Source organism: Serinus canaria, chromosome 1 (genome assembly GCF_022539315.1).
Source record: "Serinus canaria isolate serCan28SL12 chromosome 1, serCan2020, whole genome shotgun sequence".
Lineage (NCBI taxonomy): Eukaryota > Metazoa > Chordata > Aves > Passeriformes > Fringillidae > Serinus > Serinus canaria.
Window position 1 is genome coordinate 90628343 of NC_066313.1, and position 72089 is coordinate 90700431.

Sequence of the window (72089 nt, forward strand, 5' to 3'; positions counted from 1 at the left end):
AGACTTAAATATCATAATCGAGTTTGATCACAAGTTGTTTGTGCTGCAGAGGACATCAGATCTGAAACCTCCATAGCTGGCTTTAAAATTCATGCTGCTATAATAAATACAACTTAAATTGTGAATACCTATTCTTAAGTGACTTGTTAAGCCTGCAAAAAAGTATAAAATTTATCCAAGAAAAAACAACAAAGTAGAATGAGATTGTTGAGAGAAAATACATCTTGTGGATTGTGATGGTTTCCTTCAGCTATAACAGCTCTTCTGGAAATGCAGAGTACAGCTGCTGCATTCTGTAACATGGTCTACTGTGGTGGTTTAAAACCAGGTGGGAATTAAACTCCAAATAATCTGGTCCTCTTCCCCCTGCCTCTGCTCCAGTGAGAGAGGAACAAAGGAAGAGACTATGTGTTGAGATAATAATTGATCAAAACCAAACAGCCATGGAATAAGAAATGCACAATAATAGCAATGGCTTTAACAACAAAAGTGCACAAAGGAGAAGGTGCTTTACACACAGAGGAGTTTGTCACCTCGACTCTGTTCTGCATGGCTGCCAAGACAAAGACAAGATGGCAAGCACTCTCCACAGCTGGCATTCCCTGTCCCAGAGCCCAAGACAACGAAAAACAGTGATGGACAAACACGCAAAGAGCTGGATGGTCTGCACTGTGCCACCCACTTCCCGGGCTGCTGGCTCAGTTGCGGTTGGCAGTCTTCAGCTCGGCTCCTCTCCACTCGGCTTGGGATCAGCTGGGCTTGGGCTCAGGCTCAGCCCAGGCTCAGCTCAGGCTCAGCTCAGGCATGGCTCACCTCTGCTGCTCTGTTCCTGTGGCTGCTTCCCACAGCAACACCACAGCCCGTGCGCTCTGCTGGGCTCAGCTGTGTTTGCCACCTGGAGCTGCATTCTTCCCGAGGGATGGGAAGGGATGGGCAACAATGAGAGAGGGACCAAGTCTGCAGGGCTGGTCCCGGCAACTTCCCCAGGAAGAAATGGAACAAAATGGCCTCACTTCCACAGTGTGTTCCCCTTTTCTTCCCCCCCAAGCCACTCTCCCCAGAGAGGATGTGCATGGTATAGAATAGCAGCCTAGCTCTGCCTCTTTATCAGCCCCTGCAAGAAAAACTAGGACATCTATTCAGCACTTAAAATTTAAAATGAGGGACAGGAATTAATTTACTGAAACTAATGAACTTGAGACAAAATATTTTCAGTTCTGTGAGGTCATTTTCAAATAGAAGGGAGCCTTGTCAATTGATGTGGGCTCCTCAGTCTTGCTGAAACAATTCAGAGGGAAATGAAACACAGGAATCCTGAAGTACAGGAAGTTCCACATGAAGAAATGCAAGAACTTTACTGTGTAGGTGACAAAGTACTGGAACAGGCTGCCCAGAGAGATTGTGGAGTCTCCTTTCCAGCAGATATTTATGAGACATCTGGACACAATCTTGAGCATCATTCTCTAGGGTACCCTGTTTAAACAGGGAGATTGTTGTAGATAACCTCAAGTGATCCTTTCCAACCTTAATCACATTATGAATCTGTGAGTCAGTGACTGGTTTGTAAGATTTTCAGGTTTTTCTGAATATTAAAATCCAAGTGGAGACAATGTTTAAAGTAGTGTATCAATTTCATTTGTGTGTGCAGTGTGGTTACCAAGTTGAACCTGCACTTGGAAAAAGAAAATAAAAATTAATTAATTACAGAGAGCCTTCAAAAGTGAGAAACATGAAAGCTTGCTATTTTTTTCAATCTGAAATTAAAAAAAAAAAAAAAAAAACAAAACCGAAAACAAAAACCCCACTAAATCAACAAGTCATAAGATTAGGCGTAGTAAGATTACTTCAGTATTACCTGTCTAAAGGATTGGTAATGTAAGGATGTTTCAAAGTGTGAATGTTTTGGGGACTGCAGTTTTTACCTTACATTTCTTTAAATATAGACAACAACTGTTGTTTTTAAACTTGATTATCCTGCAAGAACAACAAGATCACTTCCCCATAGGCATTTTTAGCAAATGTTCAATTAACAACTTTAGAGCCAACTACTGACTTTAAAACTATCTGATCTTTTCACAAGCTATAAATTTTATCTGCTTAACTTATACCAGTGTGATAGTTACATTTTTAGAATGTAAAAATGGATAAACACACTGCTTGTGTTTATCCATTCCTGAACAAAGCAAAAATGTCATTTTATTACAAAGAAGGACACCTTCTCAGGAAATAGTTGCTGAGAAGACTTCTGTAAATAAATGCTGGTAACCCAAAGGCCAAACTGCAGTGCAGCCCAGGGATCTCTCACTAGGTTCAATTTAGTTGGAACAGAGGTTTTTGTTAGCAAATGGACTCAGAACACTTTGTACCAAAAATGCAAAGTCCTTTCAGCCCCCTGGAAAGTATAAGAAAAAGACACCCCTAGGAAGCGTCATTTCTAAGGCACCTTTCAGGTCCTTACACAATGCCAGCTGAAGAAAGGGTTTGCTTTGGTTTGGTCACTGCAAAGTAGTGAACTGAATCTCAGCTCACTGATCCACTTCCATACCAGCTGCATTCAAGAGGCAACAGCATCTCTTGCAATGTCTGCATTTGGAGTTATTAATCTTTAAAAAATCTACTTCTGTAGCCTTGAAAGTTTTTACAAGTCGGTAAAGAGTCTCTCAAAAAAGAAGTGTGTAGGAATGAAGCGAGGCACCCAGAAGCATTCCTTTATTGTATGATTAAATACAAAAAATGAAATTAAAAACATGTTCATGTGCCATGATTACCTCATTCTCTTCTGTTACATATGCTGTTCCTTTGCTTAATCAGCAGTTTAACTGAAAGCACACTCTTCACTTGTATTTCATTTTCTGGTCTCACACTTTAGTAATGAACATGTCACGTTCACATGAATATTTAAAAAACATTAAGTGACCATTTCATTTTGCATCCATGAGCACTCAGCAGATCAGGCAAGAATCTTCTTTTTCATTTCTGTGGAATTTAATTGACAGCAAGTTTTTAATCAAGTTAATATTACTAGACATGCAGATTGCCTCCAACCATGGTAGTGCTTGATACAACAAGTATCTTGGACATGCCGCCTCCTCCTTCTTATGCCCTACAATCCATGAGAGAGTCTCCAGCGTGGGTGGGGTGTTTGAGCCCTTATGCTCAAGAACTGGGAGGAGGTTTTATTCAACCTCTCTCACAGGCACATGAAAGTGCATTTCTGGTGCCAAGAGTTTTGTACTCCTTTTGTTGTGATGCTTAACCTTCCTGAAATTAATAGTTGCACTTAATCTGCATACCTGAAAAAACGTGTTTCCAAAAATATATCTAAAAAAGATCCTCCACCTCTTCCCTCAAGACATGTGTTGCTTTTGTGCTTCCCCCATATAAGCCCATTTTGATGGGCTTATAAGCATATAAACCCATCAAAATATGGAAGGCTGACACTTCTTAGTTCTTTGCATGCTGAGCATGCCTGCAGTGTCCATTTGTTAGGAAATGGGTGAGCTGAAGCTGCTGCTTGTCAGTCAACCACAGCATTCACAGGACTGCAGAACTGCATTAGCCTACCCATACTGGCAATATTCCTCAAGTCATTGCATATGTGCAATATATACATTAAACAAAACAGAAGGAGGCCCACCATTAATTACCCATCTACACAGTGTCTAACACAATGGAACCCTGAGGCTCCAGTGAGTTTCCCAGACACTGCCTAAATAATGCAGATAGATGGTAATTTTCCTTGAAAGCAGTCAGCCTACTCTGAGGGCAAGCCTTCCTCACCTTATTCACATAAAACTTCCACTGAAGGGGTACACTGAGAAAAGCAAGATTTTCCTCTGCAGTGTCTCTATTTCCCCAAATGTCTCCATATTCCCGGTGGTCTTGTGCATGCACAAATGAGATCAGCCAATGTCCTGCACAAGCAAGAATTGCACCAAAAGTGTACCCCAAACACTAAGACATGATTAATAATCACAGTTTTACACTCTTTATTTTGCACAGGTAAATTAACAGATAGAAAAAGAAAAGGGAAAAATAATGAGAGAGAGAGAGAGAGAAAGTGAAGATTGTTCTTTTCTCTGTGAACAGTAATAATCCTGGAGCTATTTATAGGTATATATATCACAGAAATCCAACAAAATAGGACTTGAAGTAAACATGAGATCATCTAGACTATCACACTGCCCTGAGTCAGGACAACTGTACTTGTGTTATTCCTGAGCAATATTTGCACAGCTTAAAATGCTCTAGTGATAGAGACTCTGTAAAAATCCCTTGACAGTCTACTCCAGAATTGCATTACTCCTGCTGTTAGGAAAATTATCCTGATGTCAAGACAAATGATGGAGGAAGTTAGGCTACCTTCTGAAGTTTGTTTTTTTTTTTAAAGGCCAGAGGAAAAAAAGCTGCTACCTAAAGCAGATGCAAATACCCAAACGAATTGTAAGGCAGAGGGGAAAGCTGAATGACTGGAATGATTTTGCTGGGGAACAGCCTTCAAGAGCATTCAGAAAAGAACAGACAAAGTGGCTAGAGTAACCTGACTAGGGAAAAAAAAAAGTAAACAGATTTTCAAACAGAATACTACTAGAAAGAAACAGAATTGAAAAAGCAGAAAACAGACAAACAAACAAGTCCTCTTCTGTTCACATTCTACGGTGTTTGGGCAAATGAGGCTTTGCAAATTTTCTGTCAATATTGTATCAAAGAAATATTGAATTCTATCATCCATTCTCATCTTGGAGAGAAAAATATCCTAAAGGGCCATAGATCTTGACTATCCATACAGGTCAGAAAAGTACATTACAAAACCTCTTTAAAAAAAAAAAAAAAAACCAAAATGCAAAAAGGGCTGTATGTTCTCAGAGGCAAGAGGGATATTGACTTCAGTTATTTCTTGAAAATATTTGTCTCTGTTGCTTCACAAACACTTTGTTTTTTCTCCTAGGACAGAACCGGTTATATTCTCTCACGCTTTTTTCTTTAAATAGCAATATTTTTTAAATCAGTGATCAATCCAATAGGAATGAAAGACAGCCTTTCCCCCGGAGTGGTGGCGGCGGGGGAGGGGGGGGGGGGGGGCTGGGAATAGGAACGGAGAGAAACCAACAAACCATCAACAACAACAGAAGGTGTTTGGGAACCCGTGCGCTGCTGCTCCAGCAGTGCTCCCGCGGTGCCCCTGCGGTGCCCCCAGGAGGGGCAGCCCCAGCGCGGTGCCACCGCGGTGCCGCCAGGAGGGGCAGACCCAGTGCGGTGCCCCGCGGTGCCCCCAGGAGGGGCAGACCCAGTACGGTGCCCCCGCGGTGCCCCCAGGAGGGGCAGACGCAGTGCGGTGCCCCCGCGGTGCCCCCAGGAGGGGCAGACCCAGCGCGGTGCCCCCGCGGTGCCCCCAGGAGGGGCAGACCCAGTACGGTGCCCCCAGGAGGGGCAGACCCAGCGCGGTGCCCCCAGGAGGGGCAGACCCAGTGCGGTGCCACCGCGGCGGGGGCGGCGCGGGCGCGTCCCGAAACAGCCCCGCGGCCCTGCGGATCCGCCATCGCCGCCCACCGCGCACATACATAAAGGGAGAAAATAAAATAAATTTAAAAAAACCCACAAAAAACGCAAACCAAACCCGAACCAAAATAAAACCCGCAACCAACAAAAATAGATGTTCCAGGAAGAAAATCCTGGTGATTGCGAAGCGCTGACGCATATCAGCCCCCAGTGCGTAATTTTCGCACCGGCAGCGGAGGGGCGGGAGCGGGGCCGGAGCTGATCCACACCCCCCGCACGCCCCCAGCCCTTCCCCAGGCTCGCCCCGGGAGATGTACCAAAAGCGGCCATTTCCGCGGGAGGCGCCGGACGCGCGCAGCCCCCGCACCGGGCGGCGCTACCGGCGGAGTCCCGCGGCGGGAGGGGCCGGGGCCGGCCCAGGAGCCCCCGCCGGCTGCCGAGCACCGCCCGCCCCGGGGACATGCTGCTGCAGCAAGACCCGGTCCCGAAGCAGCCTTTTGCGGGTTCACCTGTCTCAGGAAGATGAATTGTCTCCTTGTTCAGACCCGGGAACTTGCGCAGGGCTTTCCCCAAACACCACCAGCGTATCGGCCAGGCTGGGGACTCCGGGGTTCTGAATCTGCCACTTGACATGCAAATTTGAGGAAGAAATGATCCAAATGAAAAAAAAATCCAAGTCGTAGTAAACAAACAAACAAACAAACAAACAAACAAATCCTGTAAATAAGGCATGCTCCAGATTTTTCTCACCTTGATCCCCCCTCCCATATAAGAACGTACAAGGTAGTGACATCAACATTATTTCTGTGTATATTTCAAATAATTAATAAAAATATTATTTGTTTCAAGAATTACTGAACATGCACAAAGTTGCATAACTGTAACCCCTATTTATTTAACCTGGAATTCTCTGGTAAACGGTGGGTGCTATATTCAATGAAGCAAGTAACCTTTACTTAAGAAAGAAGTATTTTTAGATTCTGTGATTTCTGAGTATCTTTCTGTCTTGTACAAAACCACCCATAGTTGTTTACACAGGACCAGGGGGAAAAAATTGACAACCCCTATTTAAAGGTAAGGGCAACTGTATCAATTAGCATTAATCTTGCCATAAAGAAATAAATGCTGCTGTTAGGAGTTACTAAATGAGTGGTATCAACAAAGTCTTTTGTAAAACTATCTGGAAAGATGACCTGTCCTTCCTCCCAAATAACACAGACTTCTCAACTGGATAGTAGCACAGTCATGGTACATTAGCACTCAAAGGAGTTGAGAAAGGTTAGAGAGAAACAAGTTCATCGGAGTTCATGTCCTCTTACACTCAGGTTATGAAATGCATAACCAGACACTGTATCAGGAATATGCAAATAAATGTACCACGGAATAAACTGACTTCACCTGTTTATGTAGAAGTTCAAGGACATCAAAATATAAATCACTGTGTTTTGTTGGAACAGATAACTGTACTCTTGATAGGATAAGAAAATGTTGCTGACGCACATAATCTTTCCCTGCACCTTTTTCCCATGGCTTCAGTACCATCAGCTCTGTGAACCTGGCAACAGGTAGAAGGCAACAGCCAAGCCAAACATCAAACACATCCCTTTTAACTGTTACTCTTTATCCTGATCTTGAAAGATATTTCAAAATTATATTTAGAATAAGAACAAAGGAAAAACTTATTTTTAAAGGATGTCACAAATTTTGAAATCAACCTACTCATGCATCTAGTTTTTCAGAAAGGGTCTTTTGAATAACTGTGACCTTGGGGCAGTATTTAAATATAGCTACATATTCATAGGGCCTCATGCTTCAGTCCTTCTAATGGAGGTGGAGGGCAGAAGGACAGGGAACAAATAAAAAACCCCAACTGGACCCTGTACGTGCTGGGCTTGTAGAATCAAGCTTCCAGATGTAATTAAAACCAGTTGCATGCCCCTAGAAGTAATAAATTCAGTCATTTAACTATTATTCAGACAAACAGCCTTCCGATGCAAAATTCATCGATGCCTTGAGAAGTTCATTGCTTGCAAACCAGTGCTGTTGGCCAGTGTCTAGCATCCATCCATATAGCTCAGTAATGAAAACATGAAGTTTAAATACACTTGTACATAAATGAAATTATCACAACTTTTTTTTTTTTTTTTTTTTTTTTTTTTTTTTTTAAATACAGCTAAGGAACCCCAAGTACTTGAAGCATGGAAATGTGCAATCAGTGCCAACAAAACTGTATTTGCTATATCTAAACTTCATTGCCAAAAGCAAGATCTATCATTTTTTAGGCATGCCTCAGTCATTTTAGGGTGGACAGAGGTAAAATTTTATGACTGACATAACTGATGGCAAATACTATCTATTCACACAGATAGTATATTTTGATAAATCTGACCATTACCCAACACAATTTATTTTTCTTGGAGGAAAAAGGAGATGGCTGAAGCCTGGTATGCTGGCAAAAGCATAGTTTAGCAGGCAGGAAAGATGCTAATATTAGAACTATTTGGTCAGTGTACTTAAATATTAGCGAAGCATTCCCAGTCAAGATCTGAAACTGGAAGGTGATGTGGTGAAATAGAGTTGGGTAGGGTAATACAGAAGAAAAGGAATGGGAGGGGAAAACAGGATCATTTTTTTTCAGGATGATGAAATTGTTCTATAGATATGATTTAAGCAACTATCCTCTGGCAAATCTGTTGCATTACTAAAGATTCTGTCACCCCTGTGTTGTGCCTGAAGTTGTTTGGTGGAAAAAGGGTGGATGTGTGGTGCTTAATTCATCCCAATTCACGCCTCTCTGTATCTCTGAAACCCCCCTTATTGCAGAAATTAAAGCAAACATTGCTACACAATGCACAGGAATAGCTAAATCATAAGACATGCCAGCCGGTAGGACAAGTGAATTTTAGCTGAAAGGTGGGATGGACAGGTGGTATTAGTGCATTTTGTAATTAAATGTCCCGTAATACATTGGAATGACTGTGAAAATTTTTCAGAAGGGATACAGTGTTGAAAAACAATTTAGAGGAGTTCAGAAAAAAACCCTTGAATTAGACAGATCATGTATGTAAACTAAGAACATTCATTCCAGCATGCTGGTCATGAAATTATTTACTTTTTAACCTGAGTTTTAAACGTGCCTGGGTCCCACTTCTTGCATTCGGTACCCCAGTTATGCAATAAAAAAACCAAAAAACCCAAACATAACTGTGGAAAAATAATGCTTGTTATGGATCAACTCTTGCTAAAAATGAGCTGCTGAATATATACCAATGCCAATATAAACTATAAACTGCAACATTGGACTCTAGTCGATTCTAATGTCTTTGTCACAGAAATGTTTGCAAACAAATTGTGCTGCTATAGCCAGTATATTTAATCTGTATTACCCCCATGGTCAAGAATAACATATATGACAGTGTTGAGTAGATGAAATAATATTTATCTTTTTGACATTTCAGACCTAAGAATGCTTGCTCAAGGTCACCAATATATTTCATAAATGTCTGGGGAAAATATTTTCAAATTCCCAAGGGGTAAGCAGAAAAAAGTTTGAGTTTGTAGGCCCAGATCACCCAGTGGCAAGAAACTTTTAGTTAGATAACTAACTTATGTCTTTGGTAGTGTGGATATAGGAGACAGTTTGGCCCACTACAGTCATAGCTAGAAAATCAACTATTCCTGAGTTTTCACAAGAAGCTGTCCTCACTGAGATTTCTTATGAAATCATTACATATAATCTAAGTTTATAATTACCAATTCTATGCATTTTTCCAGATACAGAAATCAAAGCACATTGCCAGTACAGCAGAGATTGTCAGCATCATTTTCTGTGAAGAATCACACAGGTACAGAGAGGTCACAGGTACCTTGCCTAAGGTTACACTCTTGTCTTGCTTCTGTGGAGAGGTTGGTGCCTTTGATCTCAAATTACTCTCTAACTCCGTTGACCCCCCCCCCCCCTAAATTTAATAAACCCCGGTAAGGACTAGTTAATGTTAATGTTATTATTTTCCCATAAAATGATGGGAGAGGTCTCCTTCATAAGATGCTTTACTGCAGCATACCAGTATTTACAGTGAAGTCTTTTCCAATCACACTCCTCTCCCCCCGGTTACAGCTGTTAATTTCTAAATGAGTTATTTTGACCCAAACCGCGGAGAATTTCGTGCAGGAGGGAGCTGAGCAGCAACAGCGGTCTATGCGGGCTGCGGGAAGAGCTCGGCCACGGCCCCGCACGGCGGCAGCTGGAAGCGCCGCATCACATTCGTCTTTTTTTTCCCTTGCTTGTTTGTTTGTGGTGTTGTTTCTGTGTTTTGTTTCTTTTTCGCTCACGTCTTTACTCGCAAACTTGGCTGTTTCAGCTTCGGCGCAAGCCGACAAATGAAAGCGTGTCCGAAGGCACTCCAGGGAGAAAAGGGAAAACACGGATGGATGTTTGCGTGACCCCAGCCTCACTTTTCTTCCCGGGCATGTGCAAAGAAAGGCTTCCCCAGCCGCTCCCGGGGCAGCGGAGATGCGGCTGCGGTTAGGAACAGGCTGGACGGTATCAGTACAGCTTCTTCCCTTCATCCCTCGACTTTTACTATCGCTGTCCTCCCCGCACCACTCTGGGCGCTTGGTGACGCGCCGCGACCGCCCTCATCGGGGGGCGAGCGCCCGGCATCCCCGCCCTGCAGCCCCCTCCTGGGCCCCTGCGCTCCCCCTTCCTTCCCCCGCTCCCGCCTCACACAGGAAAATGCGGGCTGGACAGACCCCCGCCCCTCCTGACGCCCACCCCGGCCGAGGCCCCTCCGCCCCCCATCGCCGTTCACCTCCCTCCGGTGGAGGGGAGAGAAAGGCGCTCATTGATCCCCGGCCGCGGCCCGCCCGCTGCCGAGCGTGCGGTCCCCTGTAAACAAGCGCGGCACCTCGCACTCCTCCGCCCCCGTCGTTCTCCGCCCCGCGGAGCCCCCGCGCGCCCGGTGAGGGAGCGGGAGCGGCGGCTGGAGCAGGGAGGCGGGGTGCCCCGGGAAGGCGGGGGGCCCTGGGGCCGCTTTGCCCTCGCCGCCGCTTGTTCCGTCATCACCGCGCCGCGATCCCCCAACGGCGCCGGTATCGTTTCCAGAGGAAACGCGGACGCTGCCCTTATCCTCCACCAAAGCGAAGCGCCCGGATAAATTAGTGCTGTTTAATTTACACGGACTAACAGCGGCAGCCCCTGCCCCCGGCCCTCCCTGGGTGGCATTTCCCGGCCCCGCGGGGAGCGGGCGCTGCGGGTGGAGCGCGGGGGCGGCCGCGCGCGGCGTGGGCGCTGTGACACACCGGGCGGAGGAGCGCGCGGAGCCGCCGCGCGTGTGCGGGCAGGGCTGACGCACACGCGCGTGTGTGCGGGGGCGTGCGGGGGGCGCCCGGCGCTCACGCACGGCCGGAAGCTCCGCCCGGCGGGTCCGCAGCACCTGATATGGCCTCGGCGAGCTCCGCCGGCGCCCCGCCGTGTCCCGAGAGATGGCGAGGGCCAGCACGGGGGCTCGCCGGATGTGCCGAGCATCCCCGCCGTGCCCGCGTCCCCGGCACGTTCCGCGCTGTGTGTGCGGAGGACAGCCGCGACAGCGACGGGTTGCGCTGCGCCCGAGGGGGGCCGGAGGCTGTGGGCGGGAACGCGGAGGGGCGGGAAGGGGGCGGGGGGGCGAGGCTCCTGCCGTCCAACGGCGTCCCACCGCTTTGCTGCCGAGAGCCCGCCCCGCCGCCCCATTGAGGGCCGCAGCCGTCCTTCGCGCTGCCCGGCGGCCAATGCGGGGCGGTGCCGGCGGCGGCGGCGCCCCGCCCCGTCTCGGTGTGTGAGCGCCTCGGTGAGGCGGTGGTCACGTGTTGTTTTGCTCTTTAGTTGGGGCACTCGGTGCGCGATGTGTTACTTACGGCGAAACTCCCGCCGGCGCCGGCAGCACCAGCAGCAGCGGCGGTGGTGGAGCCTTAGCGGTGTCGCCGGTACTCGAGCCGGGGAGGACGCCGGGCGGCCGCCAGCAGCGCCCGCTGCCTAGAGGTGACAGCGGAGGATCCCGCTGCGGCTCCGAGCACTGCGCTCTTCTACGAAGGAATAACTTTATTTTATCTGCTTTCCTCCGTCCTTCCTTTTTTTCTTTATTTTTTTTTTTTCGCCGCGGCGCTCGGGCTCCGGATCCGCTCAGCGTCGGCGGCAGCAGCGAGAGGAGCCGGGCGGCGCTCCCGCCGCGGGGCTGGGGATGGCGAGCCCTGCTGTGCTGGGGCTGCTGCCCCCTCTGAGCTCCCCGCCCGGCCCCAACCTGAACAACAACAACAACAACAACCAGGGCGTCAGGAAGTGCGGGTACCTGCGCAAGCAAAAGCACGGCCACAAGCGCTTCTTCGTGCTGCGCGGCCCGGGCGGCGGCGGGGAAGAGGCGGGGGGCGCCCGGCTGGAGTACTACGAGAGCGAGAAGAAATGGAGGAACAAGTCTGGGGCGCCCAAGCGGGTGATCGCCCTGGACTCCTGCCTCAACATCAACAAGCGGGCGGACGCCAAGCACAAGTACCTCATCGCCCTCTACACCAAGGACGAGTACTTCGCTGTCGCGGCCGAGAACGAACAGGAGCAGGAGGGCTGGTACAGGGCTCTCACCGACCTCCTCAACGAGGGCAAGGCGGCCTGCCAGGGATCCCCCTACCGCCACCTCGCCTCCCCCTTCTCCGCCTCCTGCGGCGCGGCCGCCGCCTCCCTAGCCGCGGCCGGCGAAGACCTTAACTACGGGCTGATCGCGCCGGCCTCCGCTGCCTACCGAGAGGTCTGGCAGGTGACGCTGAAGCCCAAGGGCTTGGGTCAGAGTAAAAACCTCACCGGCGTCCACCGGCTCTGCCTCTCGGCCCGCACCATTGGGTTCGTGCGCCTCAATTGCGAGCTGCCCTCGGTCACGCTGCAGCTGATGAACATCCGCCGCTGCGGCCACTCCGACAGCTTTTTCTTCATCGAGGTGGGGCGCTCGGCCGCCACCGGCCCCGGCGAGCTCTGGATGCAAGCGGACGACTCGGTGGTGGCCCAGAACATCCACGAGACCATCCTGGAGGCCATGAAGGCGCTGAAGGAGCTGTCCGAGTTCCGGCCCCGCAGCAAGAGCCAGTCCTCCTCCTCCTCTTCCTCCGGGGGGGCCGGCGGGCCCGGCGGCAGCGGCGCCTCTGCCACCCATCCCATCACAGTGCCCGGTCGCCGGCACCACCACCTGGTCAACCTGCCTCCCAGCCAGACCGGCCTCCTCCGCCGTTCCCGCACCGATAGCCTTGCCGCTGGCGTCAGCGCCAAGTGCACGCCGTGCCGGGTGAGAACAGCCAGCGAGGGCGACGGCTGCCGGGTGGGCTCCGCGGCCGGCAGCCCTATGAGCCCGGGCCCCGTGCGGACCCCCCTGAGCCGCTCGCACACGCTCAGCGGCGGCGCAGGGCGGCAGGCAGGGAAGCTGCTCCCGGTGCTGGCCGGCGGTGGCGGCGGCGGGTTGCAGAGCAGCCGTTCCATGTCCATGCCCGCCTCCCACTCTCCCCCCTCCGCCACCAGCCCCATCAGCCTGTCCTCCAGCAGCGGCCTCGGCTCCGAGCCTGCCCACCCGCATCACCCGCAGCGCCCGTCCAGCGGCAGCGCCTCCGTGTCCGGCTCCCCCAGCGACGCCGGCTTTATGTCCTTCGACGAGTACGGCTCCAGCCCAGGCGGCGATCTCCGGCCCTTCTCCTCCTCCTCCACTGCCAGCAACCGCAGCAACACCCCCGAGTCGGTGGCCGAGACCCCCCCAGTGCGGGACCCGGGGGGCGGCACCGACCTCTACGGCTACATGGCGATGGAGCGGCCCCCGAGTGGCCGCCTCTGCTACCGGCCCTGCCCCGACGCTGCCAGCGACAGGTGCCATCGGAAGCGGACCTACTCCCTGACCACGCCGTGCCGGCAGCGACCCGCCGCGCCGCAGGTTTCCTCCGCCTCCCTCGACGAGTACACGCTGATGCGCGCCACCTTCGCCGGCAGCGCCGGCCGCCTCTTCTCCTCCTGCCAAGCCGGGGCTTCCCCCAAAGTGACCTACACCCCCTACCCGGAGGACTACGGAGACATCGAGATCGGTTCTCACCGCAGCTCCGGCAGCAGCAGCACCAATCTGGGCCCGCCGGCAGTGGGGGGAGGAGGGGGAGATGATGACGGCTACATGCCCATGACCCCCGGTGTGGCCGCAGCCTTAGGGCAGGGAAGCCGGGGCAGCGATGATTACATGCCCATGAGCCCCACCAGCGTGTCTGCCCCCAAGCAGATCCTACAGCCCCGGGCAGGGGTGGGTAGCGGGTCCCCAGGGAACGGGAGCAGCTACAAGACCAGCTCGCCTGGGGAGAGCTCCCCTGACGATAGCGGGTACATGCGGATGTGGTGCGGCTCCAAGTTGTCCGTGGAGAGCTCAGATGGAAGGCTGAGTAACGGCGACTATATCAATATGTCCCCTCGGGACCCCCAGAATGGGCCCCAAGCTCCCTCCCTCACCCCCCCAGACTTCTTTTTTGCCCCTTCAGGGCATGGGTCCAGTGAGCCCCCAAAGCCCAGCTGCTATTCATATAGCTCCTTACCCCGCTCGTACAAGAGCCAGGGCTTGGCAAAAGACAGCGACCAGTATGTCTTCATGAACTCCCCGGGGAGGATGATCCCGGAGGAGGCGGTGTGTGGAGCGAGCCAGTTGCCTGCGGGCACCTTCGCCCCCTCCAGCCACACGGTGCCTTCGCCCCTGCGGCACAGCCGGACCGAGAGCTTCCTTAGCCAGCGGTGCCAGCGGGTGGCCCGGCCCAGCCGCCTCTCTTTGGAGACCTTGCGGACGATGCTGCCCAGCATGAATGAGCACCCTCTGCCGCCGGAGCCCAAGAGCCCTGGTGAATACATCAACATTGACTTTGGGGATGCTGCCGTCTATTCTCCCCCCTCGCTGCCTGCTGACAGCCCAGCCTCCTCCCTGGGTTCAGGCACGGGGCAGAGGCGCTCCCCTCTCTCTGACTACATGAACATTGACTTTGGGTCGCAGTCACCCTCCCAGTCGGGCACGGTCTCAGTGGGCTCCTTGGAAGCTCTCTCTCCGGGTTCTTCCTCCAGCACCAGCCAGCCCAATGGGCATTACCTGAAGGCAGCTGTGGGGATGGCTTGTTCGTCCAGCCCGTCGGACGGTGGTGACTACACCGAGATGACCTTTGGCATGGCCACTACTCCACCTCAACCCATTGTTCAGAAACCAGAAAGTGCCCGGGTCACCAGCCCCACGTCTGGCTTGAAGAGGCTCACCCTCTCTGGGGTGGAGGCTTTCATTCTCTCCAGCCCTCCCCCTGACCCGAATCGGGGGGCCAAAGTAATCCGGGCAGATCCCCAAGGGCGGAGGAGGCACAGCTCAGAAACTTTCTCCTCCACCACCACTGTGACTCCAGTGTCCCCCTCCTTCGCACACAACCCCAAACGACACAACTCGGCCTCGGTGGAGAACGTGTCCCTCAGGAAAAGCGAAGGCCTGGAGGAGGAGCAGGGTAGCAGTCCTATGTGCCGGGAGACTTCGGCTGGCTTCCAGAATGGCCTCAACTACATCGCCATTGATGTGGTGGATGGGTCCTTGGCAAACTGTGACAAATCCAGGTTGAAAGCTAGGCACCTCCTGAATGGGGGCATCAATGGAGTAGAGATGAGCACCTATGCCAGCATAGACTTTCTGTCTCACAACATGAAAGAAGCCAGTGCTGTGAAAGGTGAGTAGCTACATCTGCCTGCTGTGTGTGTTTGTGCTTTGTGTTTGCCATCACAAGGTTGTGTCTTGTGTAGAGCACTATCCCTCTTTGCTTCCTTAGAAATCACTTTATCCCTTTTTACATGTCCTATAATAAGCAGTCTTGGAGGAACTTGGTGGCTCTTTGTATGAAGAAAAAGGTTTAATTTTGGAATATTTATTCATGTTTCAGTACTACTGTGCCGTTATTATGTGTTTATACTTCTGGGTACCCCATGAGAAGCTGCTGTTTACACAGTTTCTGTGTTTGGGCTGCATTCAGAGTTTTCTTAAGTAAGATTTTGGAAAGTGTTTGGGAAATGTGACCTAAATAGTTTGTGTTAATGCAACTTCTAAATACTATTTAAAAATGTCAAATGATTGAGTTAAAACTAGCGTTGTTTGACTGAGGACATCAGATTACAGAAACAATCCTTGGCTCTCTAGCTGAGAAGGTCTGGAATATCAAATTGAGAGGGATAAATTTAATATCATGGTTTTGAAATACCTTATCTCTTGCAAAAGTTTAACAGTAAATCATAGTGAGCATGGAATGTGAATTTTAAAAATGGTAATTCTTTCCAGAAGTCACTATATGCTTGAGCTGTTGTATGCTGTATTGCATATTTCACTTAAGGGCCCAGCCTGTGTTGGTGTGTATCAGTGTTCCAGTTGAGGGTTCATGGATTGCAAATGTTGGGTGTCAAACTGAAGAAATCTGAAACTTAGGGTGAGAGAGAATTCCGATTTTCAGTATGTAGCTATTCCTTTAATTAGGTGCTTTTTATGCTGAGAAAAAAAGGAAAGGAACAAATCCCTTCCTTCTTCCCCAAAACAGAGCTCCACCCTCTCTCAGTGAGTGAGGGTTTGTACAGAGCTGGGGGCGGGTTGAGGAGGGCGCAGAGCAGCCAGTCCGTCGAGGAGGAAAAGTTAATAATGAGACACTTGTAAGGATGCTCTTGGATTAATGCAAGACATGGTAGTCAAACCCTTATGCATAGATAGCTGTAATATGTGTTTATGGGTATAGCTGGGTGAAATGACAAGCCCTCTAGTAGTTGCTTGGAGAAGACTAGGTATTGTTTCTCTAGTCACAGTGCTGATAGAGGCATCGATAACAAGTGAGCAGCAAAAGCTTCTAAGAGCCACTTGCAGAGATTTTTTTTCCCTTGTGTTTCCTTAGTAGCTAGTTGATTTTGAAGAAGAAAATATTTTCTCTTTTGATAGGAAGTACAGGAAGATGGAAAAGATGAGAGATCCCACCGTTTGCAGAGCAAGCTTTGAACCTAATTAAGACGAGAGGATTGTTGAATGCAATGTCAGAGTTTGAAAAGATGAAGGCTTATTCTGAATGGCTGGAAGGGTCGAGGGCCGAGCCTTAGTTGTCTCTTGCGTTTAGTTTTGCTGGGGTCGCTTTCAGGATCTTATCGGCTTGCCCGAGCCCGGTGCGGATGCTGCAGCCCCCGCTCTCCTTGCCCGGCCTTGGGATGGCGGTCCCGGGCGCCAGCAGACGATCACGCCCCTTTGCTTTGCAAACGGATTTTTCGCAGAAACGAGGAGCTTGTCTTGAGCCACCTACAGCCCCGATTGCAAATGTAGCCCGGTGTTGGGAAAGAGCTATTTCCACAGCATTCCCCAAGCTGCCGACCCTAAGCGGGGAGGGAGGCGGGCACCGGTTACCGGGAAAACCCGGCGCGGGAGCGCGGCCGCAGCAGGCGGCGCGCGGGAATGGGAGCGGCGGGCGGTCAGATAAGGAGAGGGAAACGACCGCCGTCCTTCCCATCCTGTAAACAAAAGGATAATGCGGGGAGAGCAGCCGTGTTAGTGTGGTACGCGGCTTCCGGCGGAGAGGGCTCAGTGCTGCTGCTGCGTGTGTTTGTCCAAGGACGGTTATAGGCTTGTCTTTATTGTAATATTTAATCTGCATGTGTGTTTGTTTTTCCTCTTTTCCCGTAAGCTTCTAAACGCAGATCACAAGGAGGAGTGGTGCGGGGAGGCTCGTTGGGATTGACCCTATCTGTAGGAGGTGGGCTGTCTTCTCCAGCACCTCGCTTCCCTGAGAAGGGTGCCAGCCTGTAGGGTGCACTCAGAGGTACGGGATGCAGGGATGGATGGATGGAACCAGAGTCAGGTCAAGGTAGTAAGGAAGAACCTCATACACCTTCAGCATCCTCAGCCGACAGTGGCTTGGGTACCAAAAACAGGGCATCAGGTTAATTGCACTTGTGACAGCCAATCTGGGAAAGTCACAGCGTGAGGAAGGAGAAATACATCATAAAGGACTTCATTGGTGTAAGTTTAATCAAATAATAAACTTTTGCAAATTTCCTAGTTTCCATTTTGGTTTTCATTGGGATTTCACCTTAAAGTTTGTTCATGCAAGGTCTTCTGCCAGTGTTTAAAAAGGTCACCTAGAATTTTGCTAATGTATTTAAGTTTCAAACATTGTGATTTGGAAGACTACTAAGAATTTTACGTTTTACTGAGAAACATACTCTGTTTAAAGAAAACTATATTTTGTGCATAGAAAAGATTACTTCAACAGTAGTATTTTGGGTAGATTTGAGAAAATATAATTCTGTAAAAATGTTGACTTGCACAAGAGAGAGCTTATATAATCAACATTGTTTGTTTAGTTTGCACTTTTTTTCAAACTTTGTTTTTAACTACATTGGAAAGTGAGAAGTTTTACTTTAAGAGTGGTTTGCAGTCATTTCAAAATGATGGAGGATCCATTTCTGTTTAATATTTAGAACAGAAGACTCTTGAGATACAGAGTATAAAAACAAGCTCCTTGTAATTACCTTCTCAGAAAATTAGTATTTTGATTTGTGCAAAATACATGTAAAAAACCATGCATTGAGTTATTCTTTAAGGATTTTGATTTGTGCAAAATACATGTTAAAAATCAGTTTGACTTCTTCTTTAAGGTCTGTAGCAGTAGTTATATTTTCGTGTGGATAAATGCTTTAAGGAAAATTATTTGTATAATTTAAAGGTGTCTGGCTTCCATGTGTAGTGTATTTCTTTGCTATCAGTAACTTGCCTCTGCTGTAGGGAGTGCTTTGCTTTTTGAAGTCTCTGTCCAAATTATTCTGTCATGGCAAGAGCAAGGAGTGCATCCTCAGCTGCTGTCAAAAAAAAAGAAGTTAAAATGTTGCTTGAAGTTATCACTTCATTTAGTTCGATTGTGTTCTAAAAATGTACAGATATTTAGGAGTTGGAGAAACAATTGCCTTCATCTGATATGTAAATAAAATAATACTGTTATTGGTGGGTTAAAACTTGTTACTTGCTAATAACTAGCCTTTGTTCTTAAACTGACTGGTTTTATTTTGGTTTTTTTTTTTTTTGCTTAGAAACATGGACTTTGGATGGATTTCATTATTTATGGAAATGTTTACAGTAATTTTTCTCATAGTGTGAATTATTTATTCCAGTATATTTATGACAGATTACAATCAATAACGATGTGACTTTTTATGGTGGATCTTAGTTCTGAAGTCAAAGTTGAAATCAGATAGAAGTTTTGCTCCTGTCTCAGTGGGATTAAGGATTTTACCCTTTGTGTGTAATCTTGGAATTCTTAATTAAGATTGCCATTAAATTTAGTGGCTGTATAATAGGGAATTTTCTTTAATCTCAGTCACCAGAGTGGGTTACCTTTAATTTTGTTTTCTTTTCCATTCACAGAGTGCTTTGTAGTTTCAACTTGTAGATGTTTCTAGTAGTTGGCCTAGTTTTCTAAAATTGAACAGATACTATATGTAATAATGCAAAAAAGCTTGAGGGTTCTTTCCCTCCTCTGTCAGTTTCTTTTGCTTTGATTTGTTTGAAGAAGTCATCATCTGTAATGCAGCTGCTTAAAATCATAATAAGGTGATTTTTTTATAATAATGATCTTCCCCATGCACTTGCCTTGTCAATTAGCTTTTAGTTTTGTGAGGGTTTTATGGTTGCACCTAAATAAAAAAGCCTATCTTAAGAAATCTATTTCTCTGTCTTTCTAATGGTGTTTTAGATTGTGGAAGACATAAACTTCGTTTTCTTTTTTCTTTGGGATTACTTTACACAATGAACTGTATTATTAAGTTGTTTTTTTGACCTCCTCTTCATACACCAACTGCCAAAAAGTTTTGGTTCTCAGAGCAACATGAGAATGCTTGTCTCTTGAACAAAATTAATGCTCATTTTAAAATAACCTCTTGAAAGTGTTAAAAGAACTATATGCTGTGTTAGAAATTTATACATCTTTTTAAAGTCTTTTTTGAATAAATCAGTTGTAGTAGTTTCTCTTACTGCTAAGTTCTGTAAGAACATCAAACTAACAGCAGAAAGAACTGAGCTACTTTTAACAACTTAGCTTGAATTTTTAACTCACACTTGGAATTAAAAATTTGAGATTTTCTTTTAAACATCTCAAAATTCACTTACTGTCTTTCAGATGACACTTTGCAGGTGACCAAACCAAAATGGTTGGATCTGAACCTAGCAGTGCCACTCAGGAAACACAAAATGTAAACTGAAATTAACTAGGATTAAATGAAGCTTTTAATACTTTAAATTATGTTGATTATATGGGTGTCAGCTTGTTACAAGTGGATAGAATATCAAGACACCTATTAGACTTTTTTTTTGCTTTACACTTTAAATTATGTTTAGCTATACTGCTCATAGGAAGAATGCCATGGTTACTTTCAGTCATTTAAGATTAGTTTTTATAGACCAAATTGAATGGTGGGTTTGTTCTAAAATGAACCAGTACAGTCATTGCTCAAGGCAGAGGAAATGCTTAGGTTGATGATTGCTTCTGATTACTTGATTTCTTTCAAGATAGCTACAGAGACTAACGTTCGTTTGTAAGTAAGAAGAATAAAGGAGTGTTTGAGCAGAAAGAGCATTTGGGCATGTTTTATATGGTGGGGTTGGTTTGTTTTTGTTGGGGTTTGTTTGTTTTTTTGTTTTTAAAGAGAGACTAACATGGGTTTCTTTACACTTGGTTTACTCTTATTTTGAAGTAGTGTTAATTACACTGAAATGATGAAGTGGTTAATAAACTGAAACACAGCAAGCATCGACTGAAAAATTTAGCCAGTTACTGTATGGAATCTTAACTTCCTTCCCTATTCAGCAGTTAAATGGCAGCATAATTACATTCAGGTATTTTCTGTCTATAAGTTTTAGTCTAAAAGCACCATTAATATGTTTCTTTTAAAAGTAATAAACATCTAAAAAATGGTTGTATCTGTGGCTTTTTTTTCTTCTGAATTTGTTGAAATATAGTATACTTTTTATACTGGTTGTCCATATGTTTGTGTTCTTTGTGTTAGTCATGATACAGCAAGTTTTGTCGAAGTTTAAACATTAAGTAGATACACAATGTGTAATAGCAATTTAAAGTGTATATGCTGACTGATTTGTTGAATTAGGATTGTAATTTGGGAAGTTTCACAACTCTCTGGGTTTTTTTGTAGTTTCTTACAATGTTTGCTTTGAAGTGATCTGTGTATTCATGGAAATCAGTATTATCCCTTGAGTTTTCAGAAGATGGTGTAGTGACCTCCAAAGTTCAGATATGTTTTCTTTGTGTCTGTTGTCTGGCACGCAGTTATTTTTAAAGTTTTGTGTGTATGTATGTAGGGGGTCAAGAGTGGCAGCTTTGAAAAGCCAAGTTCAGCTCAATAGTCCCGTTGTTGCTGGTTGTTGAAAACACTGGCTCTCCTGCATCAGTTTTCAAAGGAAAACTTTTTTGTTTGTGTTGTTGTTGGTTTTTTTTCCACTTGTGTCAACTGCCTTTGGCTATCTAGCATGTGTGCTATTTGGATTAGTCAGTCTGCCAGGGCTCTGGAGGACCAGCAGCAGTAAACAGAGCCAGCAAAGGTGACTCCCATTGTCTTTTAAATGCAAGTTATAAAGTAGCATGCATTTTCCCCTTTGTCTCTGTCATCTTTGGAGGAAGCCAGGATTACTGGTTTAGATTTGTTGTCAATTTCTACACTAATACATATAGAACGAAACTCGTAGTTGTAGGGTTGTCTCTGTAGTTAACATAAGTTTTTAAAACTTGGGTATTACAAACCTGATGCAAACCACAGAGAAACCAATGCAAAGATTGCTTACATCTTTACAGAGGGTCACTTGAAAGTATTTCTTGGCGTGTTGAAGTGCTAACCCATCCAGTAATGTTTGAGGCTGGCTCAAAGACAGCAGTAGGTTGTAATGTCTGTGTAGCCAGTTAAACAGTGAGTAACTTTCTTGAAGACTAGGTAAGTGCCTGCTTACTTCCATGGAGTTATGCTATTGTTTGGTAGCTCAGGTGACAAATTGGATACTAAACTGGGACTGTTTAGGAAAGATTTTCAGTCTGATTATGAGAAGTCCCTTTAGAAATTAATTTAAAAGACCAAGGGCAATACTTGGAGTTCTGTTAGTAAAAATACTTCAAAACATTCTTAATTGTTTTTATCAGTGCTGATGACCCCAATTTGTGTATAGCTGTATCAAAAATAGTAATTTAAAAAACAAACACTGTTCTTGCTCACAGTGCAGGCAAATACTCTCTGGAAAGAGGCTTGCTACAACTGAACAGTGGGGAGATACTTTCCAAAATAAACATATTTGATGCTAGGGTGGCTTTTTTGTTTATTTTCAAATCCAGAATTGCCCATCTCGGTTAAATAAAAGTTATTTCAGAGTGTGTTTATCTCAGTAAATCAATCAGAAAAATAATTAGGAAAAAACAATTCAAGCCACAAACCTAAGCCCCCACCTCTGATGGTGACATCTACACTGCAGAAGAGTAATGTAATAGCTTTATTGCATAGATTAGGAATGATTCAGTGTTTTGTTTACATTATTTGTCAATCTCTTCAGCATCCTAGAGGAGAACACTTCCTTCCTGGCAGATGGCAGCCCCAGGGCCATGCACCTGCCATTACAAGCACTACACAGTAGTAATCTACCCCAGCATCGCTGTTGACAAGAGGCTAATGATTGGAGACTGTCTGCCTGACAGCCTAAACAAAATAGGAACATATTTGTCCTTCAGTGGGGCTCTGAGAGATCTTAGGTAGGACAGGCAGGACAGTATGCAGAGAATTATAATGGGACTTAGTTTAGATCTCTTTGGTTTGTAGCACGAGCCACTTGTAAAATAATGATGCTTCAAAAAGCAAGCGGTGTCTCAGAGAAGGGATTTCAGTTTCTCTGGCAGCGCCATGTGACGTGTGTTAATGGCTCAGAGCTGGTGATTGCGCGGGCTGCGCACTGGCCTCTGCGGCTCTGGCTGCCCTCGCTGCGATCAGGGAGCGCTTGGCTGGTACATGGGGCTCTTAGAAAGTCAGAATGTCCCTTTGTTTGAGTGGTGTGTTTGGTGTTTGCATAATGCATTCCTATTTCAATAATTTGATTTGTAATTTTGTGTTTTCATTATGACATTAGACCGCAGTCTCTTCTTTTATTTTTTGTTCGTTTCTCTTCCGCCTAAGTGTGCGTTTGCTTTTCTTCTTTGGAACTAGTGTGGGCGATGTTTCTAGGGGACACTACCAAGGCAAGGGTATCTTTGAACTAGGCCAGGATGTTCTTTGCTAAATTTAAAAACTACCCAAATATTACCCAGAGTTTGTAGGGTATTAAGCAGGATTACATGACGCACGGATTAGACATTGTTGAGCAGCTTGTTTTTGTTTGAAGGGGTCAGAAATGGAGGCACTGGGGCGCTAGTGTGATGCCAAAATAGCAAATATGCTGATAATCACAAACAGCAGAAGTTTCTTAGAAACAGTGGAGCACTTTGCAGAATTTTCCAAGCTTTCTCCAAGTGATGCTTTAGTAAAATTTGTTTGCTATGTGCTGTGATATAAAACTCACTGTTCTGTTGAGTTTCAATTTCCAAATCTGTTTCAGAGGTACTTTAAAGTAGACTAAGAACACCACTGTAAGTGCAACTCGAGGCAGAGGACTTTGATTCTCTTCAGTCAAAGACAAATCAATAAATCATTCCAGTAACAGTGGGGAAATCATGTGAATGACGATCTAAACTGGCTTTGATTAGTCTCTTACATTGTGTCCACTGAGGCAGTATATTATTTTAAAAAGTGTATAAGAAAGTCATGTCTACCTCATTAAATTGAGTGGCATTGTCAGGTTAAGGTAGGGAATCAGAATTATGAAGACTTTTTTCTACTTTGGGTTGGGTTGGTTTGTGGGTGTTTGGGGTTTTTTTGGTTTTTTTGTTTGTTTGCTTGTTTGTGATTTTTTTTCTTTGGTTTGGTTTTGCTTTGAATCTAGGCTTTTTCTCACCAGAAGTCATGATGTTGATTGAACAAGGCATAGGCAGTCTTTTGAGGCTGGGTTAGGCTTAACTCTAGAGTAGAAGTCAGTGGTGTTGAATAGTTGCTCAAGAATAAGAAAACAATAATGTTTTTTGTTTAGTCTGCCTTCGCTGACAGATAATTTAGGCTATAGAACCTTACTAGCAGTAACTGGTAATGTTGCATTTTAACATTATTTAAAAGAATAAGAGTAGAATTGACAAATGGATGCAAAACTCACCAGTCTTCTAGTTAATGCAAAACTTTTACATCACCAAATTGACAGCTTCAAATACTGTGGTCTCTCCTGTGCTTGAACTACTGAGAAGTTATGGAGTGAATTTCTTATGTAGTGTTTTTGCTAGTTCCTCTGGTAGCGATTTTTTCAAAAACTCCAGTGAGCTGTTTTTAGTTTACTTGAAAAGACAAACCAAAATCAGGTGATGTGTCTAACCAAAACTTTTACTTATCCCTTAAAAAGACTTATTGTGATGGAATAATGAGATTTGGAACTGGAAGGTAGAGGTAGAGTTCTCCTGAAAGTCAGTTGCACTCAGTTGTGTTGTAACAGCATTCATTTTTACATCATAAGCATTTGGTAAAGTTTATAGGAGGCTGGACTTGCATCTTCTACAACAGCTTTCATTCCTGAGCAATTAGTTCTGCCAAAATTAATGAAATAGTCCTATAATAATGTTGTCCCTTTAACATAATGAAAGGAAAAATTACACTTTCATGGTAACAATCCTGTACATAACTGATAAAGATTTGTCTTGGTGATTGCCATGAAATTTGTTTGTGAACTATGAAAAGTCATTTAGTTAAAAATTATTTACAACTAATTAGTTTTAATCTAGCATAAAACTTCAAACATTTATGTTTGGATTTGGAGTCAGTCTTGTATAAGAATACAAAGTTATGTAATTTTCTGAATGTTAAAGTTACAGAATTAGTGCTCATGACTTTAACAATAGTTATAGAAAATTAACATGTGGATGAGCATTAGGAATAAATATATATATATATGTATGTATATGACCCTGATGCACAGAATACTTGAGAATTGGCCATAAACTTAGAACTGTTAGTACTTACTGTTTTACAGTCCTAATAGTGTAGCAATTACTCTCACAAATACCAGGGAAACTCTTAACATGCTCTAATGAGTGCTGGGATAATACTGCTTTCTTTTGGATATCTGTAGAAAGGTGACTTATTGTACGGTTCTGTTTTAATCTTCAAATGTCAAATGAAAATCCAGTAAAAATGAGCTTTTAACTTTAACCTTGAATGGTATATTTTCATATAAATGGTAGATTGTGTAGGGTCTAAATAAATAAATAAATTGATGATAATTGGATGTTGAATGTTAGCCAGTAGGATGATTTCCAGCTACAAATACACTGATGTATTTCAGCACTGCAAGGTGGTTTCTAGTTTAGGTCCTCTTTTCCCTCAGACTACTCCTTCCTGCTGTTAGTGTGAATATTCAAGGAGCAGTAAACCAAAAGGTTTTTAAGATGGGGTAACATGAGATAGTGTATCTGTTACTAAAATAAAAAAAAATCAAAACTTGATAGTAGTGAAATATTATTGATTTTTAGTGGAAGTCAGATTCAGCCCTCAGGATGTAAATTGATGGACATTTATTTTAGTACATGCGCACTTGACTCTGTGAGGAAGTTGAAACAACAGCTTAGATCTTGCAGCTTGAGTGAGCACAGTGGAACTGGTGTGCCTGAACGCAGAGAGAGCAGGGCTGTGCTGTGGATGAGCTGTGTAGGATGCCAGGCTGCTGTTTGATGGAGTCATTGTGAGGGGTCATTTAGTGAGTCTTTTGGGTCTGAAATTACTCTTTTAAGTCTTGAGTCATGCTTCATCAGTCATGAACATGGCAAGCTTTACCTTGCCATACTGGCCACGTGGATGCTGTCTTGTCACGTCAAGAGAAGATGCTGCAGTATTTTCTGTTCCTCTCACTTGTTTTTTCCTCATGTCTTCAATTTTCTGAGTTCCCATAGATGGGCTGTTGTCACTTTTTCAGGGTGACAGCATTTGAGCCTTGCTGTTTTAAAACCACATACCAGGAGTTATTTCCATGATATTTTGTGTCAAGTAGATTTGGGCTGGTATTCCACTTACTTTGCTAAAGTATTCTACTCTACTTTGCTGAGAAATAGTATTGACCTAGTGCAGCTTATGCTGTATCTTTAATAAGGCACAGGAGAAACAGAATGAAGGGTTTATAACAATAACAAAGAAAAGGTGCTGGGACTTCAGAACTTGTTCATAGGAAATAGTTATTTTAAGAAGTGATGCTAGGGAGAAAACTTTAAACTCTCCACCCCTACAGGAATGAAGTTTGTTTATCCTGTCTTTAGTTGGGTGTCTTAACCCCCTTTATCAGGCACTCATTTTTTGCCTGTCTTCTTGGGGGATTTTCCAGTTTGTTTTCTATGGGTTTCCTGAGTAGCTGATGCTTCATTCTACTCTGAAGACAAAGTTTTATTAAGTTCTGCTGAAGGTGTCAAAACAGTGGACAAAGAAGTGTTTTATTGAATCCATATGTTAAATTTTTTTGCAGTCTTAATTTTTTTTGCCATGTAAACCCATTGTTTTATTGGGTTTTTAAGTGGCTTTATTTTATTCATTAGTATAGCTGTGTTGTGTATGTGTGTATCTGAGTAAGATCTTAGTTTTGATTCCCTAGTCAATCATTTTAGTATGTCTCAAATGATGAGTTACATTAACTCATTATTTGCATTACATACACAATATTTTTTTACTCCAGGTAAGAATTAGCCTTGATTGTGCTCGATACATAAAAACCTGTTGTCTCATATTTGGTAAACTTAAATTAATTCAGGAGCAAGAGGAACTTCTGTAAAATCTGAGTAAGTTTAAGTAAAAACATTGAAAATAAGTGGTGCAGGACATAGTATACAGTGGCTGTGACTGTAATGGTTGGCATGAACAGCCTTACCATCTGTCTTCTAAGTTTGAAATTCTGTTTCTTCATTGAATCATGGAGTTTTTTTCCTAGTAGGTGTGTTTGTCTTGATGTATGTGGTGACAATATTCTTTAACATCCCTGTTTCTGGAATGTGGTAACTTTTAGTTTGACAGAGATTTCCAAGATTTTTTTGTAGTAGTGATGAGATATTAATAGGGAAGCTCAGAACCATTTCTCCTCTTTGTCATAGGTCATTTTTTTGGCCATTTGTAACCACATAGTATTCTTTCTGGAATAGTAATAATTAATTGCTTCAATTAATTTTTCAAGGTAATTTAGCTAAAAACAGCTACTGGAAATAAGGACCTCTAATACAGTCCACAGAGTATTTTGCACTGTAATTTGAAAAGCTTTGATATAGAGAAGCCTGTTCATGCTGGGTTAATTTCCTATGTCTTTTGTGGACATGGTTATATGATTTTGTCCAAGACTTATTTCTGCTCTATACAAAAGTGTATCTGTGGTCCCTTGTCTCAAATGTAGATTGAATCTGAATTTTGTTTTTTTGATGATGATTGTTGGAGAGGCTGAGGCATCAAAGTGAAAGACACTCAAAATTGCTGTATCTTTTATTAGTGCCTCAGGTTGCTTGGTTGCTTGATTTTTTTCCTCGTTGTAAACAAGCAGCTTGTGTTTGCTGTAGAAATGTTTTGGTAGGATTGTTTAGCCCAGACAGGATGGGATTATTTGCAAGCTGAGGGAGGATATTTCAGAGGAGGCAATTTATCTGTGTTTTTCTTAATAGGTTTTGGGAAATTCAGCTGTACTGGGATCCTGTTTTGGTCTGATGGATATGACTGTTATTAAAAAGGGAGAAGCTATAGGTTAACCCCAGGACATGAGAATCTTAAGGGACTTTCATGTATGTGTCATAACTAAAGCTGCTTCCTGTCTTCTGTGTTGCAGATTGCAACTCAAATGTCTCTAGGATGTCCTAAGGGTCCATGTTCCTGGTTTAGATTTCCAGATATGTGGTGGTTGTTTTTAATCTAGCCAATGCTGTTGCACTTCATGCAGAACTGTAGTAATAACTGTGTAATGCCCACATTTGCACCTTAGGAGCCTACCAAAAGACTCCTCTTCAGAGAAGGGTCTGTCTTCCATAAGCAGTCATTAAAAGGGTACCGGTGCCTTTTCAGTATTGAAGAGGCTGGCCTCTCAAGATTGGAGATGGGCACAAAACCACCTCCCTTGATCATAGAGGGAGCCTATATGCTTGGCATAAATGGAGCATCTAACTGGTGAGATCAGCCTTGCTGTGCAGTGTCTTATTTTAAGCAGAAAGACTTAAGACTGATATTTGTATGTGGATCAGCTAACATAGTTATGTATTCTTGCTTGACCTGGACTGTACTTTACTTAGTTGATGATACATTGTACTTGTTCAGTAAATGTGAAATTAAAAGGGATTTGTGTTCTCTCTAGCTATGCAGCTTCTGCGCTGTTGACTGAACACTTTTCAATATATTTCCTGGTCAATCACAATATGTGACATGCAACAGTATCAGGGCTTTGGCACTTGCAGGCAAACTTGGGCTTTAAAGGTGCAGATGCATTGGGGGAAGTACTGGTGTTCTGCAAAGCATTTCTTCATGGCAGTGCCTGTGATCTTTCTGTTGTTCTAGAACAGCATCACAGCTCTATAAAGTCTCAGCTACTGCATTGTATCCTGCAGGAAGTCATAGTTCCTTAATATGATATCCTGGGGTGTCCATCACACCTGTTAGAGATGTCCTAAGCAGCTTTAAAGAGCTGGGATGTTGGCAGTAGGAGAAAATGCATACAGGTCTTGATGTGCTGAAAAGCCTCCCTGAAATTTAGGGCAATTCTCTGCTAAGCATCATGAAACTAGAGCCAATCTCTAAAGTCTTCCATCCTAAGTGACAGACATGGGTTTTAATCTGTTTTATATAAACAGTCCTGGCAGCATAATAAAATTTCAAAAAGATGTGTAAGTTTTATAGTTGTGTGGTCAGACATATTGCTGTAAGTAAAATGTATTTTTTAAAAATGCTATATTGGTACTAGTGAGCCTTTATTAGAAAGTTGAGTGTAATTGGTTGCTTATAAATATATTTGCTGGCAGCAAATATGGGGAGCCGTAAAACAAATAAAAGACACCTGTGTAAGAGCACTTGGGAGAGGAGGAAAAAACTGGTGAAACAGTAGAGTACACCTCTGTTTCTGTAAATACTTACTGAGAGCTCTTATAATTACAGAAGAAAGTGTATCTTGCACTGGAGCTAGTAATGTTGCATGTAATTGACACTAATTTTTGGGATCTTTTTAAAGAAATCCCTTTGAAGCTTTGAGAAAAGTGCTGTGAAAGCACACTGTGCTCTGAGAGCATAGTATTTTTCATACTTCAACAGGTTGGGGTTTTTTGGGGTTTTTTGCTTGTTTCTTCTTCAGGGAGGTTGTATTTTCTACTGCAGTCTCGTGGCTGAAAAAACAGTGAAATAAGTGCTGTTTTCTGAACTGAGATTGATTGCATGTCTCACATATTCTTGCTCCTGAGGGTGGGTAAACTTGGTGCTTTGCATTCGCCTTGCCTCTCTTAAAAATGCAGAACTTTAGTATCTGCTTGGTCTTGCAGAGCCAATCATTCTGGGCTTGCTTCACTTTCTTTCCAGTAAACTGTCAGATGGGGAGGATTCAAGGTGCATCCAGTGGAGCTGGCACCAATTGCATTCATTCAGTATAATCTGTGTTTCTTGCTTGAGAAAGAAAGGAAAATATGGGTAAGAAAGAGGACATAATTATATGCTTTCCGCTTTCACAAAGTATTTTCTGACCAGCGTCCAGTTTCAAAACTGGTGTTCTCAGATGGTTTAACCACCTAAATTACTTTTCTAAACAGCTCACTTAGCTTTTTGCCTCTGCTTTCCAACAAAGTATTAGTTATCCTCTGGGTGAGATATGTAGATGATATTTATAATTTCTGTGTGGAAAAAATACATCTTTTCCTTTAATGTCTTCATATAATACCAACTTCTTTATGCAATAAAATCCATGTTAACTACAGAAAGAAATACTAATTCATCTCTGGATTAAAGTCAGAGTAAGAAGTTACAGATGCCCATATTTGTTTCAAAAATGTAACATAAAAATATTTTAAATTTTTTTTCTATCATTTCTTAGCAAAGTATTTCAAGCAAAGGAGAATAGGAGAAAATTTGTAAACAAGTCCAAGTATCATTCTTTGAGGCATTATTTTGGTTTGGTTACTGGGACTGTTTGTGGAAGGAATATTGGGACATTTCTGCTGGGGGATTGTGTTAGAATGGCTGTTTTTGAGAAGACTTAGTGGGCTTCTGTAGAGTGATAGGTGCTAAGGCTGAAAAATGTGAAGGTGTGGAAATCAACAGGGTTGGGACACCCTGCTAAATTTGTGATTCTGGCTTTCAGAAAGTGTGCACTGTTCCAAATGCTGATAGTCTACAGTACCAAGGAAGTTAAGAAGAGTTTGGCTCGTGGTCTTTTACAAGCTGACTTATCCTTGTAGGTAAATCATTAGAAAGTAAAGAGAACTTTGGGTAGTATCCCCATATGCAAAATCCAGATCTTGGATTTTGTATGCAGCTGCTTTTGACCCACTGTCAGAGAGAGGAAACTGGATTAGGGGAGAGTATAACCTGCTTCAATGCAGCACATTTGTGTTGTTTTGCTCACTTCACTAAATGGTTTCAGGGAGTGGTGATGTGTTTTCATCACAGAACATGATGAAACTTCTTGCCTAGCTTTCCTCACTTCTCTGTTACTGATAGATTCACATTGACAAGGGTGAGGCCATAAATGATCTCTAGAAAAGTATTGATAAAATTGGAAAACAATTCTTTAAAATGTTTATCCTACTTCAGGTTGCTCAAGAGTTTTAAGAGGGGATGCGGCAAGAAGAGAAAGCTGTAGGGAAAAGGTTGCCTTCCTGTGCATGACAGTTGTTCCTCTTACACTTTCCCTGCTTTTTTTCCTCTCTCTTCTCTCCCTGTGTGTCTCTTCTGCAAGAAGATGCATTTCTCTGGACAAATCTCCTAGCCTGAAAATCCAAAAGCTGCAGTAGCCAGCTAGCATTTTAGTTATCATCCAGTGTGTTTAGGTGGCAGGTGAGGTGCCTAAGTCAATGTATGTCCTGCCAGGGGTGGTTGTCTCCTTGGTAAGCTGTTTGAAGGTCGGTTTACAGAAAGGGAGGGAGGTTGCCCGTGAAAGTTGGAGAGCCCTGTGTTTTAAATGTGCTGCTCTCTGGAAGGTAAATGTCCTCCTGTAGGATTCTCTTGTAAATCTGAAGCCTCTTTTGATACTAGGTGCCTAAGCCCCTTTGGCAGTGGTGGAGGCAGGGATTAATCTTTGAAAGAGTGCCTGGATGTAGTATTTCTGTTTCCCTCTCCACAATATTTATGAGGCAAGAGTACTTACCTGGGACTGACCAGTGTCTGCTGCCTTTCTGGCTGAAAAAAGATCTCAGTCCTCTTTTCCCCCTCACCACCTTATGGCATGTCTTAACCATATATTGTTTGGTGGAGTGCTCTTGTTCTTTCTTACTGCAGCTGTTTTCATGGAATAATTAGATATCCACTGTAATAGAAAGGGAGACTGAACATGAGTTTCCACAACTTACATGATTCCTTATCCTGGTTCCTATGAATATTTAAATTTTTAATGTGAATATTTCTTCAGTTTAACCAGTGGAAAAGATTACTTTTTATCCCAAGTGGGAGAGGGGAAAAAGCAAACTTTTAAGCTCTTTGAGAACACTCTAATGTTGTGTTTTCAGGCATGTGTTTTCAGCTTAGTGGCTCAGGAGCAGTTCTTGAACTTTGGTTTTTGTCCAGTGTTACCTAGAATGGCAGTCAAGCCTCACTTGTGGATCTCAACCAGAAATCTGATTGTATGGTTTTGGTTTTACTCCCACCTCACTGTTACCCGCTGGAAATAGGACAACTAAGTTTGATGGCATTTCAGTTGGCAGTTGTGTGAGAATATCAAGCTCTGCTTCACAAGAGCTCTTCTTCCTTGTCAAAACTTGTTGACCTTGTTAATGACTACTGATATAAATTAAAAGAGGCGCAAATATGCCTTTGACATCCCAGCTGAGCAAACTTCCCAGCAACTGTGAAGGTGTGTAAAGGATATCATCTCTGTTCCTAAAAGTTATACCAAGTTGTACACCTCACAGAGTTTGAGACCTTTCAGAACTCTTATTTGTCAGAGCCCAATATAAAATAGCGCAGAAAAATTGTTGCTTAAAAGTCACTATTTCTTTCCCTTGACTCTAAGGAATTGGAATGGCTGGCTCTTCATAGGGTGAGTGGTACACACAGTTTAGTAGGATTTAGCTGAGTATTGCCTGGTATATGCTTTTGGGGCAGGCATGCTGATTCAGTTGCTGTTGTGTCTCCAGAGATGGGGTTGGTAGGTAGTTCAGTGTGTTACTCACTGATCCCTTCCAGCCTCGCTCTTCATCACTTGGAAGGTGAGCATGTTGTTTTGCAAAAATTCTGTCTCTTAAGAAACTTCCTTCTTCACTTGGTGTGCAAAGTGGCACTGCTGGAGTTCCCACGTTGCTGGCAGGCTGCACCTGGGAAAAGCTGTGCTTTCTCCTTGGTGTAGTGAAGGGAGCTGTGAATTGAAGCCAACAACCCCACTGAGGCCATGTTTGTGGTGTTGGGTGTTGAATCTGCACCAGTATGGGAATAGTGTGATGGTTGTAAGGTGGGAGGCAATTTCATATGTATGATGATGGTCATCAGCCAAGAGCATGACTTGTTAACGATGGTCAAAAGCTGTGTGTGTACTGTGGAGTGGCTCTTTGACTGGCTGCCTCAGACAAATCTCTCCAGTGGCAAATTTTCTGTCTATCTTCCACATCTGCTGCTGCTGTGTATGTGTTTCTGTCCTTCTTATAAGCTCCCAGTGGAAGGGCAGAAGGACTAAACATTTTTATTTTCTAATGTTTTGTTTACTCAGAGAAAGCTGCTTGATTTTGTTTCATTTCATGTAATGCTTTTAAATGGTTGTATACGCAGCTTGCAAGGGAGAGGATAATTGAACATATTTCAGATAGTACTATGTTGAGGGGTTTCTGTCTAATTTATTTTATCTCTAAGCATGGGATTAAATCCCATCTATACAAACTTGTTTAAAAGTAAACATTGCCTGTGGCTCTGAAATTAAGATATATAATTGCAGCTAAATTAATGTGTTAAATTAATCCTGGGAAAAATGAGCATGTCTAGTTTCTTAATTTTAAATTAGAAGTGCCTTATTTATTATAATTTATATGGAAAATGTATTTTTAGATTAGCACTAGAAATTCTCTACAATTACATTTGTAAGTTTAATCCTTTTATTTTCCACATAATTACATTTAATGTTTAGTTATTAGTACTACAAAATCTGGAAGAACCTTGACAAAATTAAATGAAACACAAATTATATCAAATTCTAAAGTCAACTAAGCATAGCCCACATTCTCATCTATACTTCTCTATAGACTCAACTGCTTAAACTCCAGTGCAAGATCACAGGTAAAATAAGTATTTATCTTGTAAGTATATGGCATCGAATAGAAATAATTCTGGTTTTTAGTACCCTTGGTTAAAAGTTGATGCTCATTAGAAATTCTGGGGGATTTGTCCATGACAGCAGATGATGAGCATTTTGACCTCTTGACAGTGTGCTCGGACATACAAACCCAAAAGGTATTTGCTTTTACTGACATGCAGCATCTTTTTCCAGAGAATCTAGCAGTTTGTCTCCCACTTTAAAAGCTAAACTTTCCCCATGCTTATATTAATGCAGTTCAAAGTGATACTATTCTAACCGTTTGACACAAGAGTTAAATGTACTGTCAAGCTCATTTCAATATAGGTTACTGTGGATGCAGAATCCCTACTTTACTACTCTAAAGAAACTCAGTGGTTTTTTCATTATTTGTCATGAAGAATCTGTTCACCAGATGCTTGCTTTTTTAAATTCTTAAAACAAGAGACGTATCTGAACAACATCATGTACTGTTTCTTAGTGGAATAACATATCAAAAGAGCCTGGTTACTTGGTGCAGGGTGTTTCCAATTACGATCAACCATGACTTGTTTAAAAGATTTTAAAAATGTTGCTTTTTCATTTTGTGGTTTAACTTGTTTTTCTCATCAAATATGGGAACATTTTAGTTTGGATGGATATTATTCATTGACAAGGTTTACAAAGTGAGCTTTGTAAACTTTTAGAGCATACTACTTCATGTTTTCCTGCGAAGTGTTGGTGAAATGAATGTTTAAGCCCTGATTGAAACCTGTTCCTCTGAAAGTGTCTGTGCTCAGCTTTATTTGGTATGAGTAGTCCTGCCATGTGGAGCACAGATTCTCTGGAATTACTTCTGGAGAACCACAGCTCAGCACATGAGTTGTTCTGTTATCTTTAGCAGGGTTACCTATGATGTTAAGTACAGTAATCGTTGCATTGCTTATTGAGAGTTGGAGCCAGGACAGGATTTGGTTCCCACTGTGCACTTCCCAGTAGTATCCTGGGTAGCAGTCAGGCTGCATCTGCATTTGGGTGCTTGGCCAAGTTTGTGACCTTATGATGAGTGTGCCTCCTGTGATGCCTCAGTAAGGAAGCCCTTGGAGGCTGTGGTTCAAACCCTGTCTGGTTTCTGTCAGTGCCTGGTCAGCAGGGGTTTATTTCCATCAGGGCTGTGCTGTTCCTTCCCACCCTCAGCCCCCCTCTCTGCTCCACTTGCCTGCAGACACAGGCTGCTCTGGGCATGGGACAGTGCTGCCAAGGCTCAAGGCTCCAGCCTGTGTGGGTGCCTTTGACCCATCTCCTGCTGGGAGCCCAGCCACACAGTGCCTGGGGCTAGAGGAAGCTGGAGCGCTGGGAGGGCAGTGTAACCTGCTGATGGAGGCCACCCTGGCCCTTTCTGGGTGGTCAGCAGCTTTGCCCATACATACACCTCGTCTCAGGTAACACTGAGAGTACCAAAGAGACCTCTCTGTGAGTGGGATTCAGTTCCTTGGGTTGTGCTGTCTAATGGCCTGCCCTGATGCCCTCAGATGTACGTGTGGTTAACCTCCAGTTTGGTTGTATCAATAGGATTGCTCTTCCAGGAAAAGTTAGTTAGCAGAATCACAGCCTTAATCGATTTGGCAGATGACATGGGGAGGAGAAACAAAGGGATAAAGCCACTGAGTGATATGCCTGGAGTCAGGGCAGAAGCCTGCAGCAGAGCTGGGGGTTCTGTGTCCAATGCCTGATGTGCTCTGGAAGTCACACTGCCAGTGGAATAAATTTACTGATTATGAATAACCAGCAAAGTGTTTTGCCACAAGCCACATGAATAACTGTTTCTGCCTGCGTGCTTGTTAGCAGATGAGAATTATTTTTAGAAATTAAAAAAAAGTTGTATTTGCTGCTTACTGATTTTGAAAATTAATAAGCAGAGTAGATCTTCTTTAATTGACTAACCACTGTATTCTCTTCACAGTGTATTTGGCAAGTCTATGAGTATTTGGTAGTTTCATAGTGGTTTGTGTGTGTGTTTATTCTCTGATTTATTCTCTGAGAAGCACTAGTAGAATCAAATGACTTAAGTAGTTTTGGAAACTCGGCACTGATCATGGATGCTTTTCTTAATAAAGCTCAAAACAAGAGGAAACCTCAGTATTGACACAGTGCTGGATTTTATATTTTGATTAGTGCCTGCCCATGGGGAATGAAACTACCAAAGAATATGTTTGTGTGCTGTAGGAGTTTTGAGTTCCTGTATAAAGACGCTGTGTACTGCTGTGACTTGCTGTGTGAGTGGAAGGTTGACCCGAGACTTGAAAAAAATAAATGATATTGATTTTTTTTTTGTTTGGTTAATTGTTTTTTGTTTATTTTTTTTAACGTTGGTGTGGAACTTGCAATTTTTTTTTCCAACTAGGCTTCCTCTGTAGCTCGCATTGTTATTACATTGGTCAAGTGGTAACAGTAGATATTTTTCCTTTATTGATTCAAAGCTTATTCAAACATGATTCAAAGCTTATTGAAGTCAGAGGAAATAGTTTTATTATTGAAGACTGTGTTTGGGGTGGTTTTTTGAGTTATAGGTCATCATTATAGACTCATTGGATGATGTGTTTATTGCATCATAAGGTCTTAGACTTGTGCCCACGGTCCTATCACCTGCCTACAGAACCATGCCAGCTAAGTATGGAAGTGCTTTGAAGCATCAGCCACTTCACCTCCTCCAGTTTGATTCTGACTGAACAGTACCTGCTGTACTGTGAGAACAACATCAGATATACTTGGTTGCTAATACTCTTCCCTCATGTCTGCCCTAGACTGGCATATGTCTGTACTGAGCCATACTTGTTTGTATCCTTTGCAGTTTCCTGCAATTTCTATATCTGAAGATGAGGATTTTAAATTTTTTTTAAAATATTTTATTTGGCTTTCACTCTCATTCTCACTTTTGGGAAATGTAAATTTAGTTGCCCTGTTGGTTTCCATTTGAAGGAGGAAAGCAATAACACAAAGTTAGCAGGTACCTTTGAGCACTCACTTGTTTGCCTACATGATGCATCTACGATGTCTCCCTGAACAAAAAATGGGAACAAAGTGGTTTGTTAAGTGCTTCTTCCTCAAATGAGGAATTGCTGCTCCCATCTGAGAGCTGTCCATCCTTGCCCCATGTTCACCCATGCAGCCCTTCATGATGGTGTTGGCAGATTTGGAGCTCCCCCAGATGCATCATAAGGCAGTTCTTGAAACACCTGTTGAGAGCAAACAATGAAAACTCGTTTACTGAAGATTTAATGGATAGATTTGACTTAGTTTCTGATCAGAAAGGTGGCATCAAGTAGGTGGCAGTGGGTGGGGGCAATGAGGCACTTTCCTTTTGGTCTTGGCAAGCTATTAGTAATCTCAAGATGTGGCATGAAATAAAATCCCAAGTAATATCCTAAGTATTTGATCATATAGTGGCTCCAGTTGACTCCAGCAGGACTAATGCCTTGAGTAAACCTTAGCTGTCAGAGATTCAAAGCAATTTAGCAAGTCTTATGTGTATACCAAGATAGATCAGCCTTTGTTTTTGTGTAAACTTGAGGGGAGAGGCTTTGTATTGGTTTATCAGAGCCTTTTATGGATTGAAACTTGCACTTGTAAGTGCTGGGCTTACTTTGATATCCATATTTTGTATCTGTTTTGGTTCTGTGTTCCCAAAGGAATTAAAATGTATAGGAATACTGATTTTCTGTATCAATACAGTCAAAACTATAGACTTTTCTAAGTAACAGTGTTTGTTCCCAAAATGTTCCAAATAACTTGTTTTTAGAAAAACTAATGTAATACATAATCTAACTAAAATTTTCATTTACAATGAAATTTACAACATACAAAAAACAAAATTTCTATAACTATTAAATTTTGATTTTAATGGCCATATTATGAAATCATTTTAGTGCTGTGAGCTAATAAATAATAATGTTCCTTTGTGGGGTAGGCACATGCTATCCATTAATTATTTGCAGTGAAGAAACACTACAAGAGTCAACTGCATTCTTTTAAATAGAATGGGTCTCATTGTAATCAGTTTCTGTTTTACTGCATAATTCACCTTGACTGTTTAAAGCAGCTTTGTAGTCAGTAATTGTTTTTCCTTTTGTATACCTATTCATTTTTTTGCTTCTGGAATAATAGTTGTTTAGTAAATCAAATAACTAAATTAAAATAAGGTTATTTCTATACTTTGCATATGTTTTTAGTAGACTTCTTCCCTAAAGACAACATAACTTGTTTTTTCTCGAACTTGTTTTTGATGTCTGGAAATTGAAAGCTTTTTGTAATATCCAACTGACAAAAAAAGAAAGAGTTAAGCTTGTACCTGTTTTCTCCAACCCCTTTTCCTTTCCACTGATGCAAAAAACTGTGATGATCACAACTTGATTGGGGGGATTTCATGTAAGGTTTTCTAACCCATTCTGTGTTCTGCAGTTTGCTGACCTGAAGAGCCTTAGCTGAAAGGTTCTTAAATCAGGGAGTGGCGTTGGATTGGGGAATACTCCCTTTATTGCCTTTGCAATCCCTTCTGGTGTATACAAATATGAGAGCAATTATTGAACAGCTGCTTTTTTTTCCAACATGAAAACCCATTCTGAATCATCTCTATGGTATTTTTTGTGTTGTCTGTATGGTATATACGAAGAAATTTTTGCAGTTTTGATTGACTTTCTTTCATTTTTCTTTTCAGAGTGAAGGATTGAGTTTTCTCATCATGACCTCAAACAACAGAGTACAACATTCAAAGAAGCTGCTCGGCATATACCTTTCTGTTTATTTGTTTTTTTGGTTTCTGTTTTTGGGAACTGAAGCTGCTTAACGTTTACTTTTTATTGTTGTTAGTGTTGGTCCTAACAGTTGCATAACTGTTGTGGGCTAAACCATACAACAAATCTGGGAGGAAGGGAAGGCAACCTGCCTAACTCATTACCTGTCCATGGCATCTATGTTATCATTTTGCTGCTGTTTCGACAGAAGTTGGAGATGCTCTTTAAATCATAGGAACTTTTCTGCCGGCCTCTTTAACTGACGGCCAATGCCTTCATTTTCTTTTTCTTCAAAGACAAACTGTGTTTCTTCTCTGGCATATTAGGGGATTCTGTAACACCTGCTGAAGCAGCAAGATCTGGTATTTACTGGCATAATTTCAAGCCTACGACAGTACTACCTCAGTTCAAAGTAAAGCCGGATTTGCAGAGTTGGTGTACGACAGGAACTCCTTTATCTCTGTGCTGAGTTTCTCAAGAACAGTCGCCAGCCTTACTGAACTTGCAACTTGTACAGCTGCTGCTGCTGGGTTTTGAATCACTAGCCCCAGGGTTTACTTCTCAGACAAAGCCTAAACAGGGCACTGAAAAGTCTAAAATGGGATGAAACTCTGTGAATCAGATTTGGACAGAGGATTCAGAGTAGCTTAAAAGTATAAAATGTGTAACTGAAGCAACATAAGTTAAAAACATCAACCTGTATTAGGGGTATCTCTGTACCTTTGACACACTTGTTTAATCCTCTCTATGTAGGTGTTTATGTAGGTACTTCAGATTGCAAAAGCCTTTTCTTCTATTTACAAGCTCACTTTTGTCAGCTAACTGTTCTTAGCTGCATTTCTTGTAACCAAAAATCCACATAAGCATGCTAGGAATGCAGGGATGATAATGGGTATCAGGCAGATTCAAGAGCTAATGTTAACACAGTATTATCTTGCCATCTATAGAGTCCTGATATTTGCCTTTTACCAAGAAAGCACCATTGTAGCTGCAGGCACTACTACAGGGAAGAAGAACCATTGCAGTCACTTATCCTGAGTTCTTTTCGAGGCTAACTGCGCATCACATTTCCAGTGGCCTGAAAATCTGAGTGGTGTGGCAGCAATTGTCACAAAAGTCACATACAGCTGTTGCACCAGACTAGCAGAATGTCATGCCACCTTGTTTCTCCTTTGCTTGAAGTGTTTGTGTACATTTTAAGGGTACCCCACCAGTGCCTGCTCTGATAGACATGTAAGTATTACTAAGTTATGAGTTATGTGAGGCTCTTTCTTTTTTTTTTTTTTTCTTTAATCATTGTGCTTGGTGGAACCTGTACTTCACTTTTGACAATGCATTATCTTCTTTTGGGATGTTTTTTTTTTTCTGAGGAAGACAAGAGTCAATGTCTTACAAGTACAATGAACGGCAATGCAGTCTTCCTGCTTACATGCTGAACTTTTAGAGCTGAGGATTGTATTACAAGACAAAGATGAATGTAAACTAATTCCTTCCCTACTCCATGGCATACTTTATTTTTCTGTGTAATTTTTGGGGTCTTAAATCACAGCAATGCATAAGTTAATACAATATTAGACCTAAAATCAATTTAAATATCTGATCTGATTTGAGTTTTTCTCTAATACTAATGCTATAAATGGTTCTAAGACGTTCTAAAATGCTGCTTGTTCAAGTCTGGAACTAAAAAATTCTGCATACTTTGACATTTTCTGTCTGACCCCTCTCTGCCCCCCACCAGCACTGAGTGTGGTACCTGCTGAATTCAGTGTTTTGAATGCCTCTATTTTCAAATATCCCTCTGAATCAATTAAGAAATCATGCCACTAAAACAAATGGCTAAACTGCATACAGCAACTTAAAAAAAAAATAGCAACTTGACAAAATAATAAAATATTCTCTATCATGTATATTCCACAAAGGCATATGCAATACTTACATTCTTAATTTAGTTTACAGAATGGAACCAAAATGTATAAATGTTATGTTTGCTAAAACTTCACAATGTATATTGGGTCTTTGTACATTTTGCCTGACTTACCTTAAATTTAAAATATTTTTTGCTATATAACCTTAACAGTTATTAAGCAGTGTTTTCTTTTTGGGTACGTATTGTTTCTGGATATCAAGATGTTAAATATATTTCTTGCTATTGTGATATGACAAGAGACTTAACTTATCTTGCTGTGTCTTCCAATGTACACGCTGTATATAAGGATAAATGTGATGCTGCTGGAGACCAGAATAAATGGAACTAGAGTAGTGTATTGTATTTAGTCTGTATTGTTCATGGATGCTCTCCTTAATAGCCATATGCAATAAAATACATTATTTATGAAAGGAGTAAAGTATTTGTGTGCCTATTTTCTCTAGGGGTGAAGTGGATTTTTCTGGTAGTTTACATAAAATCAGTTTTTTCCCTCTTTTGAATGGAAACTTGCTTTCTGTGAATAAATCTTACTGCAGTGCACCTACTTGCTTTGCTTTTAATTCCTGAAACATCATGAAATCATTTTAAATCTTGTTTAAGTATAAAACAATTGGTTTTATAAAAGTGAAGTTTGTGTATTTGAGGAGATAACTAGGAACGGAAATCATCTTAAATTTTAATTCCAGTTTTAAAAGTGAGTGGAAGATTGTGGGAGTCCTTCTGGCAGCCTATGTAGTGAGAACAGGCTTGCCCTATAGAAGCTGTGTAGTCAATTCTGCTGGTACAAAGAGAGGGGGACCTAATGCTGTTTGTAGTTATTTCCTGCTGCTGGTTTGTGTGTAGGGAACCTGGGCTGCAGTCTGAGACACCACGGGGTCACTGTAGCCTGATTTGGTCTCTAGGAATATCTCTTACACCTGACAGGAGACCCTTTTTCAGTGTTCCTTGCACTCAGGAGAGTGATGGGTGTGGGTCAGGCACCTGACAGGGAATGTGGCAATGAGGAGCAGGGGACACCAACAGTAGGTTCATAAAAAGCTTGATTGTTTTGCAGCGGTCTTGGTGAGATCTCCTTTGCTTAAGCTCAAGAGTGTCTGAGTGGCTTATCTTTGAACAGATGCAAGGCCTGCTGGTGCAAGGAGGAGACAAGATCTCACTGTCTTTCATGTTTAAACTCATTTGAGGTTAAGTCCTGCCTTGGAGTATGTGTGTTATGTTATGTATGTATGTTATATTTTCCTGGCCACATCTGCCACTAAGTGGCTGGTACTCTCGTGGTTGCCTGATGTCTTGGGGATGGTTCAAGGACCATACCTGTACACCTTGGTCTTTAAAGGGCAAAACCTGGCTCACTGTGGTGAGTTCCTTCCTCTGAAAGTGGCTTGAATGGAAAAGAGCAGTTCTCTTTCTTGCAGCAGTAGGATCATCCTGTGGCTGCTGGAGTGTCCATATAAGCCACAAAGTGCAGAAATAAATGTAAATGCTCCCTAAGAGAGAATGTTCAGTTCCTTATGTCTCCTGACCTTCTTGTCTGTAGGCTTTTCTAGGGGAGAGAAAATGGGACACTGAGTTTTGTGGTGCCTACATCCTTGGCAAGAACGAGCAATTGTTTCAGTCTTTGAAATTGCTCTGGAGAAATACAGCTGTCCAAAAGAACTTCCTCATTTTTCTGCTGTCAACAGGGTATGAGGGTGGTATCTCCTTACAATACCAAAGGAGAACAATGTCTTTGATAAGGCATCTGGAAATCCAGTATCATATTCTCTGGAAGGTACAATTTATGATAAGCAGAAAATAAAAGAAAACTTTGGATATTTGCTTCTCTCAGTTTAATGTGATGAAGGATGCTTTGAAACAAAGCAACATCTACACTGACTTGGAGGTGGTGCTCTTCAGTCATTGTCTAGTGACTGTACTTCTCCAGGATAAGAGGTCCATGGCTTCCAGCCTCCTTGAGAACCTGCATTTACTCTTTGTGGTACATGGTTCAGACAAGGGTTGATACATGTCCAGGTGTCATCCCAGCTTGCTTTCCATTCTCAAGCACCATGGGAATACAAAAGGGTTTAGGTCCTTGCTGCACTCATTCTAAAGTAATCTGTGAGTGTTCTGGGGTTTGCTTTTGGGAGAGCCATTGCTGAATAGCATAAAGGGAACAAATTTGGCTGGAGGTGCAAGCCTTAATGCCCTGTGGAAGGCAAATAACCAACCAAATCTTATAGTATATTACTAGAGCTTCAGTCTTTCCCAAATATCTTTTCCACCTTGATAAACTTCAGCTTCAGCCAGCACTTGTGGAGATTAAAAAAGGAATAGGGATAGAAAATATCATCATTCATTTTTGAAAAAAAAAGATCCCATTTGGGCTTTTTTTTTTTCAACTCTTTTGTTTTAATTTATCATTGTGATGTGTCCTGTCTAATGATCAGACTAAACATATGTTTTATAATGTTCATGTAGGGATGGGGAAACCATGTGGGATGGATATGGCACATAACATTACTTCACATGAGCTATGGCCTCATTTTTTTCATTTTATTAGGCAACACAGTGTCATGTGTTGATTGCATGGCTGCCAAAGGTTTTTGAAAAGTCCACTTGATCTTCAATACTTCTTCACTCGGCCTCCTTGTGTTTTCTCTTTTCATGTTCTCTTTTCCTCTTTGCTAAAAGTGAGTAATAAATACAGTTGTAAAAATGCATCAGTAAGTGCTAAAATGAATGTAGAAGGTGAGGAGCACTACAGCTAAAATACGAGCTCTTACATAAGAAGAGGATATAACCATCAGGCTATGTTTACATGTCTCAAATGGAGGAGGCAAAAGGTGAAGTTAGACCCACCTTGAAACATCCAATAATATTAATTTGAGGAGGGACTAAATGCAGGACTCCCTGTTTCCAACAGGATCCCCTTAGTTGGAAACAGGCTTTCTGCAGATGGACCAGTTCAATTTAACTCCCACATTTGACAGCAGTTAAGCATTAGTATATTGTTCTGCCTCAACCTTTAAAATTTCTGCTACTGCTCATGAAAGTAGTTTTCCTTCTCATTAAATAATGATCCTCTCTGAAAACGTGGGTGTACCGAACAATTCATTCCTTGGTGTGAATAAGCTGTGTTGCAGAGCTGAACATCCAGGCCTACCATTCTACCTCAGACAAACTTCAACATGGAAATACTGCTCAAGCAAAGGGCTCCAGACCTTGTATTAATATGACTTAGATTTCTCCCTGCAAAAAGTGAACTGAAGTGTATGTGTAATTAAAAATAGAAGATCAATTGATGAAACTTATAAGGGATGAACTAACTGCATCTCCACTAGAATATTATTGTGTAAAAGTCTGACCTTAAAAGTGTGGAGTTAATATATGCTCTTATGCTCCTAATTACTTTTAAAAGATTCCTTTCACCAAGGCAAAATGGCTTTTTGACCAAGTGAGCTAAATGACTGTGAAAAGGTGTTCTGGTACCCCCATAAGGTCTGCAGGCATAGTCTAATTATCTGATACTACAATATATTACAACTGTATTTGACAGAGCAGTTAGTCCCTGGGGGGAAAAATAATTTCTGTATCATTGGCCCTTTATTGGCAGTTTCGCTGATTTAGATGCAGTTGTTGAGGAGAGAGGACCATCCTGCAAAAGGACAAGAAAGTGCAGGGACAGAGGATGTGTTATGCCTTACTTGTGCTGTGTGGTAAACACAAGTGAAGATGTCATGGTTCATGTACATGAATATAGACTTAACCTACCTAGATAAAGGAGAAATAAGGACTACAAGACAACAATGTTGCCATATCTGTTATTCAATCCAGTTCAGAGGTAACTATGAGGTATTTACCCCTTCCCTACGGGGCAGTGATTGCCTTAAATTATCTAACACTTGGTGTTGTGGTGACACAGACACTGGGGAGTAAATTCATACTGGTCAGCTACAGCGTGACCACCGGTTGCCCTTTTACTGCTGCCAATTTGTACTCTAAATATCACAAGCTGTTGCACAAAGATAAACTCTGGAGCCCTGGTCCCAGTGGCCACTGATTAGGAATATGCCTCCATTGAATTCATGGTGATTTACTGCAGCTGCAGCTCTGATTCAGAGTCATTTGGGAGGTTGTTTATGTATTTCTGATATTTTTTTTTTAAACCTTATGTCCTCTAAAGGCTGTTCTGCATTGTGATATGATTGCCTACACTTCAGGAAATGTAATTATAGTCAGTTATTTATCATGTCTATCAAGCTGTTCCATGTAAATATCTTAGTTCTTAAGTGGGATACATGAAAGGTATTTTCTTTCCTAGCAGGCCAAACCTCACAATGACTGCCCATTTTCTCAAGGCTAAGCTGCTTTTAAGTGACTTTTTTTTTAATTCTGGTACAATGTGTCAATGGAAGCAGAGTGGAATTTTCACAACTCATCTATGCCTTTAGCCAATGAATCAATAAAGCAATCCAGTATTTATTTCAGCTGCAGATAAATGAATGTTTCTCTAAAGGTTTCATAAGAGTAAAGGTTAAATTTTAATCTTATTTATCTAAGAACAAATATTAAAGTGTTTCTACTTTGAGTAGAGTCTTTTCTTAGTAACAGACTTGACAGAAGAGGAGTAATGTTTTCCTTCTTTACCTGTGCTGCATCATGTTTAATATCCCAGTGCTGGGTTCTATATTATTTTAATCAAATAATGGTTTTACTATTTCACAGGAAAGACTTTCACTGTATAAACATTTAATTTTTTTGTGGACTGTGCTTGTATGTCTCAGATGGTAACAGACCCCAGGATTTTTCTGTTCTAATGGAATAAAAACCAAAGGAAATTTCTAATTTGGCGGTTGTAGTCCATTGCCTTCAAAACCAGAGAAGAGGCACCACAAAAAAAAAAAAAAAATTCAAGACAGCATAATTATAATTTTGAAAACTTGCTCTTTTATTTTTGGACAATCACACTTAGGTGATGTACCTGGAGTGCACCATTGCCAGGTTATTTCCATGATCTTTGCTCTTCATTTACAGGCATGCAGATTAGGAGAAACATCCAGGGGACATGGACAGAAGAACCTCATTTATGCTTGGACTTGTCTTTACACTTTCCAGCCATTGAACTCCCTGTCCTGTGACAAATTATGCATTCCAGAAATTCTGTTGTTCTACACTGTGATTGTCAATTTTATATAATATATAAAGCAGTGGTATACCATCTCAGTTTGAGGTGCACCATCACTCTGTGAAGTTCTCCCACACTGCTCAGAAAAATGCTCTGGTTCTTCTCTTATGCAGCAGCAAGAATATCAATGGATACTCTTGACAAAGGCCTAATTATACTTGTTACTGCTCAAGAAATCTCATGTTTTGTGTGTGTTCAAATAGGGTTTGTCAGATGTCAGTGTATTTGGAGGACCTTGGTTGGTTGGTTGGTTGGTTGGTTGGTTGGTTGGTTGGTTGGTTGGTTGTTCTGTTTTGCTAAAGAGTTGGTGACTATTTTACTTCTCCTCCAGCACAGAAGATCTACACAGTTATACCTCTGAAGGTTCCCTGAAGGATAATTCAAATGACCCTGCAACTTTTGTCAGCCACCAGACTTCAGCTTTCTGCCTCAGAGCCTGAACCATGAGCTGTGCCCCTCTCTTAGTGCGTCTGTAAATCATCTCATTGATCTGTGGGACTGAGAGGTAGCAAAGGCAAGAGCTCTGCAAAGCTCTTTTTGAACCCCTGTCTCACTACATTAGTCTGCAAGGAGGCTTTGGAATGTGTCTGACTTGAGCAAAAGAAAAGTGGGACTTTTTGTATCTTCTCTAGCATTTCAGGTTTTTCAGGAGTCTTACAAGGGAAGAAATAACCCCTCCAGCTAAGTACAGAGCTGTGTGCATCATTAAACAGGAAACCTCTCTGGTGGTGGGTATGGAAGCAGTGTAATACTGAATGCCTTAGGGCGAGCTATGGGGTGGATGGATGCATCCATCTGCCCTCTCCGCTCAGGCTGCTCCCGCTCCAGGATGTCCCAAAACACCAAGCAGTCTCGCCGTCGTGCTCTCCCCAGTGAGAGGGCAGGAGTGGGACCCCCCAGGTATTTGAGCACCTTCCTCCAAGGGAGGTGCAACCTCCCCGGGCAGCCCCCGGCCGCCCCTCGCTGTGTGCGGCGCGGCCGCCGCTCGCTCTGTGTCTGCCTTTGTCAGCTGCTCTGCTGCGCTCGCAGCCATCCCCGGACCCATTTCCATGCCTGCCTCCTTGGCGAGAAGCCAGCGATTTGTTTACCGCTTAAAAGAGGATTCATTAATGTGTTTTTCCTGTTCAAATTTATTTGTGTGTCGTTTACCCTGTATAGACAATTTTGCTTTTCTAGTACTGTTTATATTTTCTGTTGGCTGGGGAATATGGGAGGTTTGCTTTTATCATTAATATATTGGTGAGCTAAGTAATTGTTTGCAAAATGGACCACATAGAATTTGTGGTTAAAGGGGGTTTTCTATTTTTTTTTCTATAATTTAATTTTTTTATGTTTCTGAATCAAGTTTGGCTAGCAGTTATTTTTATGCAGTCCCACTGAAGTCAATACAGTTCCTTAGCTGGAACTCAGCATCATACTCAGCCTGCTGTAGTTTTCTCTCAAGCCTTGTAAAAGGGGTGTATTTATGACATATCTGGGTTGCCAGCACCAGTGGCCCTGCAAAAGGACTAGATGCAATCTGAATGTTAGCAAAGAAGCCCCATAGTTCTAAACTGCCAGGATAAGATAACCTGACAAATTTAAAGAAGCAATACTTAAGATATTGATCTGCATTAATATTACACTACTGCCAAAAGAGGTGATGCTATTTTAGCAGAGAAATCAGATTCAGTTTTTTTGATAGTGTAGACAAGCACATCAAACAAAGTGGTGAGAAAGCAGTAATTTCACAACTTTCACTGCAGTGTGGCTCTGCAGAGTCTACAGTGTGTGTAGCTTTTTTTTTTTTTTTTTTGCATTTTTAAATGATGAGACAACAATGTAATCAGCAGAGTCCCTTCCTTTCTTATTACATGCATCAAATGATTTTTTCAAGATTTCTGTGGTCACTTTGTGTATTCTTGATGGGCTGTGAAATGAGAAGATGCTAAAGAGTGACTCTGCTCACAGTGCACTCTGCTCCCTTCACTCTGCTTTTAGGGAAGGGAGCAGTGCCTGGGGCAGTGAGACAGGTAGGGAGCAGTGACCTGTGGCTGCCTGGGCTCTGAGAGCCTGCCAGATAGAGGGGAATCAGGGAGGCCAGATGTCTAACATATTGCAAGGGTTTACAATCCTCATGTGATTATTTAAGCATAGGAGTTCATACAAAGCAAGAATTATAGCACAAGCTTTCCCATTCCTCTGTCCTGGAGCTTAATTAAATTTGTCCTACAAACTGTCATTTTTGGATTAAATTATTTTAATCATTTAATCAAATGAATTCAAGGTCAGATTGAGAGAAGGAACTAATGAATACATTCTAAAAGAAAGACACTTTCTGTTCAGTGCCACTCTGTCAGGGAATAGCTGAGATCAATTTCCTCTTCCTATAAAGACATAGCACTGAGGCTTAAAAGATTTATGTAAAAAAAAAAAAATCTCCTCCTTTCAGGATGGAAAAAAATGTGATTGATTGGCTCCCTCGGAGAAAGGAAGTCCTTGTCTAATTAACACCCCCATTTACTTTTTTTTAAGGTAAAGCATTAAGTGATGATGTGTAATGATCTTTTGTTCCATATTCTTTTTCCAATTCTGCCAGACCAGCGAGTCAGGGTCAGCAATGCAACATTTTCCACTGGCCTCATGACCGCAGCGAGGAGGATTTTGAAAGCTGGCTTCCATATTCACTCCTCAAAAGAGAGACATGTTCCAAAAAACTGTAAGATCTCTGTCATCATGAATACCTATGTTTCAAGTTTAAAAACCTGTTTCCTTGGTAACTAGACTTGTTAGGCTGGTCTGCTCATACCATGCATGCAGAGGCCACCACATACCATAAAAAGCTTATTGAGCCATTTAGCAAAAACATGTAGTGCATTAGAATTTTGTACTAATTTTAAAGAATTCCTGAGAAAAAAAAAAAATTCTCTGCTGCTTGCCTTGTGCTGTAGAAAATCTTCTCGTATGACGCCAGAAGGTATCATGATGGAGGAGAGCAACAGTGACTTTGTGAAAGTTGTTCCTCTCTGGACTCGCCTCTCCATCACAATTCCTTCCTGGATTCCTCCCAAGCATGGTCAGCTGTGACACCCATTTATTGTATTTTTCCTATCTATGAATGCTGCTGTTACGGGAGACATTTTAAACTTGGCTGTTGGGGGCATATCTCTGTGCTGTTGCCACATAGCTGTGTGATGGGCATTAACTTGGATATCCCTGACTGGCAATTTGACTCCCCACACCCAGACAATGTACATTCATAGCATCTTGGTTGCCTGCCATTTAGCCCATCTGTTGGATTGACTCTTTGCCCATTTAAAAGTCAGTCAGACAGGGGTGTAGGTGCCAAGAAATGTGAATTGAGAAGAGGAGCCTGCATAACGCTGCTGGCAGAGCATCTTCAGTAAGAGCCTCCTCCTTTGTGGCAGCCATCACTGCCAGATGCCTCCCTACAGTGGGTTACCACTGCTGACATTTACGTACCCAGAAAAGGATACAGAGCAGAGAAAAGGAGGGATGAGTTTCCAGACTAGCTTTGGCAAGTTGCAAGGCAAGCTGTGCTCTTGCAGGTATTCGGTTCACAGCCCAAGTAAGAGACGCACGGAGATTGCAGGGTATTAAAAAGTTACTCAGTAGGAAGGGGGGCACATTGTAAGTGTGCTAAGGTGAGCCTGAGGTAGCCCATTACACTTAAGGACAGAGCCAATGACCCAGCAGAGGTAGGTGCAGGAGCCCAGTAAAGGTATTTCTTCTCCTCTTCTGTGTAGTAGACCTGTATGAGAGCATTAGCCCTGCCTGGGGAGTGTTTCTGAATGTGGAGCAGATCCAACCATGCCTTAAGGTCATCTCTCTCTTAGCCACAATTGGGTTGTGTAGTGAATTAACTCATCTGTGTCTAAAATTTAAAATCCAAATCTTGAGTGTCAGGCACACAAGTTTGCAAAATTGTCCATAAATGCATGCTTCACTTCAAGGCTGGCTCACCAGAATTACTTTATTTGTGAGACTAACTTGTGTATCTGTCTTCTTTGCCTGGACAGCCCTTCATTTCTGCTGAATAGCTGTTAATGCTGCTGCCCTTTATACCAGAAGCCTGGGTAGCCACTTTCCATCATCATTGTTATACTTGAATATAGCAGTGAAATATCTCCAGTCTGTCAGTGGCTATGGCTCAGCAGTGCATTGCAACCTAATTATAATTTAGTGGATAATTTTATTTTCTGTTCAAAATTGAAATAGAGGTGTGAGGCCAGTCTGAACTTCAGATTGTTTTATATAATTCTTTTTATTGATGAAAATAATCATCCCAAGCCAGGTAAAAAGCTTTGTTTGATTTCAATTACTTTATTATGTTTCCAGACTTTTCTCCAGTTTGTTGTTTGAGTTTTTTTGCTTTTTGTTTCAAAGAAAGATGTGGCTTTCCCAGGTACCTTCATGAAATACATTATGTCACAAGGAGCCCATAATTAATGCAGAGATGGTGTCTGTCTTCTCATGAACCTCATGAAGTTTGTGGAGGGCACTGAAAGCAAAAAATTGCCCAGTTTTTTTATTTGAGGGCCTGTGTTTTGACTTGAGGGAGCTTTCAGGCACCAAGAAAGATTATTTTTGTGAGCATCCAACTCCTTTTCCATCTTCTGTTATTTTCTCTTCCTGATGTCTTTTGCCCAATGTCTAATCACAAGCAGAGAACCCCAATTTCTGCAAGCCTGCACTAATGTGCTGAAGAAGTAGCACACCAAAAGTGATGTCTGATGCTGTGCTCCTCTTTCCCTGATGTCAGCAAGTAACACTGAGGAATCTGGTGTTCAGCATGTCGTCTCTGAGCCAAGAATTAGGGACCACTGCCTGAGGGGACAAGAAGCAGATTTAGTGTGCCTACTTGTCAGTTAATAGTCAGCCTTATGTTGTACAGTAACGACTCTACTTGCTCATTACAAGGAAGATAACAACCAGTTAGAATACAGGAAAAATTCCAAGCAAGAGTAACCATTCTCCCCCCATACCCTATTTACATCACTTTTGGGCAGCTTGCTGCAATTCTAAACACACATGGTATCAAGTAGTACCAAAATTATTAGGTGCTGATGCATGTGTAGCTTTTGCAACACCAGTCAGCTGTTCTGTGGTGTGCTGGCCATGTGATCCACCTCCTATGCCTCTTTCCCCATGCTTTTCCCCTCTGATCTTACAGTCTTGATCTGTTAGATGCAGCCTGCACAGTCCTCTGCCTGCAAGGTGTAGATACATGTGGTGAGGGCTCTTGCTTGTCCCCAGCCATGTCACTGATCCATATTCCAGGAGGGAGTTGTGGGGGGATGAGCTTGGAAAAGGACCAGGGCTTTGGGTATACAGGGACTGGTGGGGATAAGGTAAGCCATGTTTCCAGAAAAAGGAGAAAGCCAGGTTGGAAGGGAGGAGTTCAGTAAGCCATAGGGTGAGAGAAAATAAAAGAGAATTCCAGGGATAAAAGAGGAGGAGACAGGAAAAAGAGAAGGTGCTGGAGATGCAGGTCTCATGGTGCTGCTTTCCTTGTGTATACTCCAGAGTGGTCTGCTGGGAAAGTCCCATTGTCTGGAAAACAGAGGTGTTAAATATTTAGTGCAAGGTGCTGCACCTGGGTTTGGGCAATCACAGACATGAGCACAGACTGGGAGAAGTCATTGAAAACAGCCTTGTGAAAGAAGAACTTGGGGGTTTGCACAGAGGAAAAGCTGGCAATGAACCAAAAATGTGCTCTCAGAGCCCAGAAAGCCTATTGTGTCCTGGGCTGCACTCAAAGCAGCATGGCCAGTGGGTTGAGGAAGATGATTCAAATGGCAATGTGTAAATCCAAGCAGTCCAGTCCAGGTAGTTGCTTGTCAATAGATCAATCCATCCAGGGGAAAGAAAGAAGCACAGAAGAACTATCCTCATCACATAGGAAATACTTAATGTTCAGTCTGATTGGTACTAGGAAATATAAAAGTTGTAAGAATTGAAAAAAAGTAAAATAGCCTACTAGTATTGAAGGGCTGCAGCCCAATAATAGTTCCAGTCAATAAAAGAAGCCTTTTAAAACAGCATAGCCTAATTCCTCACTCTTCTTCCACGTACTCTACAGACAGTCTTGCCAGCAGACTGCTGCTTTTTGGTCCCAGAAAAAATATTGGGGTTTTTTCCCCTTATTAAAAACTATTCAGAACTCAGCTGAGAAAAACACGTATTATTTATTTAAACTGTTTGTTAAAACCAGATTAATTATTTTGGCATTATTTTTCCCTAGGTCTTTTTCAGCCAGAGATTGTGAGTGTCCTGACTTAGGTACCTTTCCCATTTTGGATCATGTGTTGCTATCCAGTGTTTGTAAAATGCATCCTTTTGAGTTCTAGTGGATATCTAATGGATACTCAGCATTAACATAGTTAAACCCATTTATAAACCTGTGTAATATATGTATGCTGCATATTCTGTATATTTTCTTTGTGTAAGCTTTATGCCTTCACTTTTATAAATATCCTGTGTAAGTAACAGCCCCTTAACACTTTTACAGCACATTGCTGAGGAGGAGGTACTTCCAAAACAGGTCAGTGAATTTGGAGGCTACAGCAAGAAGGAATGACTCTGGTGCCACAGTCATTCCCAGCCAAGTTAAACTAGCAGACAGCACTGCCATGGAATAGGCAGGCCTGCATTCTCTTTGCCCCTGTGCATATTTAGAACCATTGAGTGGTCTGGATTGGAAGGAACATTAAAGATCATCTTGTTCCAACACCCTGCCATGGGTTTCCCCCTTTGAACTTATGCAATTCCTGGTGCCACCTGAGGTTTCATGCAGCTGCACAGCATGCTAGGGAGGGAAACCCACCCAGGAAAAAGCTCTGTCAGGCAAAGGAGCTTGGATAGCTCAAATGTGGGTCTCGTCCCCACTGTGGTCCACTGCAGCAACAAGAGCCTTTTGAATGCCAGAAAAAGGGAGAGGGAAATGCTGAATCAGAAAAAAAAAAAAAAAAAAAAAAGATTGCTTCTTTTTACCTCAATGTTGGACCAAAGTGTTTGTGAAATTAAAGTCTCTGAGTGATTAAACCAAGAATAAAATTTTATTCTGGCAGAGAATTTTCTCTGGTCAATGGTAAACAGCATCCATTCCATCAGGTTCTGGAATACAGACAATAAATCTATTTATTTTTTACTGGGTTTTTTGTGTAACTTTGTATGTTAATGCTTGACTGCAGCAAGTCTTTTCCAGTCTGAGTTAGGTTTTCCCTTTGCTTGCACTCCAAACTGAGATATAAGGGTATATACTGACACAGTTCTGCACTTTTGGGGGCAGCCTTCATTGTCTCCATGACAGCAGTGCCCTTCAGCAGTTACTGAAGGGGTCTTGAGTCCTTCCAGGCATGAAGCCCACACTGTGGTGTTCTTGCATGTGTGTAGTTAGCAGGAGAGAACCAGAGAGCAGTAGGAATGATGACTGCCCTTGGAAAGGTGACCTGGCTGCTGCTCCCTCCCGCAGTCTTGTGATCCAAAAGGCAGATGAGGTTAATGTAACAGTCTGCAATAAGTGACACTTTTTGAGGTACTTGTGTGGGGGTGTCTGAGACCTTTTCCAGTCTCATTCATGTGTGCAAGCACAGCTTTTGCCCCACACTTAGACTACAGCTGTTTGCACAATGTGCCTGAGTGAGGTAACCACGTATGAGGCAAGGTCCAGCATGACCAGCAGTCCTCAGTGAAAATATGTGCAGTTCAGCACAAAAATTGAAGTCTTCCAAACATTGCACAATCTCTCACCCAGAAATCCTAATTTTAAGGAAAATCAATCCAGATACCCTAGATTTAGGTAGGGACTATGGGTTTTGTGGGCTGCATAAGGGCTTCAGAAGGCAGCAAAGAGGGTCTCCATTGACAAGAGCGCCAAGGGTAGGTGGCACACAGCCCCCAACACAACCAGGCTGAGTGATGGGCAAGAGGGGCAGCTCAGCTGAAGCACAGGCATCTCAGGTGTTTGGAGGAGATGTGTTAGAAGGCTAATGATCTTGGGATTCTGTAGACAGCTCTAGGTGGACTATATAGCAATGGGAGACCATTTTTGTGCTCTATCTTTGTTAAATAAGACCAACATATGGATATTTGAGGTTGGAGGAAAACACTTTTATTGATATGCAAAACTAGTGTCACAGTAGGATAAAAAATACAAGTTCTTTTATCAAACACACTGGTCAATATTGTGGTTGTGAAATGCTGAGAATATATAAATACCAATGAAACATCAGGAAATAAAAGTGCTTTCCATCTTTACAGCCTTTCCCACCCCTTTATAAACCTCTTTCTATTTGTTTTCTTTTATAGGGTAATGCATTTCTTCCTTCCTTCCGGCCTCACCTCTGCTCCCCTAACCTTTTGTTTTACTATACTTGTGTTGGGAAACATCTCCTTTATTGTCAGTATCGCTTTCATTTGTAGTTCTACTTTGTTTTGCAAAATAATTTAGGAATTCTTGATCCAAAGGCATTTGTCTGAAAGCATTTCAGTAAAGTCTGTAGGGAAAAAGACATTTATTCTTCCACTGTTCATTTTCTCTAGAATTTTTTCTTCTCTCCTTGCTTTTGCCAGTGACCACTACTTTGTCCACTTAGAATCCAAGGAAAAACACACTTTTACATTTTCCACAAAAGCCAGTGTTATTTTCTGTCCTTTGCAAGATGCCACACATGCAATTTCCTTCCTGCCTGGAGGTCTGAAATCACCACAACAATGCCTTCTGCATCAAGGCATCAGGGACTCCTCTGCAGCAAAACACTTGAACAAACCCTTAAAGTTAAGCCTCTGCATAGGCTCGTTGAAGGAGGTGAAGAAGTATGAATGTACCTTGAAATGCACTGAGTTCTTGTATAAACATTTGGATGATTTGCATCCAAAAGTGAACTGATTATATTTTTACACCAGAAGTTGCTTTTCACTTGAAATTTCATTTCCATTGATAGCAAAATCATTTGACTTTTCACAAGAACAAAAACAACAAACTCCTCAAAGCCAAGACTCCAACAGGAATAATTACTGGTTTTTTGAATTCTCACTTAACATGAAAAATTACAGAAATTTTAGCTGGTATCTTTTTTTTTTAATCGGGAGGGAATAAATCTAAGACCATTGACCCTAGGTCTGAATTTAAAAAATGACATGAAAATGAAGAGAAAAAAATATGTGGAGTTTTGTATGTTTGTTTCTCCTGCTTTGTGGTATATAAACCAACCTGAAAGTTTTGAAGATTAGATATGGTCCTGAGTCATAGTCCACTTCCCCGTGTTCGGCATGATTGAATTTGACATTGTTTGTTCAGACTCTTCACTTCTCTGGAAGGGGAGTTTGCAATCCCTGCTCTCTGGGGCTGTAAATGACTGTGTAAAGTGTAAAGTACTGGAAAGCCCACCTGAAATATCTATTCCTTTTTACTTGGCACAGTCAGATATGTGTCATGGATTGCTGTACATCCCTAGAGGTGCTTCCAACACCGCCATGCAGATTAGGGTATCTTGAAATTTGATAAAATGTCCAAGAAATGGACCTGCCTAATAAAGAACTGTAATTACTTGCATCAGACAAATGCACTTTAAAATAGATGAATAACCTGTTTCTGGTGCAGGGAATGAATCAGGAAGTCTTCACACAAAGAGTCTGAAAGATCAGGCCCCACGTTATCTGGATTAAGATGTCGCTATGTTGTTATCTGGGATGAAATATGGGATTTATATAAACATCATCTTCCCTTTGCTGAGGATCAGCCAATTTAAACAACCTGTACAAGTGGTTTCCATGTTAAAGAAGACTATATTTACATCTTGAGCAGTTGTTGCTGTGGTTTGGTCCTGTACAAACCCAAAAGAAGCCCCTATTTAATTTCACATTTATTACCAGATTTCCAGGTAACAAATGTGGACAGATTGGACAAATTGATGGTTTTGTTCATCTGTCAGTGTAAGGCCCAGGCAACTTGGCCAGGGAAGGAATACTCCTGGCTAGTGGGACCACCAGGTTTTGGGAAGTGTGGTTGTGCTTCCTCTACCACCTTCCAGAGTTGAGAAAAGAAGGGAGAGAGAAGGGGAAGTGCTTTGTTTTCCTTCTGTCTTTGTGTGTCTGAGCTGTGAAGGGACATCCTCTGTTGACATCCAACTTAGCCATTGCATCTCATTTTCTGCTTTTTTGGTGACACAGGGGAAGGGGTGATACGGGGCAGCCTCAAAGAGCAGGCCTCTGGATTGACAATCACTCTGTTGATATTAAATGCTGAGTGGTTGTCACAGCTTCATTAGGCATCTCCAATGGGATGACTTTGAGAGCGCCATCGAAATCAGGGACCTGGGATTAGGGACTCAGAATCAGTAACTTCAAACCAGTTTCTAATGACCCTAATCAATGACACCAAGTTTCCTGAGAGAGCATCAGGGTCCTTATTTCACTTATTAAGTGTTTGTTTTCCTTCTATATACAAATCCCTCGTTGGGGAACTCTGAAAGCTTTAGTATTTTAAACAAATACTGACATAAGGAAGAACACAGCTCTTTATAGCTTACTCATTTTGCGACTCATATGGCCCTCACAAGAATTTTTTTGCTTTAAAATTTGGAACCTGCACGTTAATGCACTTTATCTTACCTAGCAAGTTCAAACAGCTCTGATGAAAGCCACCTTTGAGTTGATTTTTTGTTTGCATTAAATGCCTATTTGAACTTTGGTGTGGGTGGCTGACCTTTAGAATCAAAAGCTATGCTGGTGCAATGTAGCTAGAAGCACTAAAACAAGTGTCCTGAGAGTTAAATGAAAAGGGACTGGCTGGGCTGAGGTACACTGGTCATGTTAATGCTGCCAGGACTACTCGGTGCCCACGTGATGTTTTGTTGCTATTTTTCTTTTTCCCCTAAAAATCTCAGTTACATAAATTTGCTAGGGGGGATTTACATCTACGACTCTGGCTTCAGAGGCACCTTGCATGAAATTTAAACCAACTCTAGGTCCTTTGCTCTGGAATGCAAGATCAGGAGAGTGCTTACACGTTAAAAATAAAAAAACCTAAATCAAACAGCAGTATTTTATTCTTTAAAGTAAACATAGCAAAGGCTATCAGTGTCAGACACAGCAGCAATCCGGTGTGTGCTGACAAAAGAAATTTTTCCTAACAGAGGAAATTATTGGGATTTATTTACTTTTTCCAGAGAGAAAAAGATAATTTTTAAAGGATGCAGGATACTACTATAATAATAATAAATCTGAAGGCAAACTTGTTTGCAGAAGACCCATTGAAGCTCTCCAGCTTTTAGCCCTTTTTGGAAAACTACTGATCACTCTAAGTTCAAAGAGGTTGGTAGAAAATCAGGTAATGCTCTCAGAATCCAGCCCAGTGGCAGGATGAGACACTGCTTTAGGGAATGACTCCCTGATTTATCATTAATAAGCTGTAGGCAAGGAACTCTGGACTCATGCACAATTTTGCCAGTAGGTAAATATTTTTTGCATAGTCATGTTAGAGCAATTTCCTGGCAATGCTGCTGTTTACCTTGCTTCTTCGTGAAAGTAGAACTCAGGTTTGTTTCTTAGGCTGCCTGGATTCTGTCATCTAGTTTGGATTTCCTAATGCCAGGCTAAATTTGCTGTGTGCTTGATTTGCACACAGTAAATTTAGTTTGCTACATCAAGCATTAACTCCAATGCAATGGAGTACAGAAACTGAGCATGCCATTAAAAACCAAAGTCTCAGAAAACCAAAAATCAGAAAGAACTGTGTTTTCAAGTAAGTACCAGACAGAGATTTTTGTTACTTATCAGTGATAACACTTTGTCACTGGGGTTGCTGATTTCAGGGTTCTCAGTCCTTTTTCCTTTGTAGTCTGTTACTCTTGAAAAGAAACTGGTCTATCTTTTGAATCCTGTAGGTATTGCAAAGAAGACAAAACCTACCTCAACAGCAACACTGCAGTGACTTTTGGCAATGACACCCTGGTATTTTTCTTGCTTTGGAGCCATGTGCAGCAAGCACTGCTGGGTTAAATAAAGTTTAGGAGGAGATGAAGGAAGTGTATGTTGTGTGCTGGAAGTTCTGGAAGGAAGAGAAGTCCCTGAAAGTCCCTCTCAGACAGTTTTAAAAATTATATTGGACAATGGACATGTTGACAGCTTCATTGCATTTCCAGCTCTGAAGTCCAGCCTGGCAAGCTGGGGGTGCAGCCCCTTGTCCCTGCCTGTTGAAGTTCCAATGGAACAGACACACATCTGTGACAAAAACATCACGCAGAGGAATTTTGCTTACTAATGATGATCCATTTCTGTCTTATATACAAGAAACCTGGCTGCAAGAGAATAACTATTATTGGTTGCAATGGTTGTCTTAAGTGCTGCTTAAAAAAAAAAAAAAAAAAAGAATTATAGCAAATTTTCCTGAGACAGCTGAGCCAAATTGATAATGGATACCCTCAAAGGAACTAATTCCATCCTTGTCCTTCTCCACTTATCTTTTCATGTCCTGATTCTTCCACACATCTCATTTCTTTTCCCACTCACAAGCATAATTCCCTTCCTTCCCTCTTTAAGCTATCTCCATCATCTGGGAAGAAAACCCCTAACCCACCACCCCACTTTTCTGATTCCACTGAATATTCATATCATTTTGATGAATAGAATTCACTAAACTTCTTGGCTGTCCCTCTGTGCTGGCAGACAACCAGCACAGCTGGCACAAGGTAAGTGACAGACAAACGTGTCCAGTGCACGTGACAAAGGTGTGTAGGCTTTCTCTTGTCCTGCAGCAAAAAAGGGATTTGGCTCATCCTGCAGAACAAAGCCATACTCCAAAAACTTCATCCCAGTGACATGCTCCAGTCATATTTTTCCTATTATCAAAACTGGTTTAGGAGGTTCTGATTTTCTGATTCCTCTGCCTGTTCCCACTCTCTGCAATGTTTCTCCTGCTCATTTCTTAGCCATGCTGATACAACTATTTGTGTAGATGTGTTGCAAGCTGGATCACTGGGATTACCAAAATCCCTTTCAGAAGTTTTTTTTTTTAAAAGAAAAGAAATCTCATCTCTGCTCCTTCTGGTGATTGTGATCAGAGTGCAGCCCAAAGAGCCCAAGGCAGCCCTGCAGCCCTTTCAGCCAGCAGAGCTGGGAAGGCACTGAGCTGAAGCAGTGAGCCAGGTGGATTTGCAAAGAAGGGAACCAAATGTCCAGGAACAGGGAAGCAAGAAACTATTTTACAGTGTTTTGCCAGTAGAGAAAGCAAATGTCTAAGTTATGTGGATTTAGGATTTGTTTCCAGTAAAGGCTGCAGGGAACATGACCAGGTAATGTGCAGCAGCAGATGAAGCAGAACTTCTAAACACTGATGTAAATATAAATTTTTACAGTGAAAACAAAAGGCTAAGGACATCAAGGTGACAGCTGTGTTTTCAGCTTTGATCATACAAATTGAGAACTGGTGCCAGCTAGGAATAGTTCAGCCTTTCCTGGGATCCAGCTTTAACAAAGAAGCAATTTTGCTGTGGGAGCTTGTAGGCCTTTTCTGTTACACCTGACTGACCCATATTTAAAAATATATGTAATAAAGAACATTTTCTAGGTTTGGAATGAAAGAAATGCTCAATATCACCATGGCTGTGGTTGCTTGGCATAGGAGAATGTGAAGCCCAGTACAGTATTCTGCAAAGTCCAGGCTAATGGAAACTACTATTTCCTAATAGATCTTTGTCTAGTGTTAGACAAACCTCAATCAGCAACACATAATGAGCATCTCATGCTGTAATGTATAGGCTTGTACAAAATACCATTGTCATCTTATGTGTTTATATGGGATACAGATTTTTGGTTTTAAAGTATATATACTCTGAGAGCTGAGTTCTTTGAATACCAGGTATGAGGAAACATTGTCTCCCCAGGGTGCCAATGACTTGCTTATGTTAAGTAAAAAGTCCCTAACGAGTTTCTTTTATGGGATGAGGACTTCACCTGAAAGGGGCCTTATTGTCTCCCCAAATTAAATGGGGAGAGCAAATAACTCCTCAGTGTCACAATTATCAGTCTGAATAAATTCTAGATCCCAAGTGTCTCTGACAGGGTAAAGGTTTGAGCTTGAATGGGAGCTTAACAGTAGCCAACTTTTAACAATGCTTTCTTCTGAAAGCAAAAGACAATAATTTCATCCTAAGAAGAGTGTGCATGGGAGCACTTTAGCAGTATTTGAAACAAAGTAAAATGTCTTTGAGTGGAACTAAAGTACACACACACACACTCACACACATAATCATTATTCCCTATTTTATTTCTTGAAATTTGAATTTAAATCAAGTAGTAAGTGTGCCTCTGTCCATACCTTTCTGCATCTACTTCTGTACCTATTATTAAGTCTGCCTTAGGATGAAGTTGATTTGAGGGTAACTAAAACACCAAAGATTTTTTTCTTATAGATGTGATGATCCTTACATCCTGGATTATTTGTTTCTTTTCTGTGAACATATTTTGAAGAACTGAAAAGTTGGTGTTCCTTCCCTAATTTATAAAATGATTTGAAATCTAGAACACCACCGTAAATAAAATCTCTTTCAATAAGTAATGTTAACCAGCATTTTAAAGTCTTTCATTGATACAAGAAAGTGTTCTTGCTGAACTTTAGATGTAACTTGAAAAAAGATATTTCAAAGAACTGGATCATAGATGAACCATATTCTCATAGTAAGAGAATAAATAATTTTTTTAAAATCACAAATGCATTAAATAAGCAAATAAAGAGCAATGCAGCCCAGGCCAGCTGTTATTAGCATATATTAAATTGTATGGAACATATCAGATCTGTAATTGTGTGAATAGGAAACAAAAAAGAAGTATAGTCCTTGTAGAAATTGCTGCAGGTGCAAGATATTCAGGATGCATTCTACCTAACTTAACCTCAGTTCAGCCTCAGAGTTTCAAGGTTTTAGGGCCTGTGCAGATGGGATTCTAATCAAGAATGCAGGTTCAGTGCCAGAGGGGATAGAAGTCTCCTTTGTTTACAATCAGAGCTGGTTTCTGACCTTCAGCCATTGAAAGCTCTCATTCAGCTTTAAAAATATGAATGTTCTCACTACTGATGCTTTCCAGGCTTCTTATTTCTTGTTACCACGACTAAAGCTAAGCTGGGCACACTGTTCACAATTGCTGCTCCTGCTTTCCTAAGCTGGTACCAATGTTGTTATCTCAGACTCTTTCCAAGGCTCTGATTCTGTGATTCCATCTTACACTATTCAATACACTAAGGTCTATTACAAGCATCAAGATTAAATTTTTGATCTGAAGCTCAGCAAAATCCTTTTGGAAAGCTTCTGTGGAGTTTAGAATTCTGTTTCTTTCTGTTTGAACAGGTCTGTCTAGCTCTTCCTTGTAGAAAACAAGAGCTTCCAAGGAGTCATGATAAGGTTTGTGATTTTTATGAGTGATAGAACCACAGAACTGGTATTATATAGGCTAAAATAAATGAAAGATGCATACACTCATGCCTTAGGGTCAGTGTTATGTAGGTAGAATTCAGGAAAAAAACAGTGTCTGTTGGGCTATTTCACCTTTCTTAGGTGTTTTTGGAAGAATTTCTTTGTCTGTTTCCAAAGATGTGTATGGGCTGCCACTTTGAACTGTTGTAGGCATTCTGGGGCTCTGAAGACTTATTTTTCAAGCCTCAAAAAACATGCAAGTCATCACAAAAAGCTAACAAAAGTATAAAGTATGTGCTATCAAAACTTCAAAGTAAGGAGGAAAAAAAAAATGCAGGTGCAAGTGTGGCATTCACAGGAGGCTCCTTTTCCTAATGCTTCTGTCCTGACAAGGAGAGGGCATAAAAAACTAAGGCTGTAGCCACTGACAGAGAGGTCTGTTTCTGCCACAGAGCTACCAGCTCACAGTAGCCAGCCCTGTGCAGGAATGCAATAGAAATGTTGTAGAACCAACATTTTTGTGCAAGGCAAGTGCCATACTAACCATGTGCATACAATGCTAGCTGCTTTGGGTGATGCCTAATTTCCTACAGGATTTTAGCAAGGTGTGTAACTGGAGGTAATTTTGCAGAAGAGGCAGTGCTAGAATGCTGTTGGTGGCTGGGGGATGTGTTTTGCTGCTGACTGGTCAAAACAACTTCTACAGCTTTATGGTTTGTCCTAGCTGACATCTTCCTGTTTTTATAAATATTCCATGTTGGACACATTGCTAAGGGGAAAGCTTTTGAGTGTGTCAATATAAATCCCCAGATGAGATAGGGATTAGAAGATTTAGCAAATAGAGACAAGACTGAACATTCAGGAAATAAGACCTGATGTAGATGGGAGAGTAGGAATGCAGAAAAATTGTAGTCCATTTAGACATCTTCTTGAAGAAGTTTTTCAGGAGAGAGTTAGCAGGAAATTAAAATATTACTAATTCAATTTTTAACTAGTAAAAAATTATGGAATTTGAAATTGGGTTCTGTGTGATTTTAAACTAGTATCTATAGAATCCTTCTGTCTTAATGCAGGGATGTAAACAATGAATGAAATTGATCCATCACATTTCCTCTTTAAACGAAAAAGCACGATTTCCCAGTTTGCATTCTATCAGGTTTTTTCCCTCCCAAGGTCTAAAGAGCATGTTTGAAACAGTTTTCTATCTGTTACTAGTACTTTGTCCTTTTTCCCTTTCCCATAACTCACAACTGGCCCTGAATCAGGTTCCAAGAACAATTTGTACTGTTGGATGAAATCAATAAGAAAGTTTTATTGCTTGTTTTCCTTTCTGCTTTATTACCTTGTTCCTTACTGTGCTGCTGTCCTGTGATTTTTATTTTTATTTAATATTTAATTGGGAGGCTAGTAACCAACTTGTAAATTGTCTTGTTGGTTTCTTTTCTTCTTAGTCAAAGGAAAATTCAAAATATAAGTTGTAAGGAAAATTCAAAATATAAGTTGTAAAGAAAATTCAAAATATAGCTTCTTAGGAAAATTTATTAGTGGAGGTTACAAAAAGGATTTCTTTATTACTCCTGGGTAGGAGCAGGATGGTTGGAAGAAGTGAGTGCAGGGGATTTTCTTCCTTTGAAGCTTTGTTTCACTCTCTGCATCCCTAAACAATACTCTGTCATGGAAGACAGGCTGTACTGCTGGTTTATGAAGGACCTGTTCCCACATGTACAGAACATTTCCTCTCCTACAGGGTAAGAAGATACATTTCAGATATGCCTGAACTGAAACAAAGTCATGATTCTGGCAGTCACTGTGAATAGCCATCACTTCTGGGTGTTCATCCTCTTACAAAGCTGGGCTCAAAGACAATGATAAGGAGAGAAGGGAAAGTCTTGGCCTTTAAACGTCTTAGGGAGTTTTGCTGCCGACTTGACTGAAGTCAAAATTTCACCCAGAATCTATTAAGCTTGCTGAAGGTCTTACATTCCACTGTCAAGTAGAAGATTTCCTGTCTTTCTCTGGTGGCTAATGTCCCAAGGACCTGTAGATCCCTTCAGAAAAAGAAACTGGAATTGGAATTGTTATGAGTTTGCCTCGCTGTCTTTTCATTCAGATTCATGATTCTGCACTCATGCATTGAAATGCAAGAGATGAATCTGATTTTAAGTGACAGGTGAACACCTTCAGATCAGGCACATGGTACATCTCAATCTATGCAGCAATTCTGCAAATGGATCCTTCCTCCATAATTAACAGATTTCAATTCAGTCACACAGTGATAATAATTCATTCTAGAGTTCAGTTACATACTCGATTGACTTTAATTTAAATACTTTAAGATAATAATAAGAATAAATTTTATAATTCAGACATTGTAAGAGCTTAAAGGCAAGTATCAGTTTATTCCACACCTCCTAGTAGATTAGTTTTCTAATATATCTCCTTTATAATGAAATTGCAGTGGCGAGGCTGTAATTTGGGTTATCTGCCAAATGTTCTTATGCCTATTTACATTTTAATCTTCAACTGGAAGTGACACCTGCTAGGTATTTCCAAAATACACACCAGATTTATACAGCACACAGAGAGAATGAGATGCTTTTAATTTAAGATGGAGACCCTTGCTGATCACAAGTTTTTCTCTGTCATTTCAGTCACAAGCTTCTTTTAATAGGTATTGATTAGATAGAATCTGAAAATACCAAATCTCCTGCCCCAAGGCTGAGTTATCCAACTCCCTGACTAATAAAAAGAAAGCACACAAATATTACTTTTTTTCTACTCAAGTGTCAAAGGGAGACATGTGGACAGGGGGCAGATTGTGACCCAAAAGACTTTGGGGCTTAGTCAAATGATCTCCAGTCTTTGAGAAGGTGCCACATTGGTGGCCCCTCTTGACATCTGGGACCTCAGCATTTCAAGCATCTGAATAAGCTTTTACCAGCAAATATGGATGTTCCTAGCTCTTGTCTTCAGTGCATGATGTGTCACTATATTGACCACCAAAATGTAATGTCTTTACTTGTTTTTTTTTTTTTGCTAAATCTGCAATTTTATGCACATCATGTCCTGCAATGTAACTGGCAAGGGGCAACTCTTCTGCTTTTGTATAACTTGCTGTTTTTGCCATCTGGTGTCCTGCCTTTCGTGCAACTGAAAACAAAGGGGTGCTTCTGGTGTGCCCACTTCTGGTGGCAGCAATGCGGAGTTGGCTCCGTGCCACCAAGGGCTGCTGAATGTGGTGCTGATACTGACCACAGCCAGGATTCCCAGAGCCACCTCTCCCTTGGAATGCCAGGATACACCTCCATAAATTGTAACAGCAAGCTGCTCTGTTGCCATGGCTCTGCCCTATCTCTTACCCTCCCTTTACCATGCACCCACTCCTTACTACTTCCAGAGCACCTTCTGCAGGTCTGTGTTGTTCTCTTTTTATATGGTGGGCACCCTTTGATAAATTGGAGGACTCATGAGCAGTGCCCTTTGGAAAGTCTTTGGGCTTGGAAAAGAGTAAAGGGAGAATCCATCACCGAGGTGGAGAAAACCTCAAGAGTATAAAAATGCATCATGACAAGAATTTTTGATAAAGGTGTCAAAATTTGGTGCATGTTTTTTTCAGACTTCATGCATTTAGTCTATTTTGAATCTGAATAGTCAAAACCTTAAAGAGAAAAGAAGTCCTAATAATTATTCACATTCATAGGAGGAAATTATGGGATTTTTACATATGATCCTTTTATATGATTCTAGGTCTGGAATCTTAGTGAGGACTGTTGTGCTCACTTAGTGGGTCTTGGGGTTTCACTTTTCACCTCCTGGTATGACCCTTAATGTTTTGTGAAAGAATTTTGGTCATAAAAACCTTGGTTATACAAAAAAAAATCTGCCATTGTGAAAAGCTAGATATTTTCTTCAGAATGATGAATAAATAGTCTGCTCCTGATTTTGCTGGTGCTGGGGTAAACATGGAGAAACTTCAGAGAGGCCACAGAATTACATTTGTATTCATTCAAATTGAGGGAGAGATCAGAATCAATAATATTATACTTCTCTATTTTAGAAAAGATTGACAATATTATCAATATTTACTGCAGTGATATTTCTTAAGGTATTGTGCCTTGATCTCCTATCTTTAGTGATTAGTCCAATGAGCTCAATTAAAACAAAGAAAGCTTTTTAGCATTATGTTTACTAAAAATAGATCTGATTCTTACAGCCTCAGACAGATTAAACTATACTTCGGGTGGTGAAAGCACAGATTGCTCTGGCTCTTTTGTCACCTCCCCCTGTGTTTTCATATTGGGTTTTTTTCTGCCTTCCCAACCACCTACAACACAAAAAGGATTAGCACCAAATAGTCTTTATTTCCCAAAATTGTTAATAGATGATAGTTTTGTTCTGCCTGCCTTTCTTCTGATTGCATGCCAGCAAATTATTGCAATTGTTTCACCATTCACATATTTTTGCACAGTAGAACTTATAGTCAAATTAAGCAATTTTCCTGTATAATTTTATTCTTGTTTTAGATTTTTAAAAATCATTTTCTTAAGCTTTTCTGAAAAACACCAGTGTCTATAATGTTAGAGCTAAAAGCAGCAATTAAAGTGCTCTGTGATTAGCAGCAGGTTATGCAATAAAATAAAAGATATTTACTGTTTTGCCTTTTCTCTGAGGGCTGGGAAAGTAACCTTTTATGCCACCAAGGACAGGAGCACCTTAGCACCTAATGACAAATACAGATTTGTGGTTTTAGGTAAAATACAACTGCTGTAAATACAACTTTTTGCACTAACTAATATATGTGAAACTTATTATTTAGTGCAAAGCTTTTGGAGATGAAAATATTTTTAAATGGAAAATATTTTTGACAGCTTCTGTATATAAATACCCATTATTATTGTGCTAGCTCTGCTGTGAAACAAAATAAACAATCAGGAACTAGATGAAGCATCATTAGGAGAAGACAGGTAGAGCACTCTTTATAATATTTTATATTAGTGAACTAGAACTGAGGCTCTCAGACATTTAAGTGCTTAACTCCCACTAGTTCCAGTAGGAATCAGGCATTCATAGACATTTTTAAAATGTGGGATTGTGCAAGTACTGTAGGGAGTACACAGGACATGCAAGAAGTGAATATTTTAACACCAAATTTTTACTTTAACACATTTATTTCTTATTTTTTAGCAGGGTTGGGCTAAGTCTTGGGAGAGGTAAACATCAATCCAGGAACTGCCTTTAATTTTTTAAATACATTCTTAAGTAAACTCTCAAGAAGGCCTCTAAGATAATCAGCTCCAAGCATTAAGCCAGCATTGCCAAATCCACCACTGAACCATGTCCCCAAGTGCCACATCCATGTGGCTTTTGAATTCCTGGATCTCCTCTTCCTTTCAGATCAGTGGGTGAAAAGGTGGCATCGATGGCATCACTCTGCTAACACCAGAGTGAAACTGTGTTACTGTCACTTCTTTCTCTGGCATGCTGTCCTCCTCCTCCTGCTCTTTCATCTCCCTCTAGCCCTGATCTGTCCCTCTAGCTAAATGTTTGCAGGTTAGGCAGGCGATGAATGAGGTAGCATTTGCTCTCTAACACTCTGTGATCTGATTCCACAAATAGTTTCCCAGGCACAGAGTCCAGCTAAGATCAGTGAGATCATTCACATAAGCAAATAAAGATTTGTGGGATCAGGCCCTTGATCGTCTCATTTCTTCTCTTGGGACTAATGTCCTTTCCCAGCACCACCATCACAACACTCCTCAGCATCTCTTTCTCGGTTTGTTTTCCCCCCAGTTTGCCCATTCAATCTTTCATTTCATCCCTTAACTGCCTTGAAAGCCCCATCTGTCCTTTTACCAAACCCTGAACCTTTTACCAAACCTTGGGGGTTTTTAAACAGTGAAAATAAAGGTTAAAATATTTTAAACTGTTGATTTCTCTTATGCTTAATTGCTGGAATAGGATCTGTTCTGTGAAGCCTGATGTGTTAGTACATGCTTTCTCCAGAGGCTTTCTATCCAGCAGTGCTCAGCTCCCGTGATTGCTGTGCCACAGAGAAATCTTGTTGTCACTGAAAAGTCACTTCTCTATTTCTGAACATCTGTACACACCAAGAGCATAATTTTTACAGGGGGTTGCATCATGTGATGTCAGAGCTTTAATGAGAAAAATTTCTTACTGGGAAATATGGATAAAACACCGAAGAGCCTGGGGCTGCTTCATGTGAAGTCAATGGAGATTTGGCCGCTGACTTCAGTGGGAGCAGACCTGGGTCCCAAGATTACAACTACAAGGTCCCTGAGGGGCTGATTTGCACAAACACTCCTTATTAAAAGAAATAATAAATTCCCCAAAGCATTAGGGAGAAGAGCATATGAATGCTTAAATGCTTCCCCCTGTGCCACCAGTACCTTTATGCTTTGTTGCCCCCACTCAGTCCTTTTTGTGGTGAGCTGGACAAGGGACAGACTGCCTGCCAAGACAGGACACAGAGGTGTCCCATTCATCCTGAAATCTTTTTATGGGAAAATAAGAAGAGCTGCTTCCCTGAACAGCCCATCAAACTTTCGGGCTTACACCCCATTCACCTCCCCAGTATTTTCTCTGACATCTCCTGTGTGGTTCCTTTGCCCTTGTGAATGGAGATGTGATTGGATTCTATGAATGCCAATCCAATGGGGCTAAATACCATGACAGATAAATAGGAATTCATCAGTTATAAGCCACAGGCTTTGGAAACCTACCTAAATCCAGTTCTGCCATTTACCCTAATGCATAAGATTTTATTCTGTTGCATTATCCCTGAGCAGCAGAGTAAGCCTGTAGGATGGTATTATTTGTTTCTGGCAAAATATTGGCTACACAGCTTGTCTTTCAGGATGGTGAAGTCAGAAAATAAAAAGTACAAAATCTGTGAACTAACTGTGCCTGGGCTTACAACCATTATATTCCCAATGGGCATGTTGACAAAGATCTTAATGGTTGTGAACCAGCTATTTCTGTGCTCCTGGCTATTAGAAAGGCTCCACTGAGAAGCCAAAGGAGTTTATAATGGCCATGAACCAGCTATTTCTGAGTTCATGGCTATTACAGATCTCAGAGCAATGCCGGTGGAGTTTATCATGTTCATGAGCTGTGTGCTTCTGTCTCACAGTGCCTATAAACTCTACTGAGAAAGTGAAAGGGTTTGTAATGGTCACACATGAGCTATTTGTAGGCTCAGTACTATTACTAACTCAGATAGGAAGCCAAAAGTTCACAAAGTGGTATTTCTTTCGCCTCTGGCAAACTCCATGTAGAAACTGATAAAACTACTAATGTTTCTCAGAAAACCACACTCCAATTCACAATAACACCTCTCAGAGTACTACAGTGGTGCAAAGTCTCTGCTCTGCTCAGAGCCACTGTGGCAACTTGCCAGGACCCTGAGGGCTGCAACTCTTTTATATATGCATTTACATAAATTTACATGAATTTTGCGTCAATTTGTATTCCGTCAATGTTGCGATGAAACCTATACTGAAGAGAATAAATAACATATAGCTAACTAACACCGGTACTGCTTTTCTTTTTAATTTTGCTGATTTCACTCTCATTTTCTTTGCATCTTTCTAATACCTGTCCTGTAGCTGAATTGACTTCCAGTCTTGATGAGAATCTGTTTTGTAGAGAAAGGAAAAATCCTGTTTCAACTATGTTCAATGGCAGGGAAGCAGAGTGGTGGCTTTGGCAAATTGCTTATGCTGCACACTTAGCAATCTCCCCAACCACCAGCAGCTAATATACATATTAAAGAGGGCAGTGCTAGCATAGTCCCTTGCTGACCTCCACATGTGAAGCCCACAGAATATTAATGAGATTTTAAACATACACATTAAAAAATCCTGAAAATCAGAAGTAGTAGGTGCTGGGGTTTTTTTTTTGTATGAACATTACTAAGGCAGAATTTTAGAGATAAAAATAACTCAGTAGACTGAATTAGTTATTTAATAGTAGCAGTCCCCTTTGTGACAAGATTTATTAGTATTTAATGAAATTTGATGCCTTTATGCACCTTTGCTTTCCTGTAAGGATGTACAGAAAAGAAAAGTCACTATGACTTCATAGTATGATCTGTATGAACCACAACCTCATATTCTGCTTTCTGCCATCCTCATGAAAACACTAGCTTTGAGATGAGCAGAGTCTCCCACTTGTTGCTTGAGGGCATGACAATATTTTAAAATGGAGACAGATTTAAGTCTTGTGTCGCTTTGCTGAGGTCAGGAATCAACAAATTGCCTTAAAGACTCAAGATCTCCCTGCAACTACCTAGCATGAAATGGCTCATAAGACCTACTTGAGAAGCCTTGCTGGAGTAGGAGAAATCATCAGCAGAGGCTGCAACTAACCCAGAGAGCTTCAGTGCTTGGCAGTGCTGAAAGAGCAGTTTATGTTGGCTGTTTAAAACCTATTTTTAGAGTGCTTTCAGCTCTCTGCTGCTGTATTCCAGTTAGCATGATGCTTGTGCTGATGGACAGCTACAGCAATGAAAGCATTTTTTTTTTTACAGAATTGCTCATTTGAATGACCAGGCATTCACACTGGGACCTGTATCACCAGAGTGCTTGTAATAAACTGCTCTCACCAGAAGTGGAAGCTTTAAAACTCATACTTTAAATTGTAGAGAAAAAACATTAGGCATACTGGGCAAGAATTCACTGGGTGGAACCAAAATTTATTTAGTCCAGGACCTTGTCTAGTAGAGTGGAAGTCTGTCAGATCTCTTCTTTTTCAGGGTAAGCCAACAAGAATAGTGACCAGACACAAGGAAGAGGAAAGCAATGTGGATACCATATTGTGGGTTTCCTGTGTTTGGTATCTGACTGCCTGGCAACCTTTGGAATAAGGGCTGCCTGGTATCAGGTAGTGCTATCAGCATCTTGATGGATTTTTATTTCATTACTTTATTTAATTACTTTTTTAACCCATTCACAGCTCTGTTTTGCCAATTTTTATGTTACAAGGAATAATGAAGAAACATTTGCTTCCTTTCTTTGCAGAGTCTGCAGGAGTGAAACACAAAGCAAGATACAGCCAGAAAGCCTTTAAGCCAGTTGGACATGCATGAGTCCATGGGACCAGACAGGGAGCACCCAAGGGCACTGTGGAGCTCTTTGGTGTCATTGTGAGGTCCCTCTCTGTCAGCTTTGAGACATCATGGCAGCTGGGGGAGGATCCTGGTGACTGGAAAATCTGTCCTTGTAGATATTCAAAGGTCAGAGGTTTGGACTGGATGATCTGCAGAAATCCCTTCCTACGTCTGGGATTCTGTAATTGTGTGCCTGTACAGAGGTGTGATTAAGGGAGTCTGTCAGCTTTTCAAAACACCTCATAGTCCTCCTCTGATTCATTGCCTGGGTAAAAAAAAAATCTACAGGCAGGCAAGTTGAATTGTTTAATTGTAAATTACATGAGGACTAGCATTAAATGGAACATCTAAATAAGCTGATATGTGGTGTTAGATAGAGCTTTGTGTAGATGTATTGTTGTGCTTGAACCATACCTTGCTCCTCATGAACTCAAAATGATGTGCAGACATTAAATGAGTGTCACAGACATTCTGTGGGGGCAGGAAGTGTCCTGTTTACAGTGACAGCAGGTAAAGACAAGCACCACGTGGCTGCATGGCTGAGACACGGCTGCAGAGGCGGGCAGATTAGGGCAGGTCAGCAGGGAATTCACAGCGCAGAGAGAGCAGGAGGAAAAGGCAGGAGGAGCTGGTCTGATGTGACTCTGTGCAACCTGCAAGCCATGACAGGGTCTTTTCCTGCAGTGTGTGCTTGCATCTCTGAAGGATGAATGAGAAGGAGGGGTAGCAGACCTTTCCTGCTTCCTTCCCTCCAAACCACCAGCAGAGGCTTGTAGGCTGCCAAGGAACAGAGACAGCACATCTGTGCTGCTGCTGGAGGTGCCTGCTTGTGACTGCTTCATGTGCAATGCCCTCCAGAGCTCCAGCTGAGTCACTTATATGGCCATTGGTCTCCTCTGTTCAGTCTGCCCTTTTCTCCTAAACTCAGCCCTTCGGGTGACGAGCTGTCCCACATTCCACAAGAAGCCCCTCATTTCAGTGTTGTAGAGGGAAGGAGAATGTTGTATTACTCAGTCAGATTATCAGACATCCACAGTGCAATGTTAAGCATTGTAAGTGTTGGTTAAAAGTTGCTTTAAGTGCAAAATTCAGCCTAGATAAATCCTTTAACAGAAAGTAGCTGCCGAGCCTGGGAGAAATAAAGCTTTTCTTTTTGTGTTGTCTGAAGATTACACTGAATTGAGTGCTTTGAAAAAAAAAATAATCATGGATTTGGCTTCCTGTTTGAGATTGCTGTTTAAAACACAATATTTCTTCACAGTTCTGCCTTGCAATCCATAAAAAAAAATCATGCAAACAAGGGAATGTATGGAAAAGTTGATAGCTATAAAAAGAGCAAATGTGTGATGCTCCCAGGTGGGTGAGGGTCAGTGGGTACTGGGTAGAAGGTACAGTTTTGACATGTGGGGTCCAGACAGATTCTTCTGTCTGAGCTGAGATATTTCAAGAATGGATTTTTGCTGGAGCTCTCTGGAAATCTTCAGCTGCCTCAGTAGCTCATGGCCAGAGCAGAACTGCAGCTCCTTGCTGAGTCTGGAGCTCTGGTGAGAGAAACAGGCTCTGCTGCAGCTCCAGGAGTGTCACAGGGAGGCTGAGAGAGGACAGCATGAAATTAAGTGGTCAGGGTCTCCCCCTTTCCAGGCTGACATGCTATTTAAAGGCTGAAGGGTCTGGCTGCTGCAGGGTGGGGAACAGAGAGTAAGTCAGGGAAGCACCAGGATTGCTCACTCTGAGCAACATCTGAGGGATTTGATCTAAGTTACCTTTGCTGAATGACATTTCATTTATCAAAGCCATACTATGGCTTGAAATCAAGGTCTATATCTTGATAACAGCCAGAAGCAGTTTGGATCTTACATAACTCCTCTAAAACCAAAACCTGTTCTATTTCTTTACAGACTGTATACAGAAATGACCAAACCATTGTTGAACTATGAAAAGCTAAACTAGAAATGTAATGCCCAGGAGAATTGTGGCTAGATTCCCCTGTAACTTCAGTTTTTGATGTGTGGAGTTTGCCCCTGTGCTTATGTCTGACACAGGCTAATAAACCTTGCTGTATGGGAGCAGCACTCACTGCAGGCTGTATGTGTGTTATCTGAGACAAACTGGTCCTGTGCAATGCAAAGCAGATCAAAGTGTCAGGGATCTGAGGCTGGGCTGAGGCTCAACACCATTTCTGTGCCTTCAGCTGGCTGATTTATCACAGTCTCTTGTGGGCTGTGACTGACCACAGGCTCAGTGGCCATATTCTGTCAAGAGGTGGGGGAACACCCACTAAAAGGCAGAGGATGGGACTTGGGGGAGGTGGAGAGAAATGATTTTGCATGAATCAGATAGCAGTGATTACCATAAAACATCACAACATATACAGAGGTGGCTCTGTCAGTTATAGCTGTCTGTCAGTTCAAGGCCTGCAAACAAATGGAGCAGATTATAAAAGTAAGATTAATGTGATTCCAAAAAAAATATTGAGGAAAACATTTATAGTAAGAAACATGAAAATACAGTAAATAACATTTTTATTCCTGCAAAGACAACAAAAATGTTTTCATCCTCTGTCATGCCAATAGATCCCT

At 41.9% G+C, this 72089-nt stretch overlaps 1 protein-coding gene across 3 annotated transcripts; it reads left to right on the forward strand.

Moving 5' to 3' along the window:
- Positions 1-11311: 11311 nt before the first annotated feature.
- On the forward strand, positions 11312-40338 carry IRS2 (insulin receptor substrate 2). Of its 3 annotated transcripts, none has more exons than XM_050974394.1 (2): positions 11312-15228; positions 37804-40338. In XM_050974394.1, exons 1-2 carry the CDS (start codon positions 11718-11720, stop codon positions 37806-37808), a joined length of 3516 nt encoding a protein of 1171 aa, XP_050830351.1. In that variant the 5' UTR covers positions 11312-11717; the 3' UTR covers positions 37809-40338. The 3 variants fall into 3 exon arrangements, with proteins under 3 accessions (XP_050830351.1, XP_050830345.1, XP_050830349.1); XM_050974388.1 differs by lacking the exon at positions 37804-40338 and adding an exon at positions 17203-20483; XM_050974392.1 differs by lacking the exon at positions 37804-40338 and adding an exon at positions 16473-16547.
- The last annotated feature ends 31751 nt before the right edge of the window (positions 40339-72089 follow it).

What these genes read in the sequence shown, in the direction of transcription:
- IRS2 (XM_050974388.1), top strand. Translation starts at nt 11,718, where the DNA reads ATGGCGAGCCCTGCTGTGCTGGGGCTGCTGCCCCCTCTGAGCTCCCCG. An exon ending in AGAAGCCAGTGCTGTGAAAG is followed by an intron (nt 15,229 to 17,202) that starts GTGAGTAGCTAC and finishes TTTTCCCGTAAG; the next exon opens with CTTCTAAACGCAGATCACAA.